Source organism: Nerophis lumbriciformis, linkage group LG08 (assembly GCF_033978685.3).
Source record: "Nerophis lumbriciformis linkage group LG08, RoL_Nlum_v2.1, whole genome shotgun sequence".
NCBI lineage: Eukaryota > Metazoa > Chordata > Actinopteri > Syngnathiformes > Syngnathidae > Nerophis > Nerophis lumbriciformis.
In genome coordinates, this window is record NC_084555.2 from 29418854 (window position 1) to 29490942 (window position 72089).

Consider the following 72089-nt stretch of genomic DNA (forward strand, 5'->3'; position numbering starts at 1 on the left):
GTTTATAAGTCTGACAAAAGGTTCCACATTCAAAATGATTCCTTGCCTCCTAAATGTTGCTTAGTGTGGCTACAATGATGATGGCTGAAAGTTACCAGAATACTTAAGAACGGTGCATTTCCCCCAGTTTTTTCTATAAAAATACTTTTTAATACGTTAAAAAACTATTAAAATGTAAGGTGTTATTTACTATCACTAATAAAACTTCCAACAGTTTTTTGCCACACTAGTTTGGATCATTTCTAGACCCGATGACAACAATTCAACAAGTAATAATTTAACTTTAAACACCTTTCATCTATAAAATACCGTTATTTCCAGGCTATAAGCTGTGCCCACCTATTTTTGGACATATTCTGTACATATAATGGCTACACAAATCTGATGCCGGATTCTACCATGCAAACATTCAACTGCTGACAGCAACTAGATGGTTCTCCTCACAGACTCTTTACCTTCCATGGTACATCATGTTTGGGAGCCTGATTTAGATGACCTTCCCCTGGTAGGCCCAGTTTCTCCTTGTTTGTTCCATTGCTTTTTGCTTAGTTTTTTCAGGTTGTCCTATTTTCCCAGCTACCATCACTTTATGTTGCACCTTTGTCCCTCTACTTTTTTTAATAAAGTATTTGGAACTGTTTACTGGCTTCCGCATCTGCATACGGGGGTCCACACCACACACAAATGTAACAGAAGTATCCAGCCAAGTAATGGACCCCGCAGGCACGGATCCCATCTGGAGGACATTTTTAATCTTCTCCCCTTCCCTAGAAGAACATGTCCAGCAGGTCCATTTGGTTCTTTGCCGGTTGTTAAATATGTTATTTGTTAAGTGCGTGTTCCATTCCACGCCTATTCTTTTTCTTAGGTTCATAGTGGAGAAAGGTTATCCGAGACCCGATCCAGCCAAGATTCAGGCTGTGGTCGATTGGCCCGCTCCCATGCCAAGAAAGCTTTTTCAGAGGTTTTCAAGATTCGCTAATTTTAATTGCTGCTTCACCCGAAATGTTTGCCTTGTGGCTGAACCTTCGACCTAGCTTGTGTCCACCAAAACACAGTTTGTTTGGTCCGCAGAAGCTAGCTCTGCTCTCTCTAAGCTTAATACTATGTTTATATCTGCTCCCATATTGTTCAGTTTAACAGCTCTCTTCAATTTGTTTGTCGGTGGTTGCCTCTGATACTGGCGTGGGGGGCATTCTTGCCCAGCGCACCACCATTGACCTGGGCCTTCTCCGTCGCTGAGCAAAATTATGACTTGGCAATAGGAAGCTTCTGGCCATTGTCCTGGCTCCTCAAGAGTGGATCGGCACTGCGGAAAGGACACTGAGCACCCATTTAATGTTTACACCAACCACAAGAACTTGGCTCACCAGCGCTCTGCACAAAGACTACATCCCCGTCAAGTAAGGTGGGCTTTGTTCTTGACAAACTTCATATTAAATATCACCTTTCGCCCAGGTTACCAGAATACCAAGCTGGATGCGCTGTCCCTCATCTTCTCGGGTCCCAAAGACGAGACACCACCAGAGCCAATAGTCCCCCAGTCCTAAATGATTGTGTGAGTGCATTTATTTAATGTGAGCAATTTCATTGGTCTACTGCAGACCTACTCAATCCGGCCCACCAAAGCTTGTCATTTGGCCTACCGAACATCACCCAAATAAGCTTGTTGAAACCATTACAACTAGGGTTGATCATCTATGCAGTACTCCCACCACCACGCAGGGGGCAACAGCGTATCATATGTGTCACAGTTAAGCAGCAGTTAAGCAGCAGTGTTAAAGTGAGAGGTGAGGGGAGCAGTGGGCAGCAGCAGTGGCCGCGCCCAGGAATCATTTTTTGGTGATTTAACCGCCAATTCCAACCTTTGATGCCGAGTGCCAAGCAGGGAGGTAATGGGTCCCATTTTTATAGTCTAGTCTTTTATAGTCTTTCGCTAGTGAAAGAGCATTTCATTGTTTTGCCTGTCATGATTAGACTTGGACTTAGACTTAGACTTCCTTTTTATTGTCATTCAAATTTGAACTTTACAGCACAGATAAGAACGAAATTTCGTTACATTAGCTGGCATGTTTACAATACGAAGATCCTGGGTTCGATCCTGTGCTCGGGATCTTTCTGTGTGGAGTTTGCATGTTCTCCCCGTGACTGTGTGGGTTCCCTCCGGGTACTCCGGCTTCCTCCCACCTCCAAATACATGCACCTGGGGATAGGTTGATTGGCAACATTAAATTGGCCATAGTGTGCGGATGTGAGTGTGAATATTGTCTGTCTATCTGTGTTGGCCCTGCGATGAGGTGGCGACTTGTTCAGGATGTACCCCGCCTTCCACCCGAATGCAGCTGAGATAGGCTCCAGCGACCCCCCGTGACCCCGAAAGGGACAAGCGGTAGAAAATGAATGGTTGGATGTTTACACTGCAGGCCATGGTGGCCCAAACCTGATTTTTTTTCCAGTTGACTGTTCATACTGCAAGGGAAATGTGATTTTTATCAGACTTTCGTATAAATGCGCGCTGGCCCCAATGTGGCCACGACGTCACCTGCATGTGCAGTTTGATAAAGTGAAAACAAAGGAGGTTAAAGGCCTACTGGAATGCGATTTTCTTATTTAAACGGGGAGAGCAGGTCCATTCTATGTGTCATACTTGATCATTTCGCGATACTGCCATATTTTTGCTGAAAGGATTTAGTAGAGAACATCGACGATAAAGTTCGCAACTTTTGGTCCCTGATAAAAAAGCCTTGCCTGTACCGGAAGTAGCAGACGATATGCGCATGACCTCACAGGTTGTGGAGCTCCTCACATCTGCACATTGTTTACAATCATGGCCACCAGCAGCGAGAGCGATTCGGACCGAGAAAATGACGATTTCCCCATTAATTTGAGCGAGGATGAAAGATTCGTTGATGAGGAAAGTGAGAGTGAAGGACTAGAGGGCAGTGGGAGCGATTCAGTTAGGGAAGATGCTGTGAGAGGCGGGTGGGACCTGATATACAGCTGGGAATGACTAAAACAGTAAATAAACACAAGACATATATATACTCTATTAGCCACAACACAACCAGGCTTATATTTAATATGCCACAAATTAATCCCGCATAACAAACACCTCCCCCCTCCCGTCCATATAACCCACCAATACAACTCAAACACCTGCACAACACACTCAATCCCACAGCTCAAAGTACCGTTCACCTCCCCAAAGTTCATACAGCACATATATTTCCCCAAAGTTACGTACATGACATGCACATAGCAGCACGCACGTACGGGCAAGCGATCAAATGTTTGGAAGCCGCAGCTGCATGCGTACTCACGGTACCGCGTCTGCATATCCAACTCAAAGTCCTCCGGGTAAGAGTCTCTGTTGTCCCAGTTCTCCACAGGCCAATGGTAAAGCTTGACTGTCATCTTTCGGGAATGTAAACAATGAAACACCGGCTGTGTTATCCGGCACAACAGTCAGGGGGTGCATTCTACGGCGAGGGTGCGTTATCCGGCACAACACCTGCAGCAATACACCGCTTCCCACCTACAGCTTTCTTCTTTGCTGTCTCCATTGTTCATTGAACAAATTGCAAAAGATTCACCAACACAGATGTCCAGAATACTGTGGAATTTTGCGATGAAAACAGACGACTTAATAGCTGGCCACCATGCTGTCCCAAAATGTCCTCTACAATCCGTGACGTAACGCGCTGACGTCATCATACCGAGACGTTTTCAGCAGGATATCCATCCATCCATCCATTTTCTACCGCTTATTCCCTTTGGGGTCGCGGGGGGCGCTGGAGCCTATCTCAGCTACAATCGGGCGGAAGGCGAAGGCGGGGTACACCCTGGACAAGTCACCACCTCATCGCAGGGCCAACACAGATAGACAGACAACATTCACACTCACATCCACACACTAGGGCCAATTTAGTGTTGCCAATCAACTTATCCCCAGGTGCATGATATTTCGCGCGAAATTTAAAATTGCACTTTAGTAAGCTAACCCGGCCGTATTGGCATGTGTTGCAATGTTAAGATTTCATCATTGATATATAAACTATCAGACTGCATGGTCGGTAGTAGTGGGTTTCAGTAGGCCTTTAACCAAAAGTTGATCCGTCAAAATGAGCTACCTCTTACAAATGACGAGTTGACTCATCACTGGCGCACAAATAAATGATTATTTCATGATATATTTTTGTTTGATATCTAAATCGGCATTTCAAAATTCAAGGTACGATCTTTTTAAGCGGCAGCAGCAAAAATGGATCGACACCGCTGGTAGCTTTTTTCGACAAAGTGGCTTATTTTGACAGAACACCGGATTCCATATATGATGAAGTCGCTACTACACAAAACAACATGGATGGCAAAGATCAGTGTGTTAGGGGAGTTGTGCTGTGGCAGATGCTGGAAAACAACTGCAGGAAGAAGAAGAAGGGAATTGCAAAAAGGAAAGTGATTTTGCTGTGCACACAAATGACTTGCTTGCACAAAAATGACATAAAACTCACAATCAGGTCACATTACCATTTAGACTGAAGTCACATTTGAAAACAGATTTGGACTAATTCCTGATGTGACCCAAATTTGTTGCGAAAATATCAGATTTTAAGTTTAGACCGATCTGTGTCACTGGAGGGCAAAACATTTAACAACAAAAAACTAACAACAATACATTTGTAGTAAATGAATAACACGATTTAAAGCAATTAGGGGAATATTGATGAATTCTCACGGCACACTAACGTGCCGCGTCACATGGGTTGCAAAACATTGATTTCATGCAAAAACTGCTTGGGTCTAAGTGGGAAAAAAAATAAATGCTGAGCTTTTTTATTGATCATCGAGTGGACATAAAACCTTGGATTTTATTAATGTGAGAACATTGTTGAAAATGATCTCATGCTTGCTGTTAGACTGCTCGCATCTGCTTACCAAACTTCAGCTTTTGTTTAATTGATTTAGTGATTTTGGCCTTTCAACATTGGCACAAAGAACAATGACCTAATAATAACTGCAATAAAGCAAATGAGTCAACGGGAAATGGGTGGCAGAACTGGCTGTGCGAACTGATTGAATAAAAACCAAAGGGGTGGCGCTATATGGTAGGATACACAAATAGAAAGCTAATAGGCAATAAATAAAAAAAAGGTTAACATTTCAAAACATAATATGACATCATTAGTGATTATTGTGCGCATTAAGCAATAATGGTTTCATTCAATGCCATTGGATCATGTGTTTGTTTGCTGTGTAACGACTATAAAATTTAATTTAACTGCCAATAGTTTCAAACACGTTGCAGTAATTACTTCACATACGGAACAATTACAGAGGTCGGAGCATACAAGACTGACACGTTCACTTGCATCACTGAGTACAGTAGTCTTGAAAAATATACACTCTTGTTGTGAAGTGGTTTCTGACATTTATTGCTGCCTGAGTTCCTCCACATGTCAAATGCCGTAATATTTTCATCCTTTTTCCAAACCGGTGGTTTTTGAGAAAGCTTATATTTCCAGGAGATGTGTTTAAGACCTCGAACCAACACAGAATACACCTCAACTGGATTTCAAATTAGGCTAATCAGAGACCGATGGGCAAACACACACAATCAGCAGAAAGTCAGTGGCAAAAACAGCTGGAAAAGGAAGGAGATTATGCTAAGGCGCCACAAAGAATGCCAGATATTCTCACAGACTGATCCATTAGGATGTTGTTGCACGTTTTATCCATATTATTCAAAGCAGGAAATAAGAAATCCCCTTGACTTTACACATGAACCATCACCTTAAATGGGCAAAAACAACATTCTGTCTGTTTTAACCCTACTTTTGCCAGCAACCTTAAATGACTTTGATAACAGAATGTTTCCTGTGCAGTTACAGCCTCTGGCACTTCTGGATGTTTATGTTCTCCTATTATTTATTGACCATCTCTTAATTTAAGCTCTAATGCTACTGTAAACACTCTGGGCTCCTGCAATGGCAATCCCTGTTCACCCAACCAGTTGGTAGGAAATAGTTCCCCTAGGTCTTCCAAAATAAACACAAAGATTTAATGATTTTTCCAGGTAGTTTTTGGAGCGATGTACTATGAGCTCGAGAAGGGCTCAAAAGCAAATAAACGGTGATGCATTGTTGGCATATTAGGGCGTCTACTCTTAATGTTTGAACAAACTAACTATTTGAATTACTTTTCTACATCACTCTGGCAGTGTTTATATGAACAACATTATTTACAAAATAAGTATGTATTCCAGTTTGAGTTTAGCGCCATGCTGACATAGACATTTTACATCTATTAACGGTTAATGAAAGAGCAAAAACGACAAAATATCAATCACCAGTTTTGAAAATTGGCCCTCAAAGATAAACAACATATTGTTTTTACAAGTAGGCATATTTTTAACCTCTTGGGCCTTATCGTACGTCTGCACTTTTTGTTTCACCTCATACTGAAGATGTCTGTTTTTTAGTTTGGCACTTTGTTTTTTCCATTGTATTTCTGCAACCCTGGCCCGCTAGGTTATTATGACTGGAACTTCCATTTCGACTTTGCACAGTACACACCAACTATGGCTTTGTAGATTGTTCATTTATGTAGATCACGCGCTGTGCGTAGGGTGCTGCAATCCGTGTGTGTGTGTGTGTGTGTGTGGGGGGGGGGGGGGTCGCTGTTTTGCACGAAAACGCGCATGTAAAATGTCGATCAATGAATGACAGGGCGCTTAATGTGAAGCTTGACCAAAAACAGAGTCCTAGCCTATTCCTGCTTTGTCACTGATAAGAAAGTAATGGCAAATTTTCCCAGATGTTCACAAAGTTCGCCCAGGGTGCTTTGTGTTAATAAAGGGCTTGTTGGCAAAAAACAGGGTTTGAATTCTCGCCAGTTATTTGATGATTAGATTATTGAACAATCTATTTCCAATGAATTTGTTTTAGTACATGCATCTAATTAGATTTAAGTTGAATAAAAAAAAAATTGTTTTACATGAATAAAGAGGTGTGAAAATTGTTGTAATGGGGCAAGGGGAGGCTAAAAATTTGTGAAGTGAATTGTATTTATATATCACTTCCTCTCCAGTGTCTCAAAGCACTTCACATTGAAAAACCCATTATCTACATTTAAGCTACATTGTGGCACTGAGAGCAAGTTGGAAGAAGTGTCTTGCCCAAGGATACAACAGCGTTTACTAAAATGGAGAAAGCAGGATTCGAACCAGGAATCCTGAAGTTTCTGGTCGGCCGCTTTGCCATCCAGCTTAGGCCCCCAATTTAGCCAGCCTGTATACCCGTATGTAGTTATTGAACTTAAAATAATCTATTATAGTGGAATAATAGGCTGTTGGTAACTAATTGATTTATACTGAGGAACATTTAACCTTTTCTAAAGTGCATGTTCAATAGTCAGCTTAAACATGTTTAGTTTGTGTGGAAATTTTATTTTAATATTTACATTTTAAGTTTTCTATTCTTTGTATTTTATTTCACGAGTATTATTGAAATATTATAATAGAAAAGTGGATTTTCATCTAAGAAATAGAATGACATGTTATTTAATTGATACAGTGGTATCGTATCTCGGTTTTCGTACGGCCCACTTTTCGTATCATTTTGTTTTTGATAAAACTTTTACCCAAAAGTTTGCCTCGTTTTTTGTATGTCCTCTCGGTTATCATACACCCAAACAAGTAAAAAAAACTTGTCTGTTGGCCGAGGTAATGCGTGTATCATTCCCTGGAATCAAGTTCCTAAACAAACAAAGTGGTGGTGTCTCAGTGAAGAATGGATTCTTTGCCTTCAAGAGACAAATTTAAAGTGTGCTAATCGGTTGCCATTTTGCACCATTAGCCCTATACTACCATATATAAGGTAGTGGAGATCATCATGTTGGATAAATCGCAAAAAAGTACACGTTAGACATTCCATAAATGATAGTATGCACTTGAGAGAAGTCAGTATGAATATGTATTAAATTTGGGAAGCCACCCTTTGGCAGACAAAATGAAACGACTTGGCAGACCAAATTTGGCCCCACTCGGGGCACCCCTGCTATAGAATCCGGTTAGGAATTCCCTTATTTATTATGTGTGTGTTTTTGTTCATAGAATCCACACAGAGCGATGAACAACTCAGTATCTCACTCATTTTTCTCTGTCAAAGTTAAAGTTAAAGTACCAATGATTGTCACACACACACACTAGGTGTGGTGAAATTATTCTCTGCATTTGACCCATCACCCTTGATCACCCCCTGGGAGGTGAAACAGGATCAATCAAGCACTGTGCTCTCTGGACTGTCCATGGTCCAGCCTTAGATTGATGGCGAAGTTGGTAGAGTGGCCGTGCCAGCAATCGGAGTGTTGCTGGTTACTGGGGTTCAATCCCCACCTTCTACCACCCTAGCCACGTCCATTGTGTCCTTGGGCAAGACACTTCACCCCTTGCTCCTGATGGCTGCTGGTTAGCGCCTTGCATGGCAGCTCCCGCCATCAGTGTGTGAATGTGTGGGTGAATGTGGTAATACTGTCAAAGCGCTTTGAGTACCTTGAAGGTAGAAAAGCACTATACAAGTATAACCCATTTATAATTTTTACTCTTCCCCCTTTCCCAATGTCACCTTTTTCCCACCTTTTTTAAGGAGCGCCGTAAGTGGCTGATCCGTTGGCTGTCCCGTCTTGTCCCCTTGTAATGTATATCTGCTCTTAGTGGGACTGTGCCGAAAATGAAATTTCAGTTCTTATGTGTTTTGTACATGTTAAAGAATGGACAACAATAACGCATCTTGAATCTTGAATCTTGAATGTACTGTTTCAATGATGAGGTGTTCAAGCTCACTGCGTAGCTCTGAGTTTAAGACAAATATGATATCAGACAGTCTTGATTTTTAATAAAATCTTTCTGCTCCTTTTATATTTTTGCCAACAATAGTCTTCAATGAGGGTGAAAGTTGGGGTTTTTTGGTCACATTTTGGCATGGTGAGGTGTTTGTGAATGCGGAGGCAGTAGACAGCCTGCAGGTAAGATGAGTTTTTAGCCCTGAAACAAGGCAAAATACAAAGAATCGTGCCACTGAGAAGCACACGTGAAGCCTAAGGCAAAAACTTACCATAGCATAACAAACTTAAAAAGCAGACGGTAGCGTACAGCTAACATGAAATGTAAACAGTAGCAGTAGGCTAGCAACGGTCCTGTGCCGACTGGACGTGCAGACTGGCATATAAAGGTTTTTAAATGGTACTGGCCGCAGGTGCGTGTTCTAATCAACCAACAAAGACATGTGTGCACAATCAGCGCTCCTAGCAACAAGACGGCAAACAAGAGAGGGAAGTAGCGCTGACAACAGAAATACACACTAAACGCAGGAGAACTAGAACAACATTAAAACAAGACATTACCTGCACCAGTTTGTCATTGATTATGTCATACTCCATTTTAAGTTGGACCCAAGATGAAGAGAAGAGGCGTGATAGCAGTCAAACAAGTCTTTTAATGTCAGTGTGCAACACAAATTAATCAGGCAGTTCTTCACAGACATCAGACACAGACAGATACAATAAAGGGGAAAAAAACAGATGGCACTGGTAAAATACATTGACTCCCAAGGAGACAGTACCTAGCAGCAAAAAGGTGAAACAGGGGGAAGCCACGAGGCTCGAATGTTAAAGAAGCTTATAATCACCAAGAATACAGCACGGTGACGGAGGGGTTAGTGCATCTGCCTCACAATACGAAGGTCCTGAGTAGTCTGGGGTTCAATCCCGGGCTCGGGATCTTTCTGTGTGGAGTTTGCATGTCCTCCCCGTGACTGTGTGGGTTCCCTCCGGGTACTCCGGCTTCCTCCCACCTCCAAAGACATGCACCTGGGGATAGGTTGATTGGCAACACTAAATTGGCCCTAGTGTGTGAATGTGAGTGTGAATGTTGTCTGTCTATCTGTGTTGGCCCTGCGATTAGGTGGCGACTTGTCCAGGGTGTACCCCGCCTTCCGCCCGATTGTAGCTGAGATAGGCTCCAGCGCCCCCCGCGGCCCCGAAGGGAATAAGCGGTAGAAAATGGATGGATGGATGGAATACTTAGCAGAAAAGGCTCTTGAAGAGGACGCAGGAAGATGCCAGAACAGAACCCCATGGTAGCAAATGATCTAACATCTTCCTACCGCTCGCTTCCACCTTAAATATGGGGCAGATTGGTGATGGGAAGCAGGTGTGGGTTGTTACCGCCCCCATCTCCATTAACTAATAAAACAGATTTAAAAATTTGCACCGACAAAAAAGGATACCAGGAAGTCAGTGGCATGCAAAGTGTGACAAAAAACTCATTCTACATTATTTTTTGCATGTAAAACAAATATTATTCTCTAAACATGTGTTTATTGGTCATATTTTTGGGTGACAAATGATTTGTATTTGTATTACTAAGGAGAAAATGTGGTTCTGCACCTGGGGATAGGCTGACTGGCAACACTAAATTGGCCCTAGTGTGTAAATGTGAGTGTGAGTGTTGGCACTGGGATGAATTGGCGACTTGTCCAGGGTGTACCCTGAAAGGGACAAGCGGTAAAATATGGATAGATAGATGTATCATTTTTAGGTCTTTTTTTTTAATGCCTTCCGATCGACCGACAATCCCTCGCGATTGACCGGGAGCTCCCGATCTACCTAATGGGCACCTCTGGTATAGGCCAATCTCACTCATGGATGTTCAGTATCGGAATCGGAACATACCCACTATCAGCTGTATTTTTACATGTCTTTCATCAGTGCTTAGGATGAGAGGGAGAGTACAAACACAACTAGATGGTTGTTTGGCGTCAGTGCTCGAGAACTCTCGGGATCTCCAAAACATTCAATGCGTGGGACCCTTTAAGAGTTTCAACAGATGTTGAAAATATCTTATAATCCCTTGTGGACTTTAGGCATCATGCCACTTCCGATCAAAGCATCCCACGTGCTTCCAGAAAGATGAGCACACATGATTCCCTTGACTGTTTTCACACATTTTCACACAAGCTGAGAATCAGTCTGTCTATACGTTTCTGCAGACGTTGACGAGGCTGCGTGTGCTGAGGAAACCACCATGCTCACTTGGCACACTGCTGCCACGCTTCTGTGAGTGGCAGACGCCGCCAGTCGTCTTCATAAAAGGAAATCGAAGTAGAAATTGAAAACCTCTGTGATTCTCCCATCCAAAACACCAATAAACTTTATAAAGCAGTTTTCAAACAGTTCTGTCAGTTTCAATCCAATGCCTCAAAGAAGTCGCTGTGTGAAAGAATAACACAAAAGTTTGGAATAATGTTTCAAGCAGATGTTCACAAAAACAGTTGCATCTTTCTCCCCCTGTCGTGTGTGTGTGTGTGTGTGTGTGTGTGTGTGTGTGTGTGTGTGTGTTTGCAGCTGGGAAGAGCGATCCCTAGATGGATAATGAGGAATTAAGCAGTGGTTGTCAGATTACGTATGTGTTCTTCACCATCAAACGCAGATTGTAAGACTTCAGCTTCAGGCCACTGAGAACCAACATTTAGTAAGTCTTAAAACACAAAACAAAATAGTAAAACAAATAAGCTACATTGTCCTATTATGAATAAACTAGTTAAATTCCTTGTGTGTTAAAATTACTTGGCCAATAAAGGTAATTCTGATTCTGAGATGAAAGAGGGTTGATTGGAAAATACAAACTCGCAAGGATGCCTGTCATATTACACAAGGTGTGTCATTGCTGTCAGGGGATATTTCCGAACTTCCAGGACTGAAGAAAAGGCGGACTCTTGGGAAGAAAAGAAAACTTGGCTCTTTCTGACCCTGCCAGCCATTAAATGTTCCTCATATCCATTTTTTCAGAGTTTCCTGGAGTACCACCATGAGGTCGGAATTTTTCGGGTATTTTTGTGAGAGGCTTCAAACCATCCAGACTGCCTGAAAATAAAAATAATTAAGAAGCATTGCTAGCTGTTAGTTTATCTTTTTTTTTTTTTTTGTTATTCAGCAAATTTCAGGTCTGACGCGTCCATCTAATATATGAAAATCGATCTTTAAAAAAATCCATAGCCTCCAGATGACCAGAGTTGCATCTAAAAAGATCTCTCTATGTATTTGTTTGCTTCAGAAAATGTATCTAGCAGTAATTTCCCATTATTTCCATTAGTTTTTGATTAATTGGTAGGCAACAGATAGGGATGTAAGAGTATCAAAATCTCACGGTACGATATTATTTTGGTATATGTGTGAAACTAAGTGGCAGGAATGTTTCGGATAAACACAACGCTCAAATGTTCTAATCATATTCATTACGAAAAACATGTATTTTTAAGCGCAACGAATTGTGCAGGAACATCCACTATTTCAAGCAAATATAAAAATTAAAAAAAAAAATACATTTGATGTCTTTAAAGTGACAATGTAAACATCCAGTATAAAACAATAATGTTCACTTCAGTGTCGAAACATGTCACGTAAAGATTCCATCTAATATACCGAAAATATGGTCTGATTACAAGAACATTTGAAAAAGTACATGTTTATATCAGTTTAGAAAATGCAGTTTTTCATAAATGTCAACTAACAATTTAACTTTAAATAATTTAAATACCTCACAAACTGATGTTGAGCTTCGGTAGCTTCAAATATATTTTCTGGGTAACAGTTTATGATGTGGCGACTTGTCCAGGGTGTACCCTGCCTTCCGTCAGAGTGCAGTCTCCAGCGCCCCCGCAACTTTAAGAGTGACACGCGGTAGAAATTAGATTGATGGATTAAGGATTTATCAAGTAGCTTTTCAGTTTACTCGTATTTTCCAATGTGTACATTTTTTGGGGGAGGATTTCCCTTTGTGCGGTGCGACATGACCGGCTGACTTTGTGTCGCCTTCGAAACGCTCGAGACAAAGGTGGCGCGCTTTGCTTTGCAGAGCGTAGACTTTCTTACCTCCGCCAAAGAAGTTATGTTTTTGCCAGGGTTTGTTAGTATTGAATTGAATAACTTTTTGGATTAGGACAATGCATATTAATCAATACAGGCGTCACCAACGCGGTGCCCGCGGGCACCAGGTAGCCCGTAAGGACCAGATGAGTCGCCCGCTGGCCTGTTCTAAAAATAGCTCAAATAGCAGCACTTACCAGTGAGCTGCCTCTATTTTTTAAATTTTATTTATTTACTAGCAAGCTGGTCTTGGGCTTCACTAACTGACAAAGAAACAGATAACATATTTGGTGTCCAGTTCAAAGTGTGACATGATTTATTTAAAAATTTGAGAGTTGATATTTGTATTTTACATGAGTTATTATTTGTACAAACATGGTGCAAAGTAATTCATGATTTGTTAAAAAATGTTAGTGGCCAGCTAGTTAAAATGGGATATTGTGATTTCACAAGACTGTCTTAGAAGTGATCATTTGAAAATGTTCAATTTGAAAAATGTGCACTTAGAGAAAAATATAAAAATAAAGTGTTGTATATTGATATTTATCTGTTTCTATATATATTTATTGTGATAAATCATTAAGATGATCAGTGTTTCCACAAAGATAAATATCATTAATTATTAATAATAACATAGAGTTAAAGGTAAATTGAGCAAATTGGCTATTTCTGGCAATTTATTTAAATGTGTATCAAACTGGTAGCCCTTCGCATTAATCAGTACCCAAGAAGTAGCTCTTGGTTTCAAAAAGGTTGGTGACCCCTGAATCAATATATAAGCAAAGCATCACAGTAAATATGCCAGAATTTGCTACAATAGCTAGATTACATATGTTGTTCTAAGGCAGGCACCCTAAAAACAAACACACATTTACAGACAATATCCTACAACACCATACATACATTACAAGATAACTTAAAATAAATATAATAATAATTTTTCACTTTTCTCAGATTTAGCAAATTTTCATCACAATCAAGTTTAAATTAAATGTTGACTCTAAATATTATATCTGTATGTTGAATCTGAATCTAAATTTTAAATATGTTAAATCTAAACCTTAATCTTAAATCCAAACCTAAATAGTAAATCTAAATCTGAGTCTAAATGTGAGAGCTAAATGTTAAATGTGAGCATTAAAAGGAGTAGGAGTGTCTAAAATGAGAGGCAGAGATGTGGGCGTGGCTGAGAGAAGTCTGATTGATGGAATATTGACATCCTATAAATATTCATCTTTTCACTTGGCGAGTGATTTATCGCTCACGTTTAGATTTAGATTTCAAATTTGGATTTAGATTTAATATTTAGGTTTAAATTCAACATTTAGGTCTATCTTTAACTTTTAGCACTACATTGAAATTTAAGGTTTGTATTCAACATTTAAGTTCATATTTAACATTTAGGTTTACATTTAACATTTAACCCTGGTATCTAGCGCTAACATTTAGATTTAGTTTTAAGATTTAGGTTTAAATTTAACATTTAGCGCTCACATTTAACATTTAGTGCTCACATTTTGATTTAGATTTAACATTTAGGTTCAGATTTAACATTTCGGTATAGATTTAACATTTCGGTTTCGATTCAATATTTAGGTTTGGATTCAACATTTAGGTGTAGATTTAACATTTAGGTTTAGATGTTACATTTAGGTGCAGATTTAAAACTTTGGTTTGGATGTAACATTTAGGTTTGGATTTAGCATTTAGATTTAACATTTAGGTTTAAATGTTATATTAAGGTTTGGATGTTACATTTAGGATTTAGATTTATTATATAGATTTATATTTACTCCTGTTGGCTTCATCGGGCTGGGACCTTCAGCGTTCACTGGGGAGGTTTGCTGCCGAGTGTGAAGCTGCTGGGATGAGGATCAGCACCTCCAAATCTAGGCGGAAAAGGGTTGACTGCACCCCTCGGGTTGGGAGTGAAGTTCTGCCTCAAGTGGAGGAGTTCAAGTATCTCGGGTCTTGTTCACGGGTGAAGGAAGAATGCAACGCGAGATTGACAGACGGATTGGTGCAGCGTCTGCAGTGATGCAATCACAGCACCGGTCTGTTGTGGTGAAGAAGGAGCTGAGCCAGAAGGTGAAGCTCTCGATTTACCAGTCAGTCTACGTTACTACCCTCACCTATGGTCATGAGCTTTAGGGAAATGACCAAAAGGACAAGGTTGCCAATACAAGCGGCAGAAATGAGTTTCGTCCGCAGGATGTCTGGGATCTCCCTCAGAGATAGGGTGAGGAGCTTGGTCATCCGGGAGAGACTCAGAGTAGAGCCGTCTCCTTCACGTCAAGAGGAGCCAGCTGAGATGGCTCGGGCATCGACTACCAATCCGTCTCCCTGTTGAGGTGTTTCGGGCATGTCCAGCTGGGAGGAGGCCTCGGGCAGACCTAGGACACGTTGAGGGACTATGTCTCACAGCTGGCTCCCCCTGTGGAACTAGAGCAGGGGTCGGCAACCTTTACCAGTCAAAGAGCCATTTTGACCAGTTTCACAAATTAAAGAAAACAATGGGAGCCACAGAAATCTTTTGAAATTTAAAATGAAATAACACTGCATACAAAGTTTTTTTTTTGCTTTGTGCTATGTATAATCCAAGGGTCTCAGACATGCGGCCCACACCTTAATATGAAAATTGAATGTTAGTGCGGCCCGCGGGTTTTATATGAATGGCGCTTGTCAACCCTCCCGATTTGTCCGGCAGATTACAAATTTCGGGGCAACTGTTCTCTCGAACGTGCCGTGATGGTACAGCATTTAGCGCCCACTACAACCAGCGTGCCGGCCCAGCCACACGTTGTGTGGGGCTTTTGCTTGCTCACATAGGTGACAGCAAGCATACTTGCTCAACAACCACACAGGTTACACTGACGGTGGCGGTATAAAAAACTTTAACACTTACTAATAATGCGCCACACTGTGAACCCACACCAAACAAGAATGACAAACACATTTTGGGAGAACATCTGCACCGTAACACAACACAAACACAACAGAACAAATACCCAGAATCCCATGCAGCCCTAAGTCTTCCGGGCTACATTATACACCCCCGCTACCAAACCCCGCCCACCTCAACCGACGCACAGAGGGGGGTGGGGGGGGGGGGGGTTGATGTGTGAGGGAGCAGAGTTGGGGTGGGGGCGGGGTTTGGTGGTAGCAGGGGTGTATATGGTAGCGCGGAAGTGTTTATGTCGTGTTAAGGTGCAGATGTTCTCCTGAAATGTGTTTGTCATTCTTGTTTGGTTTTGGTTCAAAGTGTGGCGCATTATTAGTAAGAGTGTTAAAGTTGTTTTATATGGCCACCGTCAGTGTAACCTGTGTGGCTGTTGACCAAGAATGCCTTGCTGTCACTTACGTGTGCAAACAGAAGATGCATATAACAAGAGGCGGGGCTGGCATGCTGTTAATACAGATTGTAGAGGGTGCTAAATGCTGTACCATCATGGCACGCCCTTATTATTATTGTAAGGGTGAAAATCGGAGAATATTAATCCAGGGAGTTTTCTGCAAGAGGCACTGAAATCCGGAAGTCTCCCGGGAAAATCGGGGGGGTCGGCAAGTATGCAGCTGAGCCGCATCAGAGTGATCAAAGAGCCGCATGCGGCTCCGGAGCCGCGGGTTGCCGACCCTTGAACTAGAGGATATGGACAGGGAAGTCTGAGAATCTCTGCTTACCCCGCGACTCGGACTCGGATAAGCGGTGGAAATGAATGAATGGATGGATATATATTTAAGATTTGGCTTTTGATTTAACATTTAGAAAAAATATTTGAGGTCAAAATCAACTAAATCTGAGAAAGGTGAGTTAAATTTGAGAAATCTTTCTGCTAGAAAAGTGTGACTGAACGTTTACATTTGGTATCCCATGGGGGAGGTCCATACTTTCCTCATATTCCCATCGTTTGGAAATGTATGCTGGCTAACCCCTTCTTTAATTGTATTGCTATAACCTGCAACTACGCATCTGGCAGCCATATTGGATCATTCTTTAAAATTCTACAAAAACAAATTGTGATTTGGGATGAAGATGCTACCAAAACACATTCTATGCACAATACCTGTAGACATTATCTCAAGGTCTTGAACTATGCAATAAGTGTCAATGTTGGCAGCATTAGAGGAGTCCTTAAAGGCACAATATATTAATGAACACATCACAATTATGAACAATACTTGAAAGCCAATTCATCGTTGTCATGACTTGTGCGCAGTTGCAACAATATTTGTTTTATATGATTGTCTTCTTGAGGGGAATCATGCCAATGTGACGTGTAGGTCTGTGGCTCTGACTGATATTTTAATGGTAAATATTCAAACGTTTAACATTTATAACAACTGTAAAATCTAGACATACCTTACAGCACAGGCTAATCTTTAGAGTCATCAGACAATCAGGCTTTGCAGAATATCTTTATATGTGCACTGCACACCGTTTTTATGAATACATTCTTGCGATTTAATATTAAAAACAAACATTTCGAGGTACTGTGGGGTGCAAGTCAGCTCTCTGGCAGGTGCAAAGGGTGGAAGCTTGACTAAGTAAACACTATTTGAGTCAAGCCCAAATGTAATTACTGGGTTATTTCAGTTTTATTTTAAGAAACAGAAAGGGTGGTCGGCTTTCCTACAAAACGTCACGTCTTTTAGCCGTTTCAGCTGTGCTTGGTGCTTTTATTTTTGGTATCTCAAAAAAAAAAAACTGGGCCCCCTGGCTCTTTCTGATTGCAGCCTGTCAATTATTGGGGTGAGTTCTAAGGGTTAGGACGTATTGGAGCTGAAGTTGAGCCACAACAAAGGTTGTACTTCTGCAGCTGAGACGTTTAAAAAAAAGTAGCAGGGAGTCAACCTGAAAACTGATTACTGATGTTTGATTACAGTGTGTGGTACTCGGAAAATGTCTTACACATGTTGCTGTTTGTCTTTCCCCAACTTTAGAGTGACGTAAAGACACCTCTAAAGTAGAGACGTAGAGAAGCTAAGCATACAGTACATTTTGACCAAGACCATATAAATACGTATTGCTTTTAACACTAACAATCTCCCATTGTTGTTTCTCACACTACACTATTGATATAATAACAATATCATCATGAACCAGGCTTTTATTTGGTTTGGTGTAATTTTTTTTACATTCTATTTGTAGGACAGGATCACAATCTATTCTATTCCAGTTGACTTTGTGTGTGAGGTGGAGTACAACCTGGACTGTTCGCCAGACAAAAAAGGTCACATTTACACAAACAACTATTCACACTTGTGGACAATTTAAAGTCTCCAATTAACCTAATATGTTCATTTTCAGAATGTGAGAGGAAGTTGGAGTAGGTGGAGAAAACCAGCGATGGGCGGTAACGAGCTATAAGTATTGACACTTCGGAGCTTAACTATGTTTCCTAGCATGTTTGTATTTATTGCAATAAACAATCAAACTGAGCGTTTATTCTATGAATATTTGTTTGGTGGAAAGTTGGACATTAAGGCCATGTCCACAAATAATAATAATAATAACTGGGATTTATATAGCGCTTTTCTAAGTACCCAAAGTCGCTTTACATGTAGAACCCATCAATCATTCACACCTGGTGGTGGTAAGCTACTTTCATAGCCACAGCTGCCCTGGGGTAGACTGACGGAAGCGTGGCTGCAATTTGCGCCAACGGCCCCTCCGACCACCACCTTTCATTCATCATTCAATTCACCGGTGTGAGTGGCACCGGGGGCAAAGGGTGAAGTGTCCCGCCCAAGGACACAACGGCAGCGATTTTTTTTTTTGGGATGGTAAGAGGCGGGGAGCGAACCTGCAACCCTCAGGTTTCTGGAACGGTTGCTCTACCCACTACGCCATGCCGCCCCACAAAGACACAGAATGTTTGAAAAACACACATCAAAGGTTAAAACAAACTCCATCCACACAAGTGTAGTTTCAAAACTGTCTGTCTAAACACAAAGCATACAGCTGCTGTCACGCACATTTTGTCCAATCAGAAGACTGGAAAAAGCAGCAATAGCTGACTTGGTGGCATTACACCTCTATTATTATAATGTTCATTTTAATATACTAGACATATAATGACATGTACATTATCTTTAAAACCAGCCTGCACTTACACAGAGCCCTGGGAACATTATCTAGTGTTTAAAGCTGTTAAAACCCACCAACACTCATATACAAAGTTGGCACGTTGTGTAATTCGTAAATAAAAACAGAATACAATGATTTGCAAATCCTTTTCAACTTATATTCAATTGAATACACTGCAAAGACAAGAAGATACTTAATGTTCGAATTGAGAAACTTTATTTTTTTTTTTGCAAATAATCATTAACTTATAATTTAATAGCAGAAACACATTGCAAAAAAGTTGGCACAGGGGGAGACTTCCGGTTGGCGACAAGATGGAGTAGTCACACTTTTTCACGGTCCCGCAAATTTAACTCCTACGTATAGCTCGACTGAATGCAGTAACTGCTACTGACGTTTTAATAGTACTAATACCTTTTCGCGCTGAATGAAAAAATTTCTAACAGATCCAAAAAGGAGTAGCAAAAGAAGGAGGACTTGGCGGCAAGTACCATCATGGCTACGCTAACTACAATGCTAGCGGACTTCTCTCTCGTCAGAGTTTAACTACGCCTTTTCCAAACTCAACAACACTCTAGATTGTATTCAGACCACACTTCTGGAAAACTAGAAGCGCCTGTCCTCACTAGAACTGTTTGCTGACACGACCAGCCAGGATATGCTGGCTATGAACACCAAGCTAACATTCGTAACCGAGGAAAACACGAGGCTAAAAGCTAAGCTAATAGACTTGGAGACCAGAAGTCGTCGGAACAACATAAGAATTGTCGGCGTACCCGAAAACATTGAAGGTCCAAACCCAACAACGTTCTTCTCTCAACTACTGGTCGAAGTCTTGGGTGAACACACGCTGTTGTTGACCCCGGAGTTGGACCGTGCCCACCGCTCGCTAACAGCAAAGCCAGGCCCCGGTGAGAGGCCGAGAGCTATCGTGATATTCTTAAACCGATTCCAGACAAGGGAGCAGGAAGCTCGGAAACGCAGAGGCAAACGTAAGTACAAGGACTCACCAATACACATCTTTGAAGACTACTGCCCTGAAATACTGGAACAGCGTGCCGTGTACCGGGACGTGATGAGGGATCTCTACAATCTGGGCCTCAAACCAGCCCTTCACTACCCGGCTAAGCTAATGGTTTCAACTAAGGATGGAAAGAGACGGCGACTCGCATCTCTCAAAGACGGCCAAGATTTTGTCAAGGCCCACAATCAACGCAGCCAAGAACCTGCAAAAGAGTAATCTCAGTTGGTATGACTTTAATGAAACTTTGTTTGATACGATGCGACTACCCCACAATGCATGACAGGACGGCGCTAGCTTGGCTAACTGCAGCCATGTCTGGAGGCTGCAACGAACCTTAATAATCAACGCCTGCTTTATCACGTTTAACCATCCTAACATAACGCTAACTCCAGGCCTGACCGTGAATATCACATTTGTGTGGTCACTCATTGGATCCACTCTCATTCACTCTTTGTTTAACCTTTCAGCTAATATGTTATACTGACATTCTAGAGCTAACCTGGTTAATATACAATTATCATTATTAATGTTTAAACAACCGGCAATAATGTTCATTCTATTTTATTTTGTTACATCGACACTCGAATTATTTTGTCTCCCCTTTACATTTATTTATCATGTTCTAATAGATATATATTCTTACACTATGGTTTACTTTTTCTGTTATCATTTGACCTAACTGCTGAGAAAAAAAAGTGAGCTGTTCCCGATTAATTCCTTAGCTAAACAGTTACCACGATCTTTAGCGGCATTCAAATGGGCACATGACGGGATTCATTACTTGGGAATTCTTATTACTCCGGCTATGTCTGATATGCTCCAGGCAATTTTTTTACTTCTAATTGAAAAGATGGAGAAGGACTTTGCCCGCTGGTCCGTTTTACCATTATCTCTTGCTGGCCGGATCAATCTGATCAAGATGATCACTCTGCCTAAATTCCTTTACCTTTTTCAACATATCCCCATATTTATTAGTAAATAATTTTTCGATAAATTAGACAAATCAATATCCAAATTTTTATGGGGGGCCGGATCGGCCCAAATCCGCAAGTCGGTCCTACAATCTCCCAAATCTGAAGGAAGGCTTGCACTCCCCAATTTTAGACAATACTATTGGGCGGCTAATGTACAGAAATTCCTATACTGGATGTATGGAGGCTCTCAGACCCTCCCGGCCTGGGTATCCCTTGAAACGGCAATCCCACTCTTCTCATTCCGTTCTTGCTTATGCTCATCACTCCCTTTTCCATTTAAACTTGAAGGCGCAAACACCATTGCATCGATCTCCATGAAAATATGGAACCAGCTACGGAAACACTTGGGTTTTCAGGGCCCCTTTATATTGACCCCGCTACTTAAAAAACAATTATTTAAACCTTCCTGTACTGACCCCGCATTCATGACTTGGCACGATCATGGTATCACCACTGTGAAAGACCTCTATGCAGACGGAGTGTTCTCATCCTTCGCTGAACTCTCTTCCAAATACGATTTGTCGAACTCCCACATTTTTTGTTTTTTTCAGGCGAGGGACTTCGTAAAGAAGCAGTTCCCACACTTTCCAAATCGTCCTCCGGAAACTCTTATAGATACGTTGTTATCTTTGAGCCCTAATCATAAAAAATGAATCTCCGTGCTATATAACTCCTTAAGTTCAGGTGCTCCAAACTCTCTATCAGTGATAAGAGCGATCTTAATACCAACATATCCGATCCACACTGGAACTCTGCCCTGTAACTGGTCCACTCCTCCTCAATATGTGTCCGTCATAGTCTCATCCAATGCAAAGTAATTCATAAAATTCACTACACTAATTCAAAACTATCTAAACTCTACCACACTGTTAGCAATACCTGCAATAGATGCAAACAATCTCCGGCTGATCATGTCCATATGTTCTGGTCCTGCTCTAAACTACTTTCCTTTTGGGAGGAAATTTTTGACTCAATCGGAAAGGCATACGGTCAAAACTTTTCCCCCACACCGTTATCAGACATTTTTGGCATATGCCCTGATAACATGTGCCCGGTACCACTAAAACGTGCTGTTGCTTTTACGACCTTGCTGGCCAGGCGATTGATCTTAATTGGAAACTGGCTCGCCCCCCATCACACGGCCGTTGAAATAGAGAAGTTCTCTACAACCTAAAACTGGAACAACTTGGGTTTTCGCTAAAAGGCTCTGCTCAAGTGTTTGAAAGCTCATGGAGTCCTTTCTTGCTGTATGTCAACTCTCTTGACTTATGCCCAGACGCAGATGAGGATTCTTAATGGTTTGACCTGAGTGGGGTGGGTGGGTGGTTTGGGTTTTAAGGGAAAGGGTGTAAATAATTTACTGACTTTAAAAGAGTACTGTTTCGACTTGCAGTTTTTTCTGTCTATTTAAAAATGCCAATAAAAAGAGTTGGATTAAAAAAGTTGGCACAAGGGCATTTTTACCACTGTGTTACATGGTCTTTCCTTTTAACAACACTCAGTAAACGTTTGGGAACTGAGGAGACCAATTTTTGAAGTTTTTCAAGTGGAATTCTTTCCCATTCTTGCTTGATGTACAGCTTAAGTTGTTCAACAGTCCGGGGTCTCTGTTGTGGTATTTTACGCTCCATATTGCACCACACATTTTCAATGGGAGACAGGTCTGGACTACAGGCAGGCCAGTCTAGTACCCGCACTCTTTTACTATGAAGCCACGTTGATGTAACACGTGGCTTGGCATTTTCTTGCTGAAATAAGCAGGGGTGTCCATGAAAAGGATGTTGCTTGGATGCCAAAACCTGTATGTACCTTTCAGCATTAATGGTACGTTCACAGGTGTGTAAGTCACTCATGCCTTGGGCACTAATACACCCCATACTATCACAGATGCTGGCTTTAGAACTTTGCGCCTATAACAGTCCGGATGGTTCTTTTCCCCTTTGGTCCGGAGGACACAACGTCCACAGTTTCCAAAAACAATTTGAAATGTGGACCCGTCAGACCACAGAACACTTTTCCACTTTGCATCAGTCCATCTTAGACGAGCTCGGGCCCAGCGAAGCCGGCAGCGTTTCTGGGTGTTGTTGATAAATGGCTTTTGCTTTGTATAGTAGAGTTTAACTCGCACTTACAGATTTAGCGACAAATTGTATTTACTGATAGTGGTTTTCTAAAGTGTTCCTGAGCCCATGTGGTGATATCTTTTACATACTGATGTCGCTTGTTGATGCAGTACCGCCTGAGGGATCGAAGGTCACGGGCATGCTTCTTACGTGCAGTGATTTTTCCAGATTCTCTGAACCTTTTGATGATATTACGGACCACAGATGGTGAAATCCCTAAATTCCTTGCAATAGCTCGTTGAGAAATGTTGTTCTTAAACTGTTTGACAGTTTGCTCATGCATTTGTTGACCCTCGCCCCATCCTTGTTTGTGAATGAATGAGCATTTCATGGAAGCTGCTTTTATACCCAATCATGGCACTCACCTGTTCCCAATTAGCCTGTTCATCTGTGGGGTATTCCAAATAAGTGTTTGGTGAGCATTCCTCAACTTTCTCTTTTTTTTTTGCCACTTGTGCCAGCTTTTTCGAAACATGTAGCAGGCATCAAATTCCAAACGAGCTAGTATTTGCAAAAAATTAAGTGTACCAGTTCGAACGTTAAGTATCTTGTCTTTGCAGTCTATTCGATTGAATATAGGTTGAAAAATATTTGCTAATCATTGTATTCTGTTTTTATTCACGATTTACAAAACGTGTCGACTTCACTGGTTTTGGGTTTTGTAATTATAACATGTCTAATTATCAACATGGTGATATGAAGTGTACATCCAGGAATCCTCTTGAATGTTTGGGTGCCTAAAGCGCACGGACCTGCGTGTGCCGCTGCAAAACTCTTGTGGAATTATGAAGCATTTAATCATTGATATAGTAATATATTACATGTGCAATGAAGTGTAAATATTCTTTAACATCAGTACACACTAACAGGGAGAACGCTACATCTACACAAATGGAAGCAACATGCGTAACTTAACTTCATGATCTGTCGTTAAATAGGGACTAAAAACATGAGATAATGTTGCATCTTTCTTATGACACAGAGCAAACAGTCTTGCTTGTCAAAGATGTCCCATCAGCTGGAGGTTCGACAGCAATCGTATCCAAAACAGCTGACTGTCATTAACGCTGGTGGGAGTGTCACAAAGCCCATTTTGATGCCTTTTTTATTAATGTTGAGTGAAAATAGAAACATGTTTACGTTCCAACATACAGTAAGTCCTCTTATAGTTTGTTTACAGCCAGCAAGGCAGTGTTGTTGAGCTTTGCATTTATAAAGACAAAAGTATGCATTGGCGTGTGTACAAAAGGCCTAAAAGCAAAGATAAGTATGCGTTAATGAGGTATCTGTGTTAGTGTGGAAATGGCCTAAGCTGATATATATATATATATGTATATATATATATATATATATATATATATATATATATATATATATATATGTATATATATATATATATATATATATATATATATATATATATATATATATATATATATATATATATGTATACATACAACATTTTCCAAGGAGCTTGCCCATCACTGGAAAAACCCCACAAACACACACACAAGGGGAAAACATGCGATTCACAGTCTTTCAAAAAGTAATGGAAATATGATAGCACTGAGTTAAATTTGCCATTGAGAAAATGGATTTCCTAAGTTCCTTGTTGCTAGTTTTGACAGAAACCTAATGATACATTTAAAAAAAAGTCACAGTAGATAATTGAATCCACAGTCAGACCAATAGAGCTGATTCTGTAGATGAGAGAGAGGATGAGAAACGTCCTTGTTTGGCCTCTTTAGTTTTACTTTGCAAAGAACCATATTTGGTAACTTAAGTGGGTGTTCAAAATGGGCCTTTGGCAGTGGGAATTATGCATTCTGCCAACTGTTTGGCAAAATATTAACAATAACAAAACATTTGTTGCTATGGTATTGATTTTTATCATTTACATAATGTAAATATTATATGTGAGTGTGCCAAAAGGTGAAAAATATCCTGTATTATTGTTTATGTATGAAATATTGAATTTCCATGAAGGCCCGTCAATCAAGGCTTATTGTTTTACCATAGACACAGTTTACCCTTGTCAGGCTTGTCCCTGACAGTTTGGTCATGTTTTAGTTTTTCCTCTGTGTCTGTCTTTATTTCCTGCTTAGCGCTCTTATTTTGTCTTTATTTCCAGCTTGTATCCCTGAGTGTTTTTTCCCCTCGGCTGTGGCTGATTGGCACCGGGCCACACCTGGTGTCAATCAGCCAGCTGCTATTTAGATCTGCTTTGCCCTCCAGTCAGGGCTGGATTATTGTCGTTACTACCTGTCATTTATACTTGTCGTTGTAGCTGTGTCTACTTCTGTTCACTCTGCTCATGCCATAGTCTCGTTTCTTGCCACATAAGTGTTTGTTTTTTCACGTCACAGTAAGTGTAGTTTTTCATGTCCATAGTTTCTGTCGAAGTGTTAGTTTTGTTCATAGCCAAGTTTGTTCTCCGCCTTGTGCGCGCCTTTTGTTTGTACCCTTTTGTTTGTTTTTGGTTATAGTGTTAAATTAAATCATGTTTTTCTGCTCAATGCCTGCCGCCATCTCTGCATCTTGGGGTTCGTCACCTACACACTCTGACAACTGTGTCTTTATCTGCATTAGGTTGCAGACTAAACTAGTCACCAGACACACATGTTTGGACTGTCTTTACGATCTATCCTCCAGACCAAGCTGGGGTTCTAGTAGCCATGGGGGCCCACATTATTTTAGAGAAGAGAAAAAAAATATTCCCCCCACTATGACAGGTTCATTACTTTACTATCCACACATATCTGGCATCATATTTGTCCAACACAAACTGTCATAAATAACTTGGGATGGCAGCGTCATCCCAGTCTGGTCTGGAATACTTCCACAGGTTATGTAAGAGAATCAAGAAAACGGCTCCAATGTTCTCTAAACGTTCTCTTACGCATCACACTTGGTCCTAGTTCTCCACTCCAGGACACGATGATCTCTGTTTTGTGTCCTTCATTATTGGGCTGAGAATTACGCAATACATACTAACATGGGGAAATCATCAAACCTATAAAAGAATGGATTGTAAATATTTTATATAAAGTGAGATACATTACAGGAAATTGGTTTTGTTATGAACCTAGGCATACTTGTTCTTGTTGTGCTAGTTAGTGCGGTTGGAAGTTCTGGCTGTTTGACTTGACATAAAATAAGTGTTTTGAGATCAAATCTGTCTCTCAATTGTTACGCTTTATGTTCCAAACTACATTTTTTGTTACGAGCATTCGATTAGTTTCCTCCGCTATTAGTTGGCAGAGCAAATGTCACAGTCAACCTGGTAAGATCCAAAACATCTGGCCTTTGTCATAACTTTGTTCTACCAACCATGGGAAGGAAACAAGTTAGTGTGAAAGACAGTACTGAGAAAAAATGGATGATATTCATTGAATTACAGAAATAAATGATCAAAGACATGACAGAGCAAGTAGCAGACATGGCGAAGGAGTCCAAGCGTATCTGTGCCATACTGAAGAATATTAAAACATTAGCATAACGGCACACATGTATCCTTGAAAAGATTGAAAAGCTGCTGATGGTGTGTTTGACAAGGATGCATCTAGAATAATATATTGTAGAAGTCAACTCTCTAAAGTACAATATTACTTCATAAAATGACTGTAGTTGATAGTAGTACATTGTATTGTATTGTTGTTTTTTAAAAGGTATATTACATTTTAAAATGGTGCTGTTTTGGGTGCAAAGCACCAATTAAACTGATAACAATGCATTTCAATGGGTGATAAGTGTTTTGAGTTAAAAGCTCCGTCACAGAAACAATTAATATTGTAAGTTGAGGTACTACAGTAATTTGAGTTTTACTGTCAAACATTGGAAGTCACTTGTGCATCAAAACTCTTTTTCAACAGGGTAATGCACAGTTGCTGCGCTCAGACATTCTTTCTCACAGAAGACCCACCCTGTGATGATAAGTTGGCAAAGCAAATTATACTCTGTATACGGAACAAGAAAGATATTACTTCTCCAAAGTGCAAACAAGGAATCCCTCCGCCCCCCTTCTGTTTTAAATTGTGCCTTCCTGAATATATTTGACTTGGACATACACAACAAATCATAACCACTGTATAAACAGTTGGTCATAAAGTAGTTAAATGAAATCCCAAGGAGTGTTTATACTGTTTTTGGTTCTCATCTGTTTTTGATGCCATCGAGACTGCGGTGATTTCCATTATTTACTTAGTGACGTTCCGATGGGACAAAACTATGGCTACGATTTTTATGGCAAAGCATTCATCTGCAGAGGTTCACCATGTTTGGATGCAATAATGGTACACACACCAAGCATGAAAGAGGAAATGTTTGCATGCACTTTTATATGTAATTGCTTTATGAACGATCTAAGAGATAGCCATAAGGGACATGGTTTTCATTTCACCTAAAAAGTGCTTCCGTGTCTTAGGTTAGGTGATAAAATGGTCAGGGTATTTTGTTTTGGAGCCACCACAGCTTGAGGTCAACACCCGGTTGCCAGATGTCCTTGTTGCTAGGAGACGGGAAGAAGTGGCATGTCGACTACCCCCTGTTCACCCCTGGTTCTACATCTTCTGAAACAAATGCAGAATTCCGTGTATAGGCTATAATGTTCCAGATGGGCCCTCCCGCTGAGGCACCTCTCTAAATTTCTGACTGCAATATTTATTTTCCACATCCGCTGCCATAAACCAGACAGTGCAGCCAGGTGAGCCATTCTGGCTGTCCTCTGCTTGGACTATGTGTTCGAACATGTGGCCTGCCAGAAGCCCATGAGGTCCAGGAAAACCTTTGGCACACAAGAGTCCATCGTTCGAAACGTATTGCCCCCACCATTTGATAAATGAACATTTCAGGTGTGTCATTTTTCTTATAGAATACAATTTTTCTTTTATAAAATCCTTATGTGCCTTTGTGCTGCAGCAAACTGAAAAAGCTGGAATGAAAATAGTGGAAATATGCTTTAAATGAAAACACAGCAACTCACGTTGACCTCCAGATTTATACGTTGCAAGTGTGGAGGAGAGACAGCCGATTTATACTGCAGTCACCTCTCAAAAAGACAACCACCAATGAAATAACTTGCAGCTCTGCCCTGGCCTTGACAGAGGGGATTTAAAGGTGGAACCGCAAAGGTCAAAGGGCATCAGTTGAAAGCAGTGAAGTGGGCACAAGTGTCAAGTATCAAAGGAGAGTCCAAAAGAAGGTAGCAACAGGAGAGTGAAACTATTATACTGAAGCAAGTTGATATGAATCTGCAATTGATAATGTTTAATCAGTGCAATTATTAATATATACCGCACCGGATTATAAGGCGCACCTTCAATGAACGGCATATTTTAAAACGTTGTTCATATATAAGGCACACCGCATTATAAGGAGCATTGAATAGATGCCACAGTAGAGGCTGGGGTTACGTTATGCATCCCCAACCTTTTTGTAGCTGCGGACCGGTCAACGCTTGAAAATTTGTCCCACGAACCGGGGGGTGGGGGGGGGGGTTATGGTATTTTATTTTTTTTAATTTTTTTTGTCATAAAGAAATACAATCATGTGTGCTTACGGACTGTATCTCTGCAGACTGTATTGATCTATATTGATATATAATGTATATATTGTGTTTTTTATGTTGATTTAATAATTAAAAAAAATAATACAATTGTTTTTTTGTTTTGTTTTTCTAACTTTCTTGTGCGGCCCGGTACCAATCGCGTGCCGTTTCATTTCCATTTGTTTGTTTATGTAAAGACCCCAAAATGGCTCCTATTAAGAGACACTTACGACGCAGAGTTTAAACTTAAGACGATCAGTCACGCAGTGGAACACGGGAATAGAGCAACAGCAAGAGAAGTTAACATTGTCACTGAACTGCTAGACAACAGCAGCGACACTGACTCCATTAATGATGACTTCGACGAGACTGAGCCGGCATGTTGGATGCCGTATTTGCCCAACTGTTTAATTCGGACACTGAAGTAGAAGAATTTGAGGGATTCGTGGATGAGGAATAACTTCATAAAGTGAGCTTTACATGTTTATTTTGTGTGTTGTGCTGTGTGACATTAACGTTTGAGCAAAGTTGAGTTATTGATATATTGTTATTGCTCTGCACTATTTCCAGTGTTACTATATTGTGATTGCACTAACGTTTGATTTGCCGTAACAGTATCACTGTTTTTTACGTGTTTATTGAATCAGGGAAAAGTTCCCCTCCACTATGTGATATAAATGTTGCACTACATGTTATACCTTGCTGTTGTTAAAAGATAAACAAAACACCACGTCACTGACTTTACCTCGGGGAAAATAATAAAACAACTGTTTATTCATTTTGGGAGTGAACAGAGTTGTCAGAACGCTGGTTTTTGTAATCTATTAATAAAGTTTGACTGACCTATCTGACTGTTTTGTTGACATTCCCTTTAGCGCAGTTCCATCTAATGGATGCATGATGTAACCCAGCCTCTACTTTAGCGTCTATTCTATGCGCCTTATAATGCGGTGCGCCTTATATATGAACAAAGTTTTAAAATATGCCATTTATTGACGGTGCGCCTTATAGTGCGGAAAATACGGTAGTCAGGTAGGAAATGAGAATTAGGTGTGGGCGAAGGTGGCTCCGCCCCGAAAACTACACACTGCAACAAAAAACAGACAGGCATAACACCTTCCTTGGAGTAAAACCAACACACTCTAACTCCTTAGTTCCCCATGCCATCAAACTGCATAAATCCACATTGTGCAATAACATGATTTTCTGCCTCATTGTTATTATAAATACTTGTGCTGCTATTGTCACACTCCTGTATTTTGTATATGGTGTTGCTATTTTAACTTCAATATGTCCTGAGGGCACACGTCTAGGCGATCAATAAAAGTCCATCTAATGTCATCTGTTATGCACATGAACGTCTTCAAGGGTGAATGACCATGTTACGGGTTTCATTTTAAGATTATTTTCGGTATCTCAATAAGAACCTGACAGGGGCAATCGGTCATTCTATAATTTTGCGACATTGCAGACGTGAAAATACATTAAACTGTGTCGCAACCCTGCCCCGCGTACTCCAGTCGTGGCAGAAGATTTGTGCTTGAGCACAGATTAGAGCACAATAGGCTCCAGTCCCCCCGCGACCCCGGAAGTAGAAAATGGATAGCCTAGTACAGTGTGTAATACACTTCGGATCCCAGCTGCTCTAGAGCGGAAGGCGGTGTACACACTGGACAAGTCGCCACCTCACCCCAGGGCCAACACAGATAGACAGACAACATTCACACACTAGGTACAATTTAGTGTTGCCAATCAACCTATCTCCAGGTGCATGTCTTTGGTGGTGGGAGGAAGCCGGAGTCCCGCAGAGAACCCAGTCTCGGGTGAACATACAAACCAGGGACCCTCTTGCTGTGAGGCGAATCTATTCCGCCTATAAAGCACTCTAAAAAAAAACCATCTACAAAATGCCAACAACACTATTTCGAGACCTGCAAATTAACCAACCTATTGCGACATTTGTATTGTAAGTGGTAACACAGAGGAACTACTTTTAGTAACAGCGCCTTGCTTACAGAGAGGTAAGCTAGTTACTGAACTCCTGCTGCTGCTGAATCACCTCTGGTTTGAAAAAGGTAATGTTAGATTATAAATCATGCCTTGCACCTCTAAATTGTGGCCATGAGTCAGATACGATTGCTCTAACCCGGTGGTCAGCAACCGACGGCTCTAGAGCCGCATGCCGCTCCCCAGTGCCGCCCCAGTGGCTCCCTGCACCTCCCTCAGAGATGTATAAAAGTAGAAAAATATGAAGAAAATCATATATTTTTTGTTTTAAAATATTTTCTGCTGGAGAACAAACATGACATAAACCTTCTTAATTGTTAGAAATCTCACTGTTTATATTAAACATGCTTCACTGATGAGAATATTTGGCAAGCACCATTTTGTCCTACTAATTTCAGCGATCCTTGAACTCATCGTAGTTTGTTTACATGTACAACTTTCTCTGATGCTGCCACAGAAAGACGTGTTTTATGCCACTCCTTTTTTGTCTCATTGTGTCCACCAAACTTTGCATGATGTGCGTGAATGCACAAAGGTGAGCTTTGTTGATGTTATTGATATGTTGGAGTGCTAATCAGGCATATTTGGTCAATCTATGACTGCAAGCTAATCAATGCTAACATGCTATTTAGGCTAACTGCATGTACATATTGCATCATTATGCCTCGTATGTAGGTATATTTGAGATAATTTAATTTCCTTCACCTATGTCCTCTGTGTATTTAATTTAAATTTGCATGTCTCATGACACATTATCTGTAAGTAATATTGGCTGCATTTCTGATATTTGTTTGTGTGCCATGTTGTTCCAGACCACAGCAAATGTTACCCAGCCTGCAAAGATTGTAATAGATCCATTAGAAGAAGACGTTTCTTTTATCTTGGACACACACATCTATACCTTTGACCATTTTAAGACAGTCATTTCCAGGAATTATTTTATAAATAAAGTTGATTTGATTTGATTTGATTTGATTTGATCTCACCCTCTGAGAAGCCTCCATTTTACTAATGATTTCCAAAGTTTAAAAAATGTGTAGAATAAATATTAAAATACAACATTTCTGTCATGATCCGTGACCCGGATCATGTTTTTTTTAGTTATGTTCTGTTAGTTTTGGACTCTCTCAGTTCCTGTTTTGTGCATTCCTGGGTTTGTTTTGGTCACCATGGGTATTGATTGGTTTCACCTGCCTCTCGTTAGTGTTCGGCACGTTCACCTGCTGCCAGGCACTAATCAGAGCTATTTATTCACATTGCTCGCCACACTCTGTCTGGCTTTGTTGTTTGCTGTATGCAACAGGCAAGTAGGGTTATTTCTAGTTTCTATGTTTCTTGATTGCTGTGCTAAGTTTGTACCTTAGCTTCACGTGCGATCGGCACGCAGCCCTTTGGTTTGCTTCCTGTTTTTTTTGTATGTTATGATTTATGAAAATTAAATCACATCCTTCCTTCACGCTTTGTCCGGAGTTGTCCGTCTGCATCCCGGGAGAACGACCCCGCATATAGATGCGACCCCCACGTGACAGAACGAAGCCAGCAGCCAGTTCTTTCGCAACAGGCTACGAGGAGGTGGACGCAGGTAAGTGGAGGGTGTTGAGAGCGATGGAGGCGGAGACGCTCCGTTATCCCCCCGTGGAACTCGAAGAGATGGTGTGGGGCCCTGGTGGTTCGCTGGTGCCCATCCACTCTCTTTGGCCCGAGGACATCGCCACACCATGGTACCGGACGCATCGGTGAAGACGGAAGCCATCAGAGAAGGCTTCGGCTCGCCATCAGGACGCGCTAATCCCGCAAACTCCTTCTCCGGACAGAAGCCGTTCACAAGCAGCCCAGTCATCCTCGCCGCTGATGTTTGGTAATCCCCTCACTCATTTTGCCAAACACTTCACCGACTGGGCTATGAGCCAGATGGTCACCGGCACCAATGACGTCACCCCGCCCACTGGGAATGACGTCAGAGAGCAAGACATTTTTTTACGGACTCGCTCACCAGGTCTGTCCCTGTCATCCAAGACTCAAGCTCTGCCCCCAAGGACTCTAGCCCCGCCCACGTCACAGACTTTTTCCTCCTGTCCTCCCACACAATCTCAGGTGGGGGATGGAAAGAGACTTTTTGGACAATTTAGAAAGAAGGAGGAATCCATCCCCCTCCTAATCCCCCACCCACCCCCAAAGACGGTTCCAGATCGCACAGGAAGTGTCTGGTATCCGCTTCCTGGGGGGGGGGGGGCTAGTGGGGTGGCACAGCTGTGCCCGACGAAGCGGCAACCTCCTGCTCGACCACCACCACCTGTTCTTCAGCGTGTCAAGCCGCAACCTCCTGAAAGGCCAGCTCCTCCACAGCTGCGCCCAGACAGGCTGCTACCTCCTGCCCGACCACCACCACCTGTTCTTCGGTGTGCCAAGCCACAACCTCCAGCCAGGCCACCTCTGCCAAGGTCACGGCTAACCTCAGCCCAGGTGGGCCTGAAGACGCTGTCCTCTCCGCCTCTTGTCCCTGCTCCAAGGCTAGCACCTGCTCCAAGGCTAGCATCTGCACCGGCTTCAAGGCTAGCATCTACTCCTGCTCCAACGCTAACACCTGCATCTGCTCCAAAGCTAGCACCTGCACCTGCTCTAAGGCTAGCACCCGCTCCAAGGCTAGCACCCGCTCCATGGTTAGCACCCATTCCTGCTCCACGGCTAGCACCGGTTCCTGCTCCACGGTTAGCACCGGTTCCTGCTCCACGGCTGTTCCCCGCGCCAAAACCACAGCAGCCTCCTTTACCTGCTGCTCAAGCTGCAGAGGTGCCTTCCTCTTCGGCAGGCCTTCCCATGGCGCCGCCTCCGTCTTTCTCGTCACCGGCAGCCCTTCCCACGGCGCCGCCCTCATCTCCAGCGTCGTCGCCATCGCGACCACCGGCTGGCCTGCAGCACAAGCGGCCATCAGACGCCCGCACGCGGTGCCCTCAGTGGCCAATTATTGGACGCCATTGGCGCAGATAGCAGCGACGCCCACGACTTGGGTGTAGAGCTCAAAGGCTGCTGAGGTTCTGGCGTCACTCGCGTCCACCTTCTCAACGTGGTTGCCCGCCTCGCCTGCTGCAGCGGCGTTCCACTTGCCGCCGCCACTTTCCGCCGCCACTTGACTTGTCCTCGGTGGATTCGAGGACACTTGGCCTGGCGACCCACCACCAAGTCCTCCCTCCGCCCTCCCGTGACTCTTGAACTAATCAGAGCTATTTATTCACGTTGCGCGCCACACTCTGTCTGGCTTCGTTGTTTGCTGTATGCAACAGGCACGTAGGGTTATTTCTGGTTTCTATATTTCTTGATTCCTTTGCTAAGTTTATACCTTAGCTTTGGTTTGCTTCCTGTTTTTTTTTTTATGTTATGATTTACGAAGATTAAATCACATCCTACCTTCACGCTTTGTCCGGAGTTGTCCGTCTGCATCCCAGGAGAACGACCCCGCATGAAGATGCGACCCCCACGTGACAATTTCTGTCAACAAAAATTTGCATCAGCCTTTGATAGTAGGCTAATATAGACACTTACATCACGTGTTGCCGTCATTATAAGACTTATATAAGGCTTTTAATATTTTGTGGCTCCAGACAGATTTTTTTTTTGTATTTTTGGTACAATATGGCTCTTTTAACATTTTGGGTTGCGGACCCCTGCTCTAACCCATCACGTTCTCATGATGTGGAACGACAGCGAAACTTAACCGCCATATGCCGTCCGGCAATCCACCACTGTTTTGTTGGGCCCCCGCACGCAGCAAAATAGCGCAGACTTTTATGATACCTCGCGAATCCCCGCATAATCATGTGATAAAATAAACATTCCATCCTTACCCGCAGGCGGGCGCATCTGTGACGGCATTGACTTGACTCATAAAAAAGATGACAGTTTTGCATTGCAGAACAACAGCATTATTTTTTTCGAAGCAAACAACAACACAACAGTAACATCATCCTTCACGAGCATTGTAGACACACAAAACTACCACGATCCCCGCTTCCCCGGACCCCGTATCAGATGGCATTTGACACAGGACCCCAATTCCACACATAGCTGCCCAGGATATGCCTGTATATGATATTTTAATTTTGGTCCTCCAGACTCAGCATTTGGGTCAACAAGGTGAAATTACATCTGAAAACCTTTGACAAGTTGACTTTATGTCCATTTCAAAGTGTAAAATATGACCCAAATAGAAGACAGACTATCTTATTTTGAGAGTAAACCGAACAATTTATATTGTGTGTGTACACGACTTCCTGTCCAACACAAGCAGATTTTAGCTAAATTGAACCACCGCGTTGCATTGACTGCCAAAAATTTAAGCCTTGCGTATATTTAGCGCAAGGATGCGGAACGTTACCGCCATGTCTGTGCTGTTGGAAATGGACACATTGACTTGAATAAAAATGGAAAGAGTCCGCCGCTGTGGCAATGGCATTACGCAGCCCTTTTGCATTCTTTGGAAATCAGGGGTAAGACTGCAAGGGTAGCTAATCAACACGCCAGATTGTAGTCACCTGGAGGCGTGTCTGAATGAAACTAAACAATGGATGTCCACTAACTTTTTGCAACTCAACGCTAAGAAAACGGAAATGCTGATTATCGGTCCTGATTGACACCGGCACCTATTTAATAATACCACCTTAACATCTGACAACCAAACAATTACACAAGGCGACTCGGTAAAGAATCCGGGTATTATCTTCGACCCAACTCTCTCGTTTGAGTCACACATTAAGAGTGTTACTAAAACAGCCTTCTTTCATATCCGTAATATCGCAAAAATGTGTTCCATTTTGTCCACCAGCGATGCTGAGATCATTATTCGTGCGTTTGTTACGTCTCGTCTCGATTACTGTACCGTATTATTTTCGGGTCTCCCTATGTCTAGCATTAAAATATTACAGTTGTTGCAAAATGCGGCTGCTAGACTTTTGACAAGAACAAGAAAGTTTGATCATATTACGCCTATACTGGCTCACCTGCACTGGCTTCTTGTGCACTTAAGATGCGACTTTAAGGTTTTACTACTTGCGTATAAAATACTAAATCTCATCTGTGCATCAGTTGGGGACGTCTCTGCGCTGCTGTCTTGTCTCCACTCAAGATGATCCCCTACTGGCCCCACTATGGACTGGACTCTCACACTATTAACTATATCCACTCGACATCCATTGCACCGGTCACCTCCAAGGTTTCTCATTGTATCCCATTGGGTTAAGTTTTTTCTTGCCCTGATGTGGGATCTGAGCCGAGGATGTCGTTGTGGCTGGTGCAGCCCTTTGAGACACTTGTGATTAGGGGCTATATAAATAAACTTTGATTGATTGATTGATAAATTAAAAAAAAGTGGTCAAATACAGTATGTACTTCTGTGTTTACATTTCAATGACTAAATCTGCGCTTGAATGCGTTTAACTTTTGTTTAGGATCCGCTACTTTTGTGACACCTGGACAGCGACTTTTTTCACATACATTGTGGTAGCTTCACAGTGCATTAAACAGTGTTGAAGCTGAGCGTCCACCGACTTCAATGGGGGAGCAAAGAGTGTGTCATTCCACTGCTGCCAAACTAGACACTCATTGGATAAATGCTCGGCTTTGTCCCGCCCATCAGGTGCTGCATGTCTCTGGAAGTGAATGAGGAGAAGTGGTCTCCGCCTGGACTGGCCTGGATGTAGAGCTTTCGCAAGATTGGATGATCTGTCTGAGGCTGAATCCCTTTTTGATTGACAGCAAAATGAGCAAATCATCTAGCTTGATATATAAACTACTGCCAGAGCATTTTTCAAGTTGTATTCTGTTGTTTAGAGTCAATATTGGCAATTTTAAGATCCTCTCAGTGACATTTTCTTTGTAAAATCTAGCATCTTTATATATTTTATCTGCTGAAAACTTTACTTCTGTTTGGAAAGTAGTTGAAAATGAGCTTCCCCTACTTGAAAGACCATCAGCCGCCACTGCCATAAGCCAGTAATTGATCAACTTTGACATTTAGTTTACACCCGAAAACATCGCTAAGAAGACTCAGCAAAATGCTCAGCTTTTGCTTACCTAAGGAGTGTGGGTTATGTTGAATTCATCATCAAAATGCTTTATTTCCTTAAATTGGAGAAAATCAGGCTGACATTGAATGGTTGTTCCGTAAAATTTCAAAAAGTATGGGATGCTTTCTTAAAATATGTAAAAGAGACTGATTTCCAATTTAACATGAATTGAAATGTAATTGAAATGTAGATAATAAATGAGCCTTGCGTCTGCTTTTGTGTATTGCTGCACCATGTTGGGGCCATTCAGAAGTGCAGTTGTCTGTGGCTAAATGTCATCTTGCCTTTACTTATTTGACTGTTTTTTGGGGGGGCGGGGGGAGGGAGAACATTTGTATTTCTGTCAACTGTGTGTCAAATTTATTTTTATAAAGTAATGTTTAAAAAAAAAAAAAAAAATCATCATCAAAACACGGAGCGTGAGTATTTTCCTGAAAGATTAAACAATAACCCATCAGTCAGCATCCCAGTGAAAGCAGACATTGTACAGTAAGTAATTGTATTATGTTTGTATTTCTTGTTTAGCACTTATTATCACATGATGCTTAGTGTTTCACTGGAGCTAGATCGGCTTAACGTGCATCTTCTAAAAATTGTAGCTGATCCTTTGTGTAGTCCGTCCAAAAAAGACAAAGTTTTGGATCATCATTTGTCCCAGAGTAGTCATCGTTGGCTCTCACAAAGTCAGCCATGATTAGTAGTATTTTTTTTTTTTTTGACGGAAATAGCGATTAATGCTATGCGCTCTGTGAAATCAATGTGCCTCGAAGAAAAGTTACGGTGATACTTAAAATGACCAAACTACTGTATATATTACATGTTATTATGAATGTGCCAGTTAGTACATTAAATATTTACTTATAGCATGTATATAACATGTTATTGGAGGTTTTTAGAGAGCTGTAAAGGCAGAATAGATTGTACCCCCATTACTTGGATTGTTAGTCGCCTCTTATTAGCAGTTGTTACTATTTCTAACGCACAGACAGGAGAAGGATGTGCATTCTTGTCTCACATAAGGATTTTGGATTATAGGCAAAAAAAAAAAAAAAGTGCTGTTCCTTTTTTATCCTCAAACCTTTAAGCAAAAACTCTCCTGTGTCGTACAGCTCCTGGTGACTGGCAGTTATGTTCAATAGTGAAATATGACTCTGCACCTTATCCAAAGTAAAAGTTTCACTGATGAACAACACCCACTACATTATATGTTCATTACTAGGATTTAAGTCACATTGGTTGAATTAATCCAGTTGATTAAAGGAAGTGATGAAAAGGGGTGATATCAGTGTCCAACAACATGAATCAAAATGAGACCATGTTTTCCATTTTCTGGTTATCCTTCTGGTTAGCTGACAATAGCTGACAGCGGTATTGCGCCATCTGCCAACATATACCACCGACACAGTGATCAAATGACAGGTTGGAGGTCTGGCATAATATTCTTTATTCTGCCACTGACGTTCACTTTCCTGCGCGGTGGCGACCGCTAACTGTGTTAATTGTACTTAAGAGGTAATATGTGGCTATGAAGAGTGTTTCAAGTCTGGCGGTTGTGGTGCAATATACATATCATTATATATATGCTATTGTCTATTACTGCAGACAGACTCTTGTCCCTGCAGGGCAATATGCAGTCAAAGGAAATTCCTGGCTGAATGATACAGTATATGGGGTTTTAAGAGGTCACACAAGTTACATAAAGATGTGATTTTTGGGTGGCAGGAGTGTTGATTATTTCATCACCAGGCTAATTCAAGTTCGGTTTGCTTGTAGTGAATGCAACTGAAGAGTAAAAAGAACACCATATGATTAAAAAGATGTGAAATTGAACCCACTGAAAGAAATGAGTGAAGTACATCGTATTTTTCTGACTATAAAGCATGTACCGTATTTTTCGGAGTATAAGTCGCACCGGAGTATTAGTCGCACCTGCCGAAAATGCATAATAAAAAAGGAAAAAACATATATAAGTCGCACTGGAGCCCGGCCAAACTATGAAAAAAACTGCGACTTATATTCAGAAAAATAGGTAATATATAAGCAGCACCAGTTACATTTTTTTCCATATGTCAGCCGCACCGGACTATGAGCCGCAGATATATGCAATGTGAAATTAGGTATTTACACTGAAAGATTTTGTAAATGTTTATTTACATACTTTAATTGTTTCCAATCGGTGCCTGTGACACAGCAGTAAAACGGTAGATAAACCAAAACAGAAGTCATCGTCATGAACCCACCAGCGACGCAAGCAAGCTCTCCAATCAGCTAAACATACTCAACAACACCACGGTGACGTTTTGGTGAGGAGTTTCTGAAACTGGAACAATATAAAAAGAATGCCATTGTAAGTTAATAATACTAATACGGACAATCGTAAACATGTTAGCATATTAGCTAATGCTAACGGCGCTCGCTTGATTACATTACAATAACACGTACAAATATGCATGAAAGCACTCCTACAGACATCACACATTAGACAGTTTAGTAAGTACATATATTTTTAGTTATATTGTAAAACTTACAGTACCAATGTTGCTTGGAATGCCAAATAAAAAATTCATACGAGTAGAAACACTATAGATGACTAAAAGATGGAGCAGCACTTGTACTTCTCGTTGAAAGCACTAAACAGAAGGATAAAATGTCGACGTTCACCTTGCAGCACCTCAGTGAGTGAACTTGTCCAAAAGATGGCGCCATAGCAAAAACAATAACACACCTGTTTAGTGTCTTTGCTTGTGTTTTAATGAAAACAATTTGCACTATGGCCGTAAGCAAAGAAAAATCCATAAATTAGTCGCACCTTTTTATAAGCGTAGGAAAAAAGTAGCAATTGATAAACCACAATTTATGGGAATCTGACGATTTTTTCTGCTCCATTAGTTGCGGTATAGCTCGGTTGGTAGAGCGGCCGTGCCAGCAACTTGAGGGTTGCAGGTTCGATCCCCGCTTCCGCCATCCTAGTCACTGCCGTTGTGTCCTTGGGCAAGACACTTTACCCACCTGCTCCCAGTGCCACCCACACTGGTTTAAATGTAACTTAGATATTGGGTTTCACAATGTAAAGCGCTTTGAGTCACTTGAGAAAAAGCGCTATAATAAATGTAATTCACTTCACAAATGTAATTCACATAGTAATGTTCATAAATCAGTTCCTTTGGGATTTTGTAGGCTTTTTTTGTGATTGTTGCAGCCTAAAATGTTTGAATTAGCAGCAGCTTTTTCAGAAAAATGCAGAAAGAGTTTCAATGGTTTGAGACATTTTCAAAAACATTAAATCAACTTGTGATTTTCTGAATTTGTTATCATGTTTAAAGTGTCCCTTGTAACCTTAACTTCAAAAAGCGCGGGGTTTCAACAAAAACTGGAAAACAAAAACTGTATTGATGTTTTACTCGTTTTATACAACACAGAGTCAAAAAACACACGAGATGGCAGTAAAACCACATACTCAAATTACTGCACTGTTTTAATACTAATAATTAGTAATGGCAGGAGTGCGCTATAATAGTGACTTTACATAGCTTAACTACATTTCCCAGTAGCGTGATCCTTTTTGGATCAGTCGTGATTCTTGTAGCTTAGCTATTTTTTAGATTCATGACGTAAAGTAGCGTCAAACGCGACACGCTCCAAAGAGAGAAAATAGACAGCAAATCCATCCATCCATTTTTCTACGGCTTGCACATCCAGTGGGGTGGGCACAAAAAATACAAAGAAAATCCATGATAATTGGTTGGTTTACGTGCAGGTATGATGAGTCACAATTGGCTAAGGTTAGGGCAAAACATTACGGGCAGGCCCATCAGAGCCAAGATAGGGCGGGTCATCAACGCCAGGAAGCAAAATCAGCAGTCTCAGAAACCGCATGAGGAGAGGGTCTCTCCTGGGACGAGATCATGACAGTATTTGCTACAAGGGTGTAAACTTAACAAGAATGTAAAAGGATGTCATCCACTTTAGAAGGGTTTCCAAAAAAACCCCAACTTGCAGTTCATAAAAGTAAATGAGTTATACTTGTGTAGCGCTTTTCTAGCTTCAAGGTACTCAAAGCGCTTTGGCACTATTTCCGCATTCACCCATTCACACACACATTCCAGGCGCTAACCACGACCCATCAGGAGCAAGGGTGAAATGTCTTGCTCAAGGACACAATGGACGTGACTAGGTAGGTAGAAGCTGGGGATCGAACCAGGAACCCTCAGGTTGCTGGCACGAACACTCTCCCAATCGCGCCACGCCGTCCCCAGTAGTATATTGATGCACGGTTTGCTGCTTTGTTTGTTTCTTCCAGTGTGCATCAATAGGCCATTTACCAGTACTTTTATTAAATTTACAATTATTTTAACATTTTATAAAAGTTCTGTTTTGTTCTGGCTAACTTGAGAGTACACAGCTGTGTGAGAAAAGTATTCAGGGAGGCGATGGGAAAGTGTCAATACCGATTACCCCATGCTGCTTAACTAACACTGGTATAAAAGTTACATAGCATTCAATCCTGGCACAAAAATGTGTCCACTTTTAGATGATTTCCACTCAGGAAAGGATGGAGTTTGTTAATGTCTGTTTTGTGAGACAAATGTTTTGCACTTTTCGTTTGGCCAAGTTATTGTCATTTTGCCACTGTGGTTTCTGTTGAAGCTGTGTTTTATCCTGTGCTGAAAAGTCCTCATTCCAATAGAGAGAATGTATTTCGGTGTTTATTTCATATTATTATTATTGCTTTTCATTTATTTCCACTGTTTTTCCTCATTTTGTACATAGTACCACAACTTTGCAAGTTAAAATGATAAAAAGCCAGACAGAGGAATTTTTTTTTCCAAGTTGTGTTTATTATACTAAACCATCAACGTCAAATGTATTCTTTGCCTATTAGTTTGGTGGAAAGTTGTACATTAAGTTGAGATGTACATATTTTTATATACATTATGTTGATGTAGCAAGTTACTTTTTCCAAAAGATTGTAGTGTCGCTTGCTACAATTCTGAGGAGATATGATGTATTTAAGGTTAACTTACTACATTTGAAAAGTAGCTTGCCCATCACTGCTAATCCAGTAATACTACCTAGAAATTGCAATTTCAGTAGAAATTGCGAGGGAATGCTGAAATGCCAAAAGCAAACTGAAACACTAACAGTTAGCACACTAGCCAGATAGCGTCAAGTGACCAAATATATGATTATTTGGTGTGTATCTGCAAAATTAGCTAAAAAAAAAATAATTTAAAAAAAGGTTAACATGACAACAGTTAGCATGTGTCAAGTACCAAAATATGACTTTAAGGTTCAGACTGTCATGTCTGTATTATCATGTTTTGTTTTAAGTCATGTTTTGTTTAGTTTCTGTCTTTTTCACTCCCTTGTCTGGTCACCATAGCAACCATTGGTTTTCGCCTGTCACGTCACGCACCTGTTTCACGTTTTGAGTCACGCACCTGCTTTCACTAATCATGTCCATAGTATTTAAGTTCAGTGTTTTTCAGTTTGTCTTTCTGACGACCACACCCCATATATGCTTCTGCACATGATCCTTGCTGCTCTTTTTTCATGGCGGTTCCATGCCAAGTACGTTTTTGTTTATCAAGCCACAGTTAATGTTTTGTTTAATTGTTCATAGTTTCCGCCACTGTGCGTGCTTTTCATTTGTACTTTTTTGCTATAGTCTTTTGGTTTCATTGTTTATTCTCCGCCGCTGTGCACGCTTTTCGTTTGTACTTTTTTTGATATATTAAATAAATCATGTACCTTAATTCCCGTCTCGCCCGTGCCAACTTTCCGTTGCATCCCGGAAAAGCAAACTCCCCAGACCAAGTCCTGACAGTAGGTCGTCAGCAGACCCGCTTTTCCGCACGTAAGTTGGCCGATTTGGACAATTTGGATGAGGCTTCTTGGGAGGTGCTGCGCGCCATGGAGGCAGAGACGCTGCGCTTTTCCCCCAGGGAGCGCAGGGGGATGATGTGGGGGAATGGAGGCAAGTTGGTGCCGATCGGTACGTCACCTCAGCCACGGAAGCGCCGCCAAAGGCGAGGGACGCCAGGAAAGACTTCCGCGAGCCAGCAGGACACGCCGCTCCCACAAGCCCCGCCCCCTCCGGGCGGAAGCAAGCAGCAGTCTGCCCGGCTTCCCCAGGATGACATCACAGCCCAGGATTTTTTTTTCAACTCTTTTTCGTTTGAACACCCGCCTCCAACAAAAGACACTAATGGCATGACTTTGATAAATCATTATCAAAACATGTTTTTAGAGATCAGATCTAATCAGTCCAAGCCACGTCCCATATTTCATGCCCCGCCCCCCAAGACTCATGCCCCGCCCCCCAAGACTCAAGTCCCGCCCCCGTCACAATTTTTTTCTTCTTTTCCACCCACACAACCCCAGGTGGGGGATAAAAAAAAAAACCCAATTTGGACAATTTAATGGGGAAGTTTCTGCCCTCCTCCGCCCACCCCTACAGAGAGTTCCAGACCGCAGGGAGCGCGTCTGGTATCCGCCCCTTGAGGGGGGGGCTGGGGTCGGGAGCTGTGTTGGTGGGGTGGCTCGGCATCACCTTGCCAAGCCACAGCCTCCAGCACGGCCGCCACCACCAGTCTTCCGACCTGCCAAGCCACAGCCTCCAGCACGGCCACCACCACCGGTCTTTCACCATGCCAAGCCGCAACCCCCAGCTAGGCCACCTCCACCTGCACCAAAGCTAGCACCTGTAGCTGCTCCACGGCTAGCACCTGTAGCTACTCCACGGCTAGCACCTGTCGCCGCACCAAGGCTAGCACCAGCTCCACTACGCCAAGACCCACCACGCCAAGCTCCGGTACCAGCTCCACGACGCCAAGTGCCGCCAGTCGCAGCTCCACGACGCCAAGTTCCGCCAGTCGCAGCTCCACGACGCCAAGTGCCGCCAGTCGCAGCTCCACGACGCCAAGCTCCGGTACCAGCTCCACGCCGCCAAGCACTGCCAAGCCAAGACCAAGACCCTCCACGCCAAGACCAAGACCAAGACCCGCCATGCCAAGACCAAGACACGCCATGCCAAGACCAAGACACGCCATGCCAAGACCAAGACACGCCATGCCAAGACCAAGACACGCCATGCCAAGACCAAGACACGCCATGCCAAGACCAAGACACGCCAAGCCAAGACCAAGACCCGCCAAACCAAGACCAAGACCAAGACCAAGACCCGCTAAGCCAAGACCAAGACACGCCATGCCAAGACCAAGACTCGCCATGCCAAGACCAAGACTCGCCATGCCAAGACCAAGACTCGCCATGCCAAGACCAAGACTCGCCATGCCAAGATCAAGACTCGCCATGCCAAGACCAAGACTCGCCATGCCAAGACCAAGACCCACACCAAGACCAAGACCAAGACCCACACCAAGACCAAGACCAAGACCAAGACCAAGACCAAGACCAAGACCCACACCAAGACCAAGACCAAGACCCACACCAAGACCAAGACCAAGACCCACACCAAGACCAAGACCAAGACCCACACCACGACCAAGACCCGCCATGCCAAGACCCACACCAAGACCAAGACCCACGCCGAGCTTCGCCGCTGGACGCGTCACGCCGAGCTTCGCCGCTGGACGCGTCACGCCGAGCTTCGCTGCCTGACTTGCCACGCCGAGCTGCCACGCCTGCCAAGTTGACGACGCGCCTGCCTCCTCGTCGGCTACGGATATGGCCGCTACCTGGTCGCCCGCCACGCCAAGTGCGCCCCCCTCCCAGTCGGCCACGAATGTGGCCAATCCCTGGGCGCCCGCCTCGCCTGCTGCAGCGGCGTTCCACTCGCCGCCGCCACTTGACTTTGCCTCGGTGGATTCGGGGCCACTTGGGCTGGCGACCCACCGCCATGTCCCCCTCCCGCCCTCCCATGACATTTGTTAAGTTTTTTCTTGGACATCTGGTATCTGTCCTTAAGGGAGGGGCTCTGTCATGTCTGTATTATCATGTTTTGTTTTAAGTCATGTTTTGTTTAGTTTCTGTCTTTTTCACTCCCTTGTCTGGTCACCATAGCAACCATTGGTTTTCGCCTGTCACGTCACGCACCTGTTTCACGTTTTGAGTCACGCACCTGCTTTCACTAATCATGTCCATAGTATTTAAGTTCAGTGTTTTTCAGTTTGTCTTTCTGACGACCACACCCCATATATGCTTCTGCACATGATCCTTGCTGCTCTTTTTTCATGCCGGTTCCATGCCAAGTAAGTTTTTGTTCATCAAGCCACAGTTAATGTTTTGTTTAATTGTTCATAGTTTCCGCCACTGTGCGTGCTTTTCATTTGTACTTTTTTGCTATAGTCTTTTGGTTTCATAGTTTATTCTCCGCCACTGTGCGCGCTTTTCGTTTGTACTTTTTTTGATATATTAAATAAATCATGTACCTTTTAATTCTCGTCTCGCCCGTGCCAACTTTCCGTTGCATCCCGGAAAAGCAAACTCCCCAGACCAAGTCCTGACACAGACCTGCAAAATTAGCATAAAGAGCGAACCGGAAGTAGGTCTGAGCTACGTGGGAAGACGACAACTGTGCCGTTTGAGCAATATAGAGTTGATATGTTGATACACGTTGCTGTTCCTGTTTTGACTTCACAAGAAGAAGTCCCAAGTTTTGATTGACAGTTTGTGAACAACAAATTTGATTCGAGAAAATGACACTGATTGGCCAAAATGGGCGGGAAAGTTGCAGTAACTGGACAAAGTGGCACATAATTTGCGGGTATTGTTTGGATTTGTTTGAATTGGCGCGATCGCATCCTTGCAAATTCATGGAGTGACTGATAAAGGCATGCTTGGAACTAGAACTAGGGATGTAACAATACATGGTATTGATGGTTTTGGTATGGTATATGGCAGGGGCCGGCAACCCACGGCTGCGTAGCCGCATGCGGCTCTTTGAACACTCTGATGCGGCTCAGCTGCATACTTGCCGACACCCCTGATTTTTCCGGATTTCAGTGCCTCTCCCGGGGCAAACATTCTCCGATTTTCACCCGGACAACAATATTGAGGGCGTTCCGTGATGGCACTGCCTTTAACGTCCTCTACAACATGTCGTCGCGTCCGCTTTTACACCATGCTATCTGCGTACCGGCCCAGTCACATGTAGTATGCGGCCTCTGCTTAGACACGTAAGTGACTGCAAGGCATTCTTGGTCAACAGCCATACAGGTTACACTGAGGGTTGTGATATAAACAACTTTAGCACTCTTACTAATATGCGCCACACTGTGAACGCACACCAAACAAGAATGACAAACACATTTCGGGAGAACATCCGCACTGTAACACAACATAAACACAACATAACCACAACAGAACAAATACCCAGAATCCCATGCATCCCTAACTCTTCCGGGCTACATTATACACCCCAGCTAAAACCAAACCCCCCCCAGCCCCGCCCACCTCAACCGACGCACGGGGGTGTATAATGTAGCCCGGAAGAGTTAGGGATGCATGGGATTCTGGGTATTTGTACTGTTGTGTTTATGTTGTGTTACGGTGCGGATGTTCTCCCGAAATGTGTTTGCCCTTCCTGTTTGGTGTGGGTTCACAGTGTGGCGCATATTAATAAGAGTGTTAAAGTTGTTTAAACGGGCACCCTCAGTGTAACCTGTATGGCTGTTGAACAAGTATGCCTTGCATCCACTTATGTGTGTCTGCAGAAGCCGCATACAACATGTGACTGGGCTGGCAAGCTGTATGTACAGGTTGTAGAGGGCGCTAAAGGCAGTGCCATCATAGCACGCCCTTATTATTGTTGTTTGGGTGAAAATCAGCAGACATTCGAGAGAATAGTTGTTCTGAAATTCGGGAGTCTCCCAGAAAAATTGGGAGGGTTGGCAAGTGTGATGCTGTCAAGCGGCATTCATATAAAACTCGCGGGCGGCACTAACATTACATTTTCACATTAAGGTGCGGGCCGCGTGTCTGAGACCCCTGGTTTATACATAGCACAAAGCAAAAAAAAACTTTGAATGCAGTGTTATTTCATTTTAAATTTCAAAGAGTTTTGTGGCTCCCATTGTTTTCTTTATTTTGTGAAACGGGTCAAAATGGCTCTTTGAGTGGTAAAGGTTGCCGACCCCTGGTATATGGTATGATATTAATGATAATTAGGTAAAACTCTCGACAGTTAGTAGTCCATCCATCCATCTTCTACTGCTTGTCTCTCTCGGGGTCGCGGGAGCCTTTAACAGCTGCAGTCGGGCGGAAGGTAATGTACAAAGCAACTCATCACAGGGCCAACACAGATAGACAGACAACATTCACACTCACATTCACACACTAGGGACAATTTAGTGTTGCCAATCAACCTATCCCCAGGTGCATGTCTTTGGAGGTGGGAGGAAGCCGGAGTACCAGGAGGAAACACCACACAGTCACGGGGAAAACATGCAAAGTCCATACAGAAAGACCCGGGAATCCAACCCAGGACCTTCTGTGGAGAATGAGCGCTAACCATTGCTCCACTGTGCTGCCCACGGCTAGTATTACTGTTTTGAATTAAGATTACCAAAAAACTGTGTTTGATAGCTAGCGCCACTGACACAGTGGCGCTAGCTTAAATGCTAATATGCATACAAGAGACATAAACGTTTTACCCCATTAAGAAACGACATACGCCAATCTCAATTTATATAAACACATTGCTGTCTGAGCAACGAAGCTATTCAATTGTGCACTTTAAACCTACAAGCTGTGCTCTCTTAGAAAGAGTGATCGATATATACTCGGAGGAATACAAGACGGAGGTGTTTTTACGGTGCGTTCAAGGACAGAGTAGGACGCCACCACGCCCGCCAGAACACGCTTACCAGTGAGGCATAAGAAACATGCAAAATCGTGGACTTTCTAACAGTGGACTTTCTAGCATGGGGAGATGGAGCCTAGCCTAGCTCCACTTGGGCGGACTCCATGCAAACTCCACACAGAAAGAACCCGAGCCCAGGATTGAACTCTGGATTGATTTAAGTTATTTTAAAAAATCTGACAATTTCAGTGTTTATAAGTACTTTTTGAACACATTCAGCAATAATGCAACAGTAATCACTGTGATTAATTTTTGTCACAATATCGTGATGTGAAATGTTATTATTGTTACATTTTTAGGAAGAACATGACCCATAAAACAACCTTTATGTGAAATTATTGCAGAACAATGGCTTTGGGCCAGATGTCCCATTCAATAATACAGTGCACTTCAAAAAATGATACTTTGATGCAACTTAAAAAAAATTGTTGCAACATTTGCAATCAATTTTTACAAGTTTGGTGAACTTAAATCTTTTTTTAATTTTGTTGAAACTTTTATATAATTAAGTTGGTGATAAGTTTAAGATACAACAAAATTATTACACCGGACGAAATACAAATGTATTTGTAGGTTGGTAAAACTTGGTAAAATTAAGTTGGTGGTAAGATATAGATGCAACAAAATTAAGTACAATTTTTTTTTTTTTTTTTCAAAAATTAAGTTTGACAAAATTGAAAGAAGGCAGCAAATGAATTACACCATACCTAGTTAAAATATTAAATGTACGTGACACATTACTTCCACGTACATTGGGCTACCTGTTTATTGTATAATGCAACTGGCTCAAACTATGTCCTTAAACTAGGTAGGAGCTAGGAAACCTAGCAAGCTAATTAGTGGCAGTCTGTAAGCTAGTGAATAAACAAGCTGGCGAACTCAAAATAAATATGAACATACAGTATGTCGATGGGTATTAATTAGAGATGTCTGATAATATCGGGCTGCCGATATTATCAACCGATAAATGCTTTAAAATGTAATATCGGAAATTATCTGTATCGGCTCAGAAATTATCGGTATCGGTTTCAAAAAGTAAAATTTATGACTTTTTAAAACGCCGCTGTATATAGTGGTACACGGACGTAGGGAGAAGGACAGAGCGCCAATAAACCTTAAAGACACTGCCTTTGCGTGGCGGCCCAATCACATAATACCTACGGCTTTTCACACACACAAGTAAATCCACGCATACTTGGTCAACAGCCATACAGGTCACACTGAGGGTGGCCGTATAAACAACTTTAACACTGTTACAAATATGCGCCACACTGTGAACCCACACCAAACAAGAATGACAAACACATTTCGGGAGAACATCCACACCGTAACACAACATAAACACAACAGAACAAATACCCAGAACCCCTTGCAGTACTAACTCTTCCGGGATGCTACAATATACACCCCCGCTACCACCTACCCACACCCCCACCTCAACCCCGCCCCCCAACCCCGCCCACCTCAACCTCCTCATGCTCTCTCAGGGAGAGCATGTCCCAAATTCCAAGCTGCTGTTTTGAGGCATGTCAAAAAAAAATAATGCACTTTGTGACTTCAATAATAAATATGGCAGTGCCATGTTGGCATTTTTTTCCCATAACTTGAGTGGATTTATTTTGGAAAACCTTGTTACATTGTTTAATGCATCACAACAAAATTAGGCATAATAATGTGTTAATTCCACGACTGCATATATCGGTATCGGTTGATATCGGAATCGGTAATTTAGAGTTGGACAATCTCAGAATATTGGATATCGGCAAAAAAAGCCATTATCGGACATCTCTAGTATTAATTAACTAGTTTTATTCAGTAATTGCTGAGAACAAAATACAAGTTTTAAACTACGTGCCGTTTGGTTAATGGCTAACTAGCTATATGCTACTTTAGCCTAAACCAGGGGTCGGCAACTCAAAACGTTGAAAGAGCCATATTGGACCAAAAATACAAAAAACAAATCTGTCTGTAGCCGCAAAAAAAATGAAAAGTCTTATAATGAAGCCAACACATTATGTAAGTGTCTATATCAGCTATAATAGCCTACTATCAAAATGACTATGTATCGCAGGCTGAAGCAAATTTTCGTTGACACAAATTTTGAAATGTAATATTAATTCTACACATTTTTACAACATTAGAAAACATTAGTACATCTGAGGCTACTCAGAAGGTGAGATAACTCCTGGAAATTACTGGCTTAGAATTACCAAAGGTTTAGATGTGTGTGTCCAAGTTAATGGAAACGGCAGGCTGTCTTCTTCTAGTGGATTTCTTACAATCTTTGGCAAGCTAGGTAATGTTTGCTGTGGTCTGGAACAACATGGCACACAAACAACGATCAGAAATGCAGCCAATATTACATACAGATAATATGTCATGAGACATGCAAAACTAAATTATGTACAAAGAGGATAAAAGTAATGGATATTAAATGAGCTCAAATATGCATACAAACGAGGCATAATGATGCATTATGTACATACAACTAGCCTAAATAGCATGTTAGCATTGATTAGCTTGCAATCATGCACTGACCAAATATGCCTGATTAGCACTCCAACAAGTCAATAACATCAACAAAGCTCACCTTTGTGCATTCACGCACAGCATGAAACATTTGGTGGACATAATGAGACAAAGGAGTGGAAGATTTTACAATTCACACTATGGTGAGTTCAAGAACTGCCGAAATTAGTAGGACGAAACGATGTTGATCAAATACTGTCATCAGTGAAGCATACACACAAACATATTAAACAGTGGGCTTTATAACAATTGGGAAGGTTTTTGTCATGTTTGTCCTCAAACAAAAAAAACACTAAAACCCAAAAAATATTTTCCCCCCATCTTTTTCCATTTTCAATCCTTTTTTAAAAATGCTCCAGAGAGCCACTAGGGCGGCACAAAAGAGCCGCATGCGGCTCGAGAGCTGCGGGTTGCCGACCCCTGGCCTAAACCAACCGACAAGCCTCAGTATGAATGCAGTACTTAATTACGTAACACAGTAACACAACACAGACAGTGTGAATTTATTATTTAATTGGAAAAAAACTTTTATTGTCAGTTTTCCTCGCCACAAGAATGCAAAGTCGAGGTTCTCTGTGAGTGTTCAGACATAGCGCCATGTGTGTCTGGTCTTCATGGCTTTCCTGTCACAAGGCCTTGACACATTTTTAAACAATAAAATTGAGTTTGAAAAAAAAAAAAATCATTTTGTTCTAAAATTAATGTTAAAAAGAACAAAATGAGATACTGAAAAAAACTAACTGACTATATGAAACTTAAATAGTCTAAAAACGACTAAATTTGCAATACAAAAACCAGTTCACAAAATTAAGCTGAAAGAACTATACCCTTGAACGAGTTTATACAGTGTTTGTTTACTTTTAATAATAAAGTCACACTCTTTGAAATGGCAGAAACAATAAATAATTACGTAATTGATCTGGTGTCCCTGCATGCTCTTCACATCTGGTTTCCACTGGCAGAATTGACAAGTTTGGAGATGTATTCTTTGCTTTCTTGTTGGGCATCTGTGTTTATTTGTTGCCATGTTTCCCCAGTTAAAACATAGAAAGAAACTCTGTTGTCCTCATGACATCAATAGAGATGGCTCTGACTTGTTCCACTACAATCGCTCCAAACATGGAGCAGGTTTTGCAACAATTGCTACAAAGCGGTCATGCACGTGACGGTGGTTCTTGATTATTAGCTTGTTTATCTTATCTCTTAGTAGACTTGTACCTGCCTGGGTGCCCACGTGCGACCAATTAGATCAATGTCTATTGTCCTGTAATTTGGGAATTGTAAAGGGAACTGTAGTATGTCGTAACTGCAAACAAGATGTCATTATGCTTTTTCTGCAGTGAGAGAAGCCTTCCTCTGTCGCTGCCCTCTACTGCTAGTAAAAACTGGAGCACTACCAGGGGTCCAATACCCAGCAATAGTCCCTGAGACAATAACAATTAACAAACAAGTGATCAATAAAACTAGGCTGTTATAGGCTTGGGGCTCTACTGTTACCATCACAGCTTAATTACGTACAGTTTTCACCTCTCCAATGTGCTTAAAGGGAAACTGCACTTTTTTGGGAATGTTGTTCATTCACAATCATTATGAGAGACAAGAACACACATGTCTTTTTTTTATAATTCAAATTTTAAAAGATGATTAAAAAAGTCACTGTTGTAGCCTTCAAAACCCTCTAAAACAGGGGTGTCAAACTCAAATACTGAGTGGGCCAAAATTTTAAACTGAACAAAGCCTTGGGCTAAGGTTGAACAAATTAACCTTTGAATAGGGACCCAAACAAGTTTTGCATTGAATTTTGAACAAGCAAGGCTTATATAACTTTATAGTGACATGCAAAATCGAGTTTCAAATAATAATAATAATTAAAAAATATCAATGGCATATCAAATACAATTTAAATAAAAATGTAATGCCTCTTTTCTATTTGCAGCCTTCTGAGGTAAATATCAACATTAACTTTTTCCACAGGCTAATAAGTTTGAAAATAAAATCACAATGAATAAACCAACCATTCAGGACTTTAAACCGCTCAGTTTGCAACACACTGATCTAATCTGATGTGCCCAAGCCAGATACCTGCCATCTTTTCTTGGATGCTAGTTCAATAATGTCAGGGCTCAGGCTTTGAGCTGAGGCAACCTTCATTATCGAACGAAGGTGTTCATCAGTCATCATATCCCGTAGTCCGCCGGGACCACAGTCTTGGGGGGTGTGCCTTAAAGGCACTGCCTTTAACACCGACTACGAGCTGTCGTCACGTCTGCTTTTCATCCATTCCAACAACGTGCCGGCCCGATCACAAAATATGTGCGGTGTCTGTATGCACAAACATGTTAATGCAAGGCATTCTTAATCAACAGCGATACAGCAACACCCCCACCCCAGAGTTAGTGCTGCAAAGGGTTCTGGGTATTTGTTCTGTTGTGTTTATGTTGTGTTATGGCGCGGATGTTCTCCCAAAATGTGTTTGTCATTCTTGTTTGGTGTGGGTTCACACAGTGTGGCGTATATTCTTAACAGTGTAAAAGTTGTTTATACGGGCACCCTCAGTGTAACCTGTATCGCTGTTGATTAAGTATGCATTGCATTCACTTGTGTGTGTGTGTGTGTGAGCAGAAGTCGCACAAATCATGTGACTGGGCCAGCACTTGTTGGACTTGATGAAAAGCAGACGCGACTATTATTGGGAGTCTCCCGGGAGGGTTGGCAAGTATGAGAATTAACGGTGAATGAGGAGTTACCGCGGCACCACCGCTGAATATAATCGGCGGGCCAGCTCCAGTGTTAATTTGATATCGCCTCAAGGGCCAAGTGAAATTACACGGCGGGCCAAATTTGGCCCGCGGGCCAGAGTTTGACACCCATGCTCGAAAACAACTTCAAAACCCTTTAGCAATGTTTTGTATACACACTGCAAGTATATGTATAATGTAGTAACAGACATGTTCATAACAATATGTTTAATATTTACTGAATTTTGATCATTTTAATCAATTCAAGGAATGACTTGTTTCGCGCCTTGATTTATGTTTCTATAGCAGCTCACGTCCAACTTCCAGTGTGTTCCTACTTCCAGATACAAAACGCTTGTGTGTTTTCTAATCATGGCAGACTTGGAAACAAACAACAAAGACGACTATTTTTGGACAAATGATGATTCACAACCTTATCTTTTTGAAGCTGATTGAATGAAGAATAAAGCACTGCTTCTAGAAGCGAGCACGAAGAAAAGGGTAGAACGTTAGAGCAGACGGAAGTCAGGAGAGTGAAGTGAAATTGACTCAAAGCTGCAAATGTGGACTTTGGAGACAAGCTATTTTGACATAAATGGCGCGCTTACCCCAAATAAACCGGAAAAAAAGTCCCCCGCCCAGCTGGACCAAACGCACAACCGTCCATTGAGTGAGTCACACTTTATATTGATCATGATACATGCAGCGTGTCATGCATGTATCATGACAGACAACATACGCTGTATAGCTAGCTGTGTACAAACAAAACATGAAATGTGGGCTAATACTTTACAGATACTGTAATATGTGTTCATGTTTTCCAGTCAGTACAGATTGGTGTTCTATCCCAGTGGTGTGCATTACAAACTCAAAAGCATTTCGTGCTGATGTAGAAGCTAGCTTATCTCTTGTCGTAGTTAGCTTTTACGGCTAATACCGAAGCACGCTCATACGTCAGTACGCTAGAAAGATAGTTCCTCAGTGTTTGCTCTTACAATAACGATGACGCTACAGTTTGGTTATTATACAGGTTACGGAACGTAAATGAAGTATTGGTGACGGTTTTTGAATGCATTTTTAAAGTGATTTAACAGTAGAATTGATTGCTCCCATTAGATTGTTAGCCACCTAGTATGAGCTGATTTTTACATGTTAGAATACAAATAAAAATTACGTTTGTCTTCTTATCCCTCATAATGATTGTTAACGATAGGCAAAATTCTGAAAAAAGTGCAGTTTCCCTTTAAGTGAAAAATGCTGCGTGGACATAAACAGTCACTTTGTGCCTTCATCCAAGATGCGCACTCTGGGTGAAGCAACCCTTAAATGTGGGTGTTCCCAGTCAAATCTGGGTTTGCACGTATTCCCCCATCGATTTAGGTAATTTTGTTCTTATGTCCTTCTGAGGCTGCAATAAATGCAGCGCCCCCGGAAGGTGGAACATTATATTTCACTTGAAGTTTGGTTGCAGTGTACGCCACACTTAATACAATTATAAAACTTCCAAAAAAATATAATATCTATCCGATCGCCTCAATCATCAAAACATTCATGGAGATGAAGATAAAGGAACCATAATTACACTACAATTGTCAAGCAATAATCGTTTACCTGCTGTGTCTTTCCTTTCATGTATTTTCATGAAAGGAATAAAAAGAAATGATGATGATGATGATAAGTGGAAGAGAAAAAGGGCGCGATCAAGGCATATCTGCTGCGATTGGACATCCGGGTACTAACAGACTTCCAATGCATACGATTTCAGTTAGACCGTGGTCATTAAACTATGAGATTTTGCGAGAAAAAAGGCATGATTGCTTATGACAGATTGGACTTTTGTGTGTTGTTTTCTGTTGTGTTGGTATTTTGTTCTTGTGCACTTCCTAACTGCACTAGTTTTGATTGATTAAATGCTATTTTACCTGCACGCCGTCTCCTATCTCCCCATCTATAGGTCACAACGCAAAACCTTAACAAGATGACGTGATCATCAATGACCGCTTGATTGATCACTTATGATCAACATGAATGTAGAAATCTTTGTAACCAAAATATTTTGTAAATTGATTTTTTGACAGTGTAAGTCAAACTATCCGCTGTCACTCTCTGACTTGCGCACACAAACACACGAGACACACACATGGCTGTCTATGCAAACCTTCAACACGTCACAGCTTCACAAATAGTTGTACGTAACAGAACTCTTGAAACAAAGTTTCATCTACGGATTATTATTCACATCCAGCCAAGAAAGAGAAGCCGTTGTGCATACACACACACACACACTACATCACCATGACGACACAGATACATCATCCTGGATGGTGCAATCTTTTCAAAATTAAAGTGTTATCTTTTTAATGAATTTCAACGACATTCGCAATTGTTAGTAAAACTCTGTGTTCCATACTTTTCACAGAGCCAATAAAAAGTCTGCCTTATCAATAATGAGCCCGCATTCATGTACTTATGCAGAGCGCCTGTGTCCGCAGGTTGGATGGGATTAAATGAATAAGAGAAACGTGCGTAACTTCAAACACATAAAAAAACACCTAAGTGCAAACTGGAGAATAGGGCATCAAATGGAGGAATGTTTTAATCATATGCTGTGTAATAAAACAACACAGATATGAGTTTTACTGTCTTCTGGTATCATGCCCATGAAAGAATGTTCACCTCGCCAGCTCATTAGTGAAAGTGGCTAGTAGACTTCGAATTGTTTTCTGAAGAAATGATAAGTGTGTTCTTGTGACCAAATGGACATTCTTTGTAGCGACCTGATCAATTTAGAGCTTGAGGTTGTGTGTTGGAATTATATAACATCCACTTCTGCGTATGTGGTTTGAGCTTTTTGGTGTGTGCGTGCTGTCGACAGGAAACAGAAGCTGGACCGAGCCTGTCCGGAAATAAGGAAACATTACCTTGACAAGCCAAACTTCATGGAGCGTCTGGGTGGTGTGACCCCTGTTGCTTGAGAAACAGAGGATTGCCTCTCTTTTCCTGTCTGCTGAATGGACGACTGACAATTCCTGCCAGATCAATGACACGTTCGTTTACAGGTTCTGGTGAATAAAAACGTTTAAAAAGAAGTATTAACGTACAGTTGACCTAGTGCACATGGATTTCGTAAATGTACTGTACATAATCTGACTCACTGGTAGGCCTACAGTACTGGTTCCAAGTCTAATCACTGTCTTAAGGTCAAACTTCACTACTCAGTTAAAGTTTTGTGTTTTTAAATTTGCATCCGAGAGCCTACGAACCTCATGGCATGTGCTCCTCCATCATCTGCAACAGTTAAAAACTGCTGGGCCAACAAAAACAGCAACACATACACTGTGCAAGTGAACCCTGTAGAAACCTTTGAACTCCGACAAAACTAGAAGCTAAAAGACCACAGATGTGTTTTTTTTGCTTTGCATATTTGCGTGCATTGATGTTGCCCATATAGAAGCCAGTAAACATTCATTTTGTGCAGTTGGACTGTCATTAAAGGGTTTGGTCAATGTGTAAATGCTGGTTTTTGGTAGTAGTGTTGTTAATTGACAGTTAACCATTGCCACTGCAGAAAAACACATCAATGTTTAATTACATTTTACAGCATTTTTGCATGTGATTTCCAAAGATTTTTCAGCATTTTAAATAAATGACAACTTTAGGAAGAAACTCTGTGAAGTAAGCTGCGGTTCTGTTCAATCATTTACCAACTCATCTGCTGCCATTCATGTTCAAACGTGTATTCTGAAACTGGATGACATATAGGTTAACCCTCTGGCAGCACCCTGCTTTAAAGAGCTGCTAATGAAGAGTTATTAGTGGTCTTTGCACCAATCAGCCTTCGTTTTAGGGGGGGTTACCCAGGCTTTAGGAATAAGGCGTTTGTAGGTATGTGGGGAATCTGGTTAAAAACAATTGCACCCTGCACATAGTTTGCATCCTAAAGCTGATCGTTAGCATGTTTGTTGAAAATAGTTTTGCCTTTAAAGGCACGGCGTGTGTTTGTATGGTTATATCCTGTGAGGACCCAGACACAGCAGATGTGTGCTTCATGTGGTCTGTGGCTTGAATCTATAAAGATAAAGATGGGAGAGACACACATTTCTGCTTCCAACCCAGACATTTAAAGCATGTAAATCAGAGAGATGAGAAAAATGTTGCTTAAAGAGATCAATAACGATTCAGTAAAATATCGGGCAAAAGGTTTAGGTTAATATCAGATTCATACCTCTAGCAATGGCATACAGACTTCAAGAATTTAAAGATTCTTTATTGACAATTCCTCCATTGCAATTCAAAAATTATATATTTAATTAGAAAATACATTAAATAAAAACTGCTTTAACATGCTATGTATGCAATTTTTTTACATCACTTTTGTAACTTGTCATTCTCAAATCTAAATGGAAACCAACCCGCCTTTGTCCATGCTTGTCTATACAGTGTTTTGTTTGTACCTTTATTTAACCGGGTCAAAACTCAAAGATATTAAAATCTCTTTTAAAAGAGTGACCTTGCCAAGAGGTCAGCAAAACAGGTTTCATAATACATGCAGCAACAACAAAAACAGCAGTCGCACGCTGTAATAAAAAAATACAAATGACTTACAAAATTAACATAAACCACACAATAAGTAAAAAACAAAATGTTTCATTAAAAAACATTTCAAAACAAATTAAAAATAAGTACAGTGACCAATAGAACTAGTTTCTCGATCCTTTAAAATGGCCTGAAATTCCTCCAAATTTATGAGTTCAGGTAACATCAGATCCTTTTGAAATTTGTTCCATGACCATGGATCAGCATATCAGAAGGCTTCTTTTTTCTTTTCTTTTTTTAACCAAGGTTTGTGTTGGCTCTAGGAACCAACACACTGAGGATGTCCTGTGACTTTCAACTGTAGCGAATGGAGCCTCTACACCAGTGGTTCTTAACCTTGTTGGAGGTACAGAACCCCACCAGTTTCATATGTGCATTCACCCAACCCTTCTTTAGTGAAAGATATTTTTTTTTTTTTTTTTTTCAAATTCAAGACAAAGTTATATGCTTTTTTTACTAGTGCACAAAATGAACCATGCATGAACATCACCTTGTTCAAAGAACAAAACCAACACAGTGCATGAACTCACAACAAATTACACACCTGCAAATCGGACGGAAAATTAGAGAGAACATTGTTTGGGGGTATCCATAATACTTAAGACTCAGACTTCTTTTTATTGTAATTCAAATTTTAACTTTACAGTACAGATACGCCGATAGGGAGAAGTTTTTATTTACACGATTGATTGATTGATTGAATGAAACTTTTATTAGTAGATTGCACAGTACATATTCTGTACTATTGACTACTAAATGGTAACAACTTCAACTTCAACTTGTTTTTAATTAAGTCGGGGTCCACGTTAATCAATTCATGAGTCTGGTGTGTCTTGACCGCTGCGGCGGAGGCTCTGCCGAACCCCTGAGGCCGACTCACCGAACCCCTAGGGTTTGACCGAACCCAGGTTAAGAACCCCTGCTCTACACACAATAGGTGGGGGAACTAGACCACAAAGTGATTTATATTCCATACATCCATTTTCTACCGCTTGTCCCTTTTTGGGGTCGCGGGGGGTACTGGAGCCTATATTAAAAAACAAAATACATCCATCGAGAAAATCTACGGACAGACAACGATGGACTGTTTGCTGTTACATACAAAGTGCAATGGTGGACAAGGTGGCCACAATCAGTAATAAAACCTAAGGCAAAGTGATATACAGTGTCCAGTTTTTTTTTATAAGGGTCAGATGCATTCATAAACAGCAACAAACCAATACAAATGATTACAGTTACAGTATGATACATCACAATTTCCAGTTTCTCATTACAACGTGTCCAAAAAAAGAGGGTTGTTGCGGGTTAGCTCAAAAACGATATAACCATGCGAAACAATGATGGCTCAGTCGCAAATTTCGAGTTGGGGATGTTTATTGGACCAACTCAGGGTCACCAGTGCACAGTGTGCAAAAATATATACAGTGCAAAAATTAGTGAAGATGAAAAGTAAATACAAAAAATAAACTATTTACAAAACGCAGGAATGGAAAAATCATCTGCCGCTCAACAAACCCCAATCACTGTTTGCACTATTCTCCAACTCTCCACAACCAACCTGCTTACCTACTCCCACACTGACTGAATGAACAGTCTCCCTTAAATAGTCCAAGCCCCTCCTTCGGGCAAGCCACTGTCAGGGGAAAAGTGTTATGTTTTTGGACATCACTACTTGCCGTAGTTTTGAAGCAATGCATGGTGGGAATCCGGATGTTGTGTTGTTATTGTATGAATGTGCCGGCTAGAATAAACACATGCTGAGAAATAGCTCTGTGCCTGCCTACTTCATGGGTTATTGACAAACCTACAGCTAGCAGGGTCATATCTAACAAGTGGTTGGAGATACCACAGGCGCGGCGTTTCCGGATTGTGTTTGTGAAGCAGTTACGTGCAGTGAGGTTTGAGGTTGGGGAGGCACTGACCCACTAGTCATATTTACAAACATACAGTATGATGCTAAGTCACTGACTAACAAGTCAGATTTACAAACATGACAGTATGATGCAATGGCACCGGCTCAAAATCACAAAAACACACAGTATGATGCTAGAATAAAACATTTCAACACGCTTACCACACAATTAACACAGTACTGCAGAGCACCCAAACTTTTTGACTTGGGGGCCGCATTGGGTTAAAACAATTTGGCATATATATATATATATATATATATATATATATATATATATATATATATATATATATATATATATATATACCTCGCGCACTAATTGACTGAATTGACTGAAAGAGCCTGGGCTGGCTGCGTGATCGCCCGAAACTGCGGCGCGAGCGCAATGATGTCACGTTATCAATGGGAAAATGCATTTTTAGACTATGATATGTCTGAGCGGCTAGGAGACACAGAGAGTAACAAGCGGTGGAGAATGGATTAGAAAGGACAGATTTAAAAAAATAATAATAACAAAAATAAAATATATTATATAATATATATATATATATATATATATATATATATATATATATATATATATTTTATATAATATATTTTATATATAAAATAATAATAATAACAAATAAAATATATTATATAAAAAAATATATATATATATTTTATATAATATATTTTATTTTTATTATTATTTTTTTTTTTAATATTTCCTTTCTAATCCATTCTCCACCGCTTGTTACTCTCTGTGTCTCCTAGCCGCTCAGACATATCATAGTCTAAAAATGCATTTTCCCATTGATAACGTGACATCATTGCGCTCGCGCCGCAGTTTCGGGCGAGCACGCAGCCAGCCCAGGCTCTTTCAGTCAATTCAGTCAATTAGTGCGCGAGGTATATATATATATATATATATATATATATATATATATATATATATATATATATATATATATATATATATATTTTTTTTTTTTTTTTTTTTTTTTTTTTTTAATTTTTTATTTATTTATTATTATTATTTTTTTTTTTTTTTAAACTTGGGACTTCCCGCGGGCCGGATCTTGGACGCTGGCGGGCCGCAAGCCATAGTTTGGGGACCAGTGCACTAGACAGTATATCTCACCTTTACTTGTAAATGTAGTTTATTCGCCTTTCTTTCTGGACGAAGATCTCTATGACTTTGTTGTAGAAGTTCTCCTTTTTTCCTTTTTCTTTGAGTTTTAAAAGTCTCTCTTTCTCAATTTAGATAATTGCCACGAAATGCAAGCTCCTGTTACCCCTAAAAGCAAGTGGTGTTCATCAGGTCTTTTAATGCCTCACAATTTTCCTTTACATTGGCATTGTGGATGCTGATATTTGGTCTCATTTAGAGCCAGATCAATACGTGATAATCAAGACGTTTTGAAAGAAATCTGACCTTGAATGTGGGCAGATGAGCTTTCATGTTTTCGAGGCTTCTTGGCAGTTTTTTCAGATTAGTATATCCCATTTGGGTCCAAACACGGTCACTCGTTAAGACTAAAAGGCAGGGAAAGCAATAAAGACGTTTTTGTAGCACAGCCACAAAGCCAATATTTTCCACTATACGAATCCTTTTGAAATTGAGGCGTTGTTTTCTGTCCTCAGACCACACAGGTTTGAATCAAATCTGGCAGCTATGGCGTTGCTCCCAGTATTAATGACTTCTGGCTTTGATTGAAAGTCCAGTCTTGAAAAATTCCTTATTTTAGAATTCAAATCCTCCATTTTTAAGGTGAAAAAGTATCACAGTTTGCTAGAAGCGTAGCAGTTGTTGTCTGTTGTTTTCTTCTTCTACTTCTTAAGGGTTCATGAACTTTAGAACTGCAAGTTGACAATATTGCGCCTCCTACTGTGAGGCAGAGGTACTTGCTGCCTCATGGCCTGCTTTTCCCCCGTGGCAAAACAAGCACGCGCCCCCATTGCCCGCACACGCTCAATACACTTTGTGTGTAGGCGTGGAGGCACCACCTGTGTCTGCCTCACTTCTCGTCTGCTCTGTTATTTTGATCATGAAACGCGAAATTTCCGCAATTTTGACCATGAACATTATCAAAATATACAGGAACCACACCAACATCAAATAGAAAGCACAGACCAAAAGAGAAATAATAAAACTTATTTTATCTTATTACTTCATTTTTGAACATCTCATGGTTAAGCCTTTTACCCCCCTGGTGGCAAGGGTCGGTTGCATTCATAAAACGCAACAAACCCACAAAAATGATTTGTTAGCATATCAAAATGATACTATTAATTCTTAAATATCATACGGTTAAACAATACAATTTACAGTGATGATTGAACTCTGATTTATTCAATTGAAATATTTGTTTTCAGTGAGGGAAAATGTAAAGGTAAGTTATGGGTTATTTTGATCATGCATACAGTTACAGTATGATACATCACAATTTCCAGTTTCTCATTACAACGTGTCCAAAAAAAGAGGGGTGTTGCGGGTTCGCTCAAAAACGATATAACCATGCAACCAATGATGGCTCTGTCGCAGATTTCGAGCTGGGGATGTTTATTGGACCAACTACGGGTCACGAGTGCACAGTGTGCAAAAATATATACAATGCAAAAATTGGTGAAAATGAAAAGTAAATACAAAAAAAATAAACTATTTACAAAACTCAAGAATGAAAAAATGTATATGCCGCTTTACAATCCCCAATCACTGTTTGCACTATTCTCCAACTCTCCACAACCAACCTGCTTACCTACTCCCACCCTGACTGAATGAACAGTCTCCCTTAAATAGTCCAAGCCCCTCCTTCGAGCATACCACTGACAGGGGAAAAAAAATTATGTTTTTGGACATCACTACTTGCCGTAGTTGTGAAGCAATGCATGATGGGAATCCGGATGTTGTATTGTCATTGTATGAATGTGCCGGCTCGACAGGACTCTGCGAAGATCAGGAAGAAAACACAGGTGCACACTGTGAGACAGAGGGAGACTGTGTCCAGTGATTATTCGAAAGGAGAACAGGAGATGAGTGTGCACACCCTGAAATAATGAAGATGGATGAAGATTCAGAGGGTTACTGAGTGGAGCCCATGCTGGAGGGGCATCCAGTGAGTATGCAAATTGATACTGGCTCAAAAGCATCCATCATCTCAGATGGGGTTTACAAACAAGTTTTGAGACACCTTCTGCTGCGACCCGCTGATACTAGGCTCACAACCTATTTAGGGGAACCTGTACCCATGGCAGAAATGACTGATATCATGGTCCAGAGTAACAATCAGGTGAGGAAGCTCCCCATCTATATTGTTAAAGGTGATTACCCGGCTATACTGGGATGTGTGTGGCTGGAGAAAATGAAGCTAAACTGGCACACTGTGGGAAACTGCTACTAACCGAGCTGTTATTTTGAAGAAACATGATGAGGTTTTCTTGAATGAGTTGGGCAGTATGAAGGACATTACTGTCAAGCTAAACATTACACCGGAAGCAACACCAAAGTTTATTTAGGCCAGGTATGTGCCATATGCTATCTGATCAAAAGTGGGGAATGAGTTGGACCCTTTGGTTAAGAGCAATGTTTTGAAACTGGTGACTGTCAACAAGTGGGCCACGCCCATGGTCCCCGTACCCAAGAAGATGGGAGAAATACGAATTTGTGGAGATTTCAAAGGGACACTGAACCCTGTACTGTCAGCAGAGCAGTATCCTTTTCCCCGCTATAACGATTTGTTTGCCGGGCTGAGTAATGGGCAAAGGTTTAGCAAAATAGACCTCAACCAAGCCTACTTGCAGATGTACGTTCATGAGGATTCTAAAGACTTGCTCACCATAACTACACAAAAGGGGCTTTTCAGATAATGCTGACTCCCTTTCGGGATCACATCAGCCCCTGCACATTTCAAACGTTCCATGGATCAGATCCTACATGGCCTCCCTGATGTACCGTGATATTTGGATGATATTCTGTGCACAGGAAGTACGGACCAAGACCATCTGGACAATTTGGATGCTGCTCTTCAGAGGCTGAAACATTATGGGCTGAGGGTTCGCAAAGACAAGTGCAAATATTTTCAACTGTCTGTTGAATATTTGGGACATGTAGTTGATGCCCAAGGGTTGCATACTGCCCCGTCGAAGGTTCGAGCGATAGTGGATGCCCCGCCGCTAGAGAATGTGAGCCATTCTTGGGCTTACTCAATTATTATGGCCGTTTTGTACCAAACCTGCCATCCAGGCTCAAGGCGCTGCATGACCTGCTTTGTAAAGGAAAGAAGTGGAAATGGAGTGATGTTTGCCAAGAGGCTTTTCAGAAAACAAAAGGATACATTAGTGACGTCAGGGGTACTGACCCATTTCGATCCGTCACTCCCCATTCAGTTGGCCTGCGATGCATCCCCGTATGGAGTGCGGGCGGTCATTTCACACTTAATGCCAAACGGAGAAGAGAAGTCTATAGCATTTGCATCACGGACCTTGAACAAAGTGGAGACTAACTATGCTCAGATAGAGCGTGAGGCGTTGAGCATCGTCTATTGGGTTCGCAAGTTCCATCTGTACCTGTATGGGAGATAATTTACACTGCTGACTGATCACAGACCCCTGGCGACCATCCTGGAGTCACACACTGGGTTACCTTCACTCGCCGCAAATCGCATGCACCGGTGGGCGTTGCTCTTGTCGGCACACTCGTATGACAAAGTATCGCAAGGCTGACCTGCACGATGCACTGTCCAGGTTGCATCTTCTTGTCACCAGGCCTGAGCTGTGGGCCTCAGAAATCTTTTACTTCAGTCAGGTGGGTGGTGTGTCGGTTTCTGCTGCTCAGGTGAGGAGGGCCACTCTTACTGATCCTGTCTTGTCTGTGGTGATGGACATGGTGATGGGGGGTAGATCAGGTGGCAATGCCCCCAGTATTCAACCTTATCCCTCCAGGAGAGCAGAACTGTCAGTGCAATCTGGTTGCTTAATGTGGGGGAGGAGGGTAGTTTTTCCACCATCATTACGCAAGTTCGTTCTGCCACAGCCTCCACACAGGTCACAGTGGAATAGTTCGAATGAAGGAGATAGCAAGGAGTTACTTCTGGTGGCCAGGAGTGGACAGAGAGATAGAGACTACAGCCAAACCTGTTCCTCATGCCAGGAAGTTAGGAAGGCACCCCAACTAGCTCCTCTACATCCCTGGGAGTTTCCCGAAGAACCATGGCAACAGGTGCACATTGATTTTGCAGGACCTGTAGAGGGTTGTATGCTCCTTGTGTGTGTGGACCCACACAGTAAGTGGCTGGAAGTGGCCATAAAGAAAACCACTACCACTGCAAAGACGATTGAGAGGCTGGGGGAGATCTTCAGGCAGTTTGGTTCTCCTCTTCAGTTGGTCTCAGATAATGGGCCACAACTGGTGTCACAAGAAATGACAACCTTCCTGGAAGAAAATGGCGTACAACACATTCAATCCGCACTAAAGTTTTCACCGCTTCGCTGATGTTCAAAAGAGACCTCCGAACAAACTTTGATCTTCTGAAGCCAACTACGGTGAAGGATGCTGTTCAGCATCAACAGGAGAAACAGATTCAAAGAATGCAGAGGGCTAAAGAAAGAGTCTTCGCTCCGGATGAGCCAGTGTTGGCAAGGAACTACAGTACTGGCCCCAGAAGGGTCCCTGTAACCATAGTCAAGCGGTCTGGGCCTGTCAGTACTGCTGCTGGACTGGTGTGGAAAAGACACGTCAATCAACTTCTTCAGGCGACAGCATCGACCACCAACCAGCCTTCGGGGGAAATTTTGAACGAGTCAGAGTTCAGCGCACCCCATCTCCTGTTGTCACCACCACGAAGAGCAACGGAATTTACTGGTGAGACTTCTGCTTCCGACTCTTTGCTACGAGATCCTGTGATGGATGTTCCAACACCCACTGCTGTTCCAGAGTCACCAAGCGGAGACCGTAAGATTGAACATTCTGTTGAGCACCGCTATCCGGTTAGAGAACGCCGTCCTCCAGAACGCCTTAACTTATTGACCATGTTTAGCGACCAACCCAAACCAACTGGGGCAGAATAATCCCTATGGGTGTGGTCACGGGGTGAGGCCGTTTGACCTCATCTCAGAGTTGTGTTGTGTAACTGTTACCAGACTGTGTAAAAAAAAAAAAGAAAAGTGAAGTGCCTTGAACCTACAGCTAACGGGGTCATATATAACAAAAAGGGTGAAAAAACAAGCTTCTTCCCTTAATGTACATACATGTATCTAGATAATAATTGACAATATTTCATGCTAAACGTGATCCAATATACTTTATGTCTATATATCCATTACATCATCAGATGAACCTTAATATTTAGCAACTTCATGAATAAATAATAAGTCCACCTTAAGACCACTGGGTCTGGTCCACTCGTCGTGAACTTTGCAAAGAGCGCCAAGGCGCACTTACATGGCGTCATCTGAACGTGCAGCGTCCCTTTGACTGACTCCACGTGACGCCATGACGACAGCCTATTGCCCAGTGAGTCTCTCTTGTGTGCGTGTTTGGGTCCCACGTTGTGGCGTACACACCACTCAAAACGTGATAAGAGCGCACCGTCACAAGGGGGAAGAAGCAGAGCTTATTAAATCCTACCCTTTTTCCATTTCACAGAAATTACTTGACATAGTTGTTCACTCCTTGTTCTCAATTTATTAACAATTTCAAATTGTCAAGTTCTCAACAAATAGTTGAGTTGTAATTCACCTAATGACATTTATAGGATTAGCTAATTTTTTAATAAGGTCCCAACAATTTGAGGATTCTCCTTCCTTGAACTTTGTAAACACTTTGGATTTAAACAGTTTTTTAAACAGGATCATATAGTACTTTGTTTGACTTATATACTGTACTAAAGGTACATGTTTTAAATTTTAATATGTTTCTAAAGTTATAGGTCTCCTCTTTTGTTGAGAGGAATTGTTGGGAAGCAGGTTATAGTTGGTTTGGGCATAATTTTTGCTTTTTGCAATTGCAGCAAATCATTACATTTCAACATTTTTGATTCAATAAATAAAGGGTTTAAAGGTTCTCGATAACCAACATTATTTATTATTCAATATTAAATTTTTTGTAACAAGGTTACTGAAAGAAGTGTTTTGTTGTTATTTTCCCATATTTCTACACAATAACGTAAATATGGTAACACTAGCGAGCAGTAGAGTAAATGCAGTCATTTTTGGTCTAAAACATATTTAGCTGCCACTTTATGTTGTAAATGTTTACAAGAGATTTCCAGTTCATTTTATCATGTATTATTACACGCAAATATTTGGTTTATTTTACTCTTTCAATGTATATTCCATCTCTTTGTATTTGTGTTTGACTTTCTCTTCTACTGTTACCGAGTATCATTTTTTTTGTTTTACTGAGATTCTGTTTTTGTAAAACCTTCTCTTTAATTCGTTAATTTATTCTGTCATTATTTGTATTAGCTTCTGCGTGTCCTCTTCTGAGCAAAACGCCGTTGTGTCATCTGCAATTAACACTAACTTTAAGTCCTTTCTTACTCTACAAATGTCATTTATATAGAGATTGAACACATTTGGTCCTAGTATTGATCCCTAGGCTAAACCACCTAATATATGTTTTTTATGTTTATGTTGTAAGTAATTTGTACTTTTAACTATAGTGTGTGATTGCTACTGTTTATTGTTGTTATATACATTATTGACACCTGTTTTTGCTGCCCTCTTGGCCAGGTCACTCTTGCAAAAGAGAGTTTAATCTCAATGTGTTTTTACCTGTTAAATACAGGAAAATTAATGAAAATAAAATAAAATATTCGTCCAGCTCCTACCGGGGGATCCCGAGGCGTTCCCAGGCCAGCCGGGAGAGATAGTATTCTCAACGTGTCCTGGGTCTTCCCCGTGGCCTCCTACCGGTGCCCGAAACGCCTCCCTAGGGAGGCGTTCGGGTGGCATCCTGACTAGATGCCCGAACAACCTCATCTGGCTCCTCTCGATGTAGAGGAGCAGCGGCTTTACTTTGAGCTCCCCCCGGATGACAGAGCTTCTCACCCTATCTCTAAGGGAGAGCCCTGCCACCCAGTGGAGGAAACTTATTTCGGCCGCTTGTACCCGTGATCTTGTCCTTTCGGTCATAACCCAAAGCTTATGACCATAGGTGAGGATGGGAACGTAGATCGACCGGTAAATTGAGAGCTTTGCCTTCCGGCTCAGCTCCTTCTTCACCACAACGGATCGATACAGCGTCCGCATTACTGAAGACGCCGCACCAATCCGCCTGTCGATCTCACGATCCACTCTTCCCTCACTCATGAACAAGACTCCGAGGTACTTGAACTCCTCCACTTGGGCCAAGATCTCCTCCCCAACCCGGAAATGGCACTCCACCCTTTGGCACACCAGAATATTGGTTGTTTTTTTTACTAAATTTGTGGGTGTTGAAATGAATGTAAAATTGCTCATGCTAATCAGTAGCAAGTGTATGGAGCCTTACTGTACATGTAAGTGCTTTCTATCAGGCATACTTGATTTGTCGGTGTTGAAAATTGCAACATTACCTAGAGGTACTGTGGCTCAGTCTGCTCTGAGTGCTGCTTGAGTTTTTTTCCCACCAAATGTTTGAGCCAGACTGCAACCAGATGTGATGTAGAGGTCAACAAAGGTATTGAAATATGGCACTGTTTGATTTTAAATGAATCAATACCAACAGAATTTGGTCGGTACCTATAAAAAGGTCTCTTCTCCTTGTTGAGAGTGGTCTTGTTGCCAAAAAAAAAAAAAAAAGTGTAGAAGGCAAAAACATTCACTTTGATAACTTAAACTTGCAAATATTGTACACAAAAACCCCAAACATATACATTTTATGATTGTAGAAAATACATCTGAAGATAACGTTCATTGAACTGTGCAAGTATGATTACTTAGATCGACATTTAATTGCACATCATTGCCATTTTTAAGACATGTGGTGCAACACTACAGTTTGAAAATATGTGCTAAACACTCCATTTTTTCACAGCGTGTAGTAAAATCAAGCATTGTAGTAAAATTTAATATGATGCTCGATGACATAACTATGTAAATGGTGGGGAGGCCCAAACACACTGAAGTGTTTATAGACCTGCATTTCCAGGAATTGTACAGAACAAATGACTCCATACTAACAATTGAAAATAGCTTAATGTCTCATGTTCTAGTCTTGTGTGCATCCTTTGGAAAATTAATCTCTTAACTAAGCATCTGTTTGTATGTCAGTGCTGCAGTTGAACAGTGACACCTGCTGGTTTAAAGCTACTCCCCAGTGCTACCAGCAGCATCTTCATTGAACAAGCTGCTCAACTGGTCTGATATTCCCGCCTCCAACAAAAATATGTCTCTTTTTTTAACATCTCTGTAGTTTTTCAAGTGATTGTGTGCTCTGGTCAAATCAACATGCGGGTTAACCTGAAGATGTCTGCGGAGCTGATGGTTTGTTGCTCTATATATCCATCCGCTCACTGACTGGCCAGCATCCCCACCACCACGACCCCCACCCTTCCAACAGCCATACCCTCTGTTTTTCCTCATGACATCATCCCTCACCTCTCTGCATCCCATTACCAGATCCCGATCCTCTACAGCTCCCGTGAGGAATCTGTCATGTCTCGATTTCTGTGCTCTCAGCTGATACGTTGTTTATCTAATCTGCCGCCTACAATTCTCCCCAAGCAGTCACTTTGACCCCTGACCCTTCTAAAGGTTTAAGGAAGCAAAGAATAACAAATAAAAGGCCCATTAAGCTGTGCATGACTTACGTTGATGCTGAGCTATGCTTCTCTGCATTAGTGTGAAGCCATATGTGGGATGGAGTTACTAATCTTTTGTCTGGGTCCTCTGTATACAGGACTGTCTCAGAAAATTAGAATATTGTGATAAAGTTCTTTATTTTCTGTAATGCAATTAAAAAAACAAAAATGTCATACATTCTGGATTCATTTCTCATCAACTGAAATATTGCAAGCCTTGTTTTATTTTAATATTGCTGATTATGGCATACAGCTTAAGAAAACTCAAAAGTTGTATCTCAAAAAATTAGAATATTTCCTCAGACCAAGTAAAAAAAAAAGATTTATAACAGCAACACAAAATCAAACATTTGAAAATGTCAATTAATGCACTCAGTACTTGGTTGGGAATCCTTTTGCACGGATTACTGCATCAATGCGGCGTGGCATGGAGGCAATCAGCCTGTGGCATTGCTGAGGTGTTATGGATGCCCAGGATGCTTCAATAGCGGCCTTTAGCTCATTTGCATTATTGGGTCTGGTGTCTTTCAGCTTCTTCTTCACAATACCCCACAAACCTCTATGGGGTTCAGGTCAGGGGAGTTGGCAGGCCAATCGAGGACAGTAATGCCATGGTCAGTACACCAGTTACTGGTGGTTTTGGCACTGTGGGCAGGTGCCAGATCATGCTGGAAAATGAAATCATCATCTCCATAGAGCTTTTCAACAGATGGAAGCATGTAGTGCTCTAAAATCTCTTGGTACACAGCTGCATTGACTCTGGACTTGATGAAACACAGTGGACCAACACCAGCAGCTGACATGGCTCCCCAAACCATTGCTGACTGTGGGAACTTCACACTGGATTTCAAGAAACTTGGATTTTGCTCCTCTCCAGCCTTCCTCCAGACTCTAGCGCCTTGACTTCCAAATGAAATACACAACTTGCTTTCGTCTGAAAACAGGACTCTGGACCACTCTGCAACTGTCCAGTGCTTCTTTTCCTGTACTGACCATAGCATTACTGTCCTCGATTGGCCTGCCAACTCCCCTGTCCTGAACCCCATAGAGAATTTGTGGGGTATTGTGAAGAAGAAGCTGAAAGACACCAGACCCAATAATGCAAATGAGCTAAAGGCCGCTATCGAAGCATCCTGGGCATCCATAACACCTCAGCAATGCCACAGGCTGATTGCCTCCATGCCACGCCGCATTGATGCAGTAATCCGTGCAAAAGGATTCCCAACCAAGTACTGAGTGCATTAATATTGCAATATTTCAGTTGATGTGTAATGAATCCAGAATGTATGACATTTTTGTTTTTTTAATTGCATTACAGAAAATAAAGAACTTTATCACAATATTCTAATTTTCTGAGACAGTCCTGTATATTTTGACCTCTTCATGGTTTCATGAACATATCAATGACCAAAGAGAGAAGTGTCCACCTTACCTCTGAAAAATGGTTGATATTGCACAATACAATACAGGTTTTCTTGCACTTTGCGTGTCTCCATAAAAAAACACATTTGAGGGATTCCTGTGTCTGCCTTGACCAAAGATTTGCAGTTTATTGACATCCTGCCTTAAGAGGGAAGAGAGGCCGAGCAAACTTCAGTCTCTCCATGACAGCGACTGCAGATAGCCTCCAGTCACAGCTTAGAGGTAATCCTCCACAGCTGAAACCAAGGCGAGCACACATGCTCAGTCAATGACGCTGACTACGGCGTCATCGGGCTTCTGACCTCTGACATCTTCCACTGACACCAGCCGGTGGCAGGGAGGAATTTCCTATTTTACTCAGTAGTAAAGTAAATTTGGGCATACTGATCTCTATAGCAACCATAATACAATAAATACAGTAAACTAAGCATCCTAATTTTGTTTCTAGTTGTTTTAGGTCAAGTTTTATTATTACTATTTTATTTGCAGTATATAGCGGTAATTCACAACAGAAGGCCTTTATAGGGGCCCTATCTTACTCATTTTAGTTATTTTTGTAAATTATATTGGCTCCGACAAGACGTTTATTTTAACAAAATATCCTTTACATTTCCAGTTGCGTATTGTACATGGTTCATTTGCATTCTTCTCCTTTTGGCCAACATGCTCAGATTCCACAGTCCATACTTGCCAACCCTCCCGGATTTTCCGGGTGACTCCCGAAATTCAGCGCCTCTCCCGAAAACCTCCCGGGACAAATTTTCTCCCGAAAATCTCCCGAAATTCAGGCGGAGCTGGAAGCCACGCCCCCTTCAGCTCCATGCGGACCTGAGTGACGTGTCAACAGCCTGTATTCACGTCCGCTTTCCCACAAAATAAACAGCGTGCCTGCCCAATCACGTTATAACTGTAGAATGATCGAGGGCGAGTTCTTGGTTTCTTTTGTGGGTTTATTGTTAGGCAGTTTCATTAACGTCCTCCCAGCGCGGTAACAACACACAACAACAGCAGTCATGTTTTATTCTACCGTAATGCAGTTCGTCTGCCGTAAACAGCAATGTTGTTGTAATATATTGAGTTGGAGGCAATAACCAGGCGAGGTGATGAAGTACGTCTCTTTACTGTAGACTTCAGAACAGACTCACACACTTGACGTCAGGTGCGCAACACCACGTAAATCGTTGGCCAACCAAAAAGTAACCCCAGTACGCTATAGCCAACATTCACCAGGAGATGGCAACAGACAAACAGATCACTCTATTACATTCCTCCCCTTTTAGAAATGTAGAAGTTACTCAAAATAAATAAACAACCCAACCAAAAAATGCAGCAGCTCAATTAAAAAACTGTACTTAAGCCACATTCTTTTTTTTTTTTTTTAGTACTGAACTCTTAACCCTCATTTGTAAACAATAACATGCTTATTATACAAACAGTATTTATACACCTTTAACACAGATTTGTATACTCTCTTCAGAGATTCATTTTTTTGGTGGTACTCGAAACCTTTCTGGGTACCTGCGAAAGTGTGTTCAGCATGGTTAGAAAAATAGTGACAGAGA